This window comes from Apteryx rowi, unplaced genomic scaffold (genome assembly GCF_003343035.1).
Source record: "Apteryx rowi isolate R43461 unplaced genomic scaffold, aptRow1 scaffold_746, whole genome shotgun sequence".
Classification (NCBI taxonomy): Eukaryota; Metazoa; Chordata; class Aves; order Apterygiformes; family Apterygidae; genus Apteryx; species Apteryx rowi.
In genome coordinates this window covers 290,860-362,948 of record NW_020451034.1, presented here as the reverse complement: position 1 = coordinate 362,948, position 72,089 = coordinate 290,860, and the positions used below count along the sequence as shown (strand labels likewise).

The window sequence follows — 72,089 nt, the reverse complement described above, 5'->3', positions numbered from 1 at the left end:
CAAATGAACTAAAAGAACCATAGGCAAGCAAAAGTGGGGTGAGGGAAGCCGGATTAGTAAAAGATAGAATAAAAAGAAGAATAAATAAGGTAGAAAAAGTGCAAATATTAAGGGTGATTGACAGGTTAAAGGGTATGAAAATCAAGTAATAGATCAGCGACTGAAAAAGAGAAGGTCATTGCAGACTGTCAAGAGCAGTTTCTGTTCAGACAGGTTTTGTTGGTGCTGTGAGAAAAGAACCTCAGGCAGTTGTAAATAATGAGCTTAGAGGCGAGAGGAAGAAGAGTGATACTTAGTCCAGAAAGCAGGTTTGAGTCATAGGGCTTTACCATTTCCATCCAGAAAGGCCAGCTAAATCATACGGTGTCAGCGAGGAGGATCAGATTTGGGGGTGTGTGTGGGGGGGGAATTAGTGTACTGGTTCATTTTCAAATTTCATTTTAATCAAAACTTAGAATAGGGAGGCTGTAGCAAAATAAAAATATATGACTAGAGGAGTCTAGAGGCAAGCTGTATTCCCAGATTTACCACAATGTTCTTGAGACTTCACCACTTTATCATCTGTGCTCCAGTACAGTACATAAAGGAAGGTGATACATAGAACTTGCTTAATTCAGGGGAACAGTTTGGAGCTGAATTTTTGATGTTTGTAATCCATTTTGAGTTTCTTGATGAAAGTTTTTATATAATTGTTGTGAATTTATTATTAAATATATTTAACAACTAAAATTATTTCACTCTGTAAACGGAGGACTAGGATAATATGCCAGTATTTCTGCATGAAGCGTGTATGTGTCTTCCAGATTAATGTCTCAGCTTCTATAAAGAAAATTTTTTATGTTTAAAAATTTTCTGTGGTCAGTCTGATTTCTATTTAGTTATATATTCTAGTTTGTAAAATGATACTAAAAATAAACTTTGTTAATGATTGATTTTGATGTTTGCATATTAAACTGCTGAAAGTTTCAAAATAGAATGGGGGGCTGAAAGTAGAAAGGAAAATTGCCACTTAGATAACTTCATGAGTTGGAGCTGAGAATGTAAATGCTCTGTTCAGTTTATTCTTACATAAAGTGGACTCAATGGTGTTTAGTGTAAGTTTAGTGTAAGAAGCTGGTAAAGTGAGATTCTCAAAATCAGTCATCATGTAACTATTGTCAAGAATCTGAAATGAATTTGTTCTGACAGACATGGACTGTTTTTTTCTTGAAGACATTTTAGATATCCAACTATACATATGGAGAACTATCATTATTCGCCTCAATTTTCTTGACTTTTCAATTAAGATAGTAGGTTTTAGGGACACTCCTTTCTATCATATTTACCTATTTTTTTCTGTTAGCCAGATCACATTAATCTCTCGGCTGATTAGAGAAGCAGGATGCAAGAGCTAGTTTTGCTTTTGAAAGGACATTAGATGTCAAAAGAAAACCCTCTTGTTAAATGAAGTTTCATAATGTAAGTGGGACTTGAATTCAAAAGCACTATTACACTTTGAACATAAATGTATTAGACTGAAATAACAAAATTACAGTGGACAATAAATAAAACTACAGGTGGTCAGTTTTATGGCCTTAGTGAGATGAGTTCTTTATAATCATGGAGATTATCACAGTATGAAAGTATGGAAGAATTTTTCTGGGAAGCAGACTGGACTATCTGTCTCATTCCAACAAATGCAAGTGTTACCGTCAGAGTTTAATCAGTGCCATTCTTGTATCTCTTGCAAATTGCCATATGTGGTTGTTTTGATGAATGCATTACATGATGGCAAAAAACAATAAGACACCTCTAGAACAAATCCTTCTCAGTTTATTCATGCCACAGAAGAATGACACTATTCTCTTGAGTAGGCGAATAGGATTTAATGTTAAAGTGCAACAAAAAATCCTTAATCAGAGAACAGTACATTAAAAGAATTAAAAGGGGATTATTATTGCTCATTTAAGGCATAGTAATAGCTTTTTAACTGAGTTCCAGTGAAACAAATTTGACCTTTCTGCACACTTCAGTGTAATGGTTAGCAGAAGAAAATCATACTTGAGTACAGGACAGGAGCAAAAGGCACAAATTAAAGAAAACTGATGTAAATGGAGCTGCAGGCATAGTCTACTGATCAGTGTGAGACTTGAGCACATCACAAGAAATTCTGTTTGAGCATTAATTTTAAAGATCTTTACTGTAGGAATCCTCCTGTACCTTTAAATATTTCTATTTGCAAAAGGGGATGCTTAAGCTAATGTGATTCTGTTTGAAACCATGGAATCTTCATAATGCTGGAAGGGTCATTTACTACTGTATATTGTTGGAAAGTCAGGATCTGTTATGCATTCAAATTTTTGTCAAGTTTATCTGGGAAATGAGCAGGACTTTGGAATGCCTATCTAAATCTCTTATGTCTGAACAATTGGTTTGTAGAACCAGGAGGCCAAATGCAGGCATAGATTAATAAGGTACATTTCCACTAAAATGACCTCAGTCCTCTCAGTGTTGACCTCAGTGTTTAGACAAGAGGTACTTATATCCAGGACTTTCAGCTGGACGGTTTTGGTTTTTAATGTGAGGGAGAGGGCACTTTAAACATTCCCTTAATTGGCCTTATCTGAGGTAACCATGGCCAGACGTTTTCTTGAAATTTCCCTGGAGAGCACGCATGCACAGTTCCTTCTAAAATTTAATTTTAATAGCTATATAATCCTAATAATATTGGTCAAGAGAGTGTTGTGTAATGTCCCACAGAGAAGCTTTGGATAAATTGTTTAAGAATGATTGTAGACATATACACAACTAATTAACTGTGCCTATTTGAAATGCAGGAAGTAGATCAGGATTTATTTATTTGTTTGTTTTCCACATTCTCTCCCTTTCTCTCAGAAATTATAGGCAAAATACTATCTGCACTATGCACTGATATTAAACTGCTATATTTTGCAACTAATAAAGGGAAATTTGGTGAACTAATCTCAATTACTATGTTTCCTGTATTATTCACTCTGTAGGGCTCTTTGCATCTGTGCCAGATTCTGAAGATTGCATTTGTACCATGTCTCACTAACAATGACCGTTAGCAGGGTTTCCATACCACTCTTGGTTATTCCCCCCATGTTGGCTTCTGTGAGCTGTCGGATACCCTAACACCCCCTTCCCCCGAACAAATAGGCTACATAATGCTCAGAATGTGTTATTCTGTTCATTTTTCTGTGATGGTTATTAATTTCATTATCTGGTCTATATAAAATCTTCTGGACCTGAATCAAGTTCTGAAGCCCTTTCTAGGTGTTAGCAACAAGCTTTTCCTGCTTTCCAGAATCTGACTTTTGGTTCAGTCTTCATGCCCTAGGAGAGGTCAGTAGTATTCAGTGCTGAGCAACAATTTTTATTTGAATGGTATCTAATCACTTATGTTACCAGTAGGGTTATTTATCACCTACTTTATCCATGTTTGGGATGGCCAATAACATGGTCTTTGACTCTTTTTGAAGTAATCCTCATCAGCTACATTTTAGAGTACCAGCTGTTACTGTCATATTATATTTGAATTAAAGACTGCCAAACTAATATGCAATCCTACCCAAAATACAAACCAATGCATCTGAAATAAACTTCAGAACTGTCTAGGTGGAAGAGATCCGCATACTTTTGCTACTCCAAAAAATTACAGATCTTATATGCAAATCTTAATAGTGAAAACATCAAAGGTGCTTATTCTGACTTTAAATGGGTCTAAAATTAGGCACATTTCATGGTAAACATATACAAAGAATCCTGAGGAACTGAAACTGCTATTTGAAATTTTGCACAAAGCCAAGAATTAATACGCTAGGATTTGCGTATTTCAAACAACTGTCAAACCATCTAGCATTATTATACTAGTGATTGACACAGAGTTTTTGAGTTCTGTATCTGAGGACAGTTTGAAATCCCAGTAATGCATCTGTTGCTTAAAATACCCTTCTGAAGACATAATCAGCAAAGCACAAATTGTCTATCTTGACCTGTAGTAGAAGAGGTCTTACTAAGAATGCGTTCGTTACAGCATCTCTAGTGACATATGCAGCCTTAGGAGCTAGACTTGCAATCCACATCTGTACTTACAAAACAAAGTTGACTAGGGCTGTTTTGCACCTAGGGGTCAAGAGGCATGACATTCATGGAGCTAAACCCTCTTAACCTTGCAAACCGTATGGCTGTATCAAGTCTGCCTAAGGTGAACAGTCCCTGGATTGTGCTAACACCTGACTTGAACAGTTTTAGAGAGGACTAATTGGTACAGGGCAAAATCACAGCTGAAGACATGGCCACAGTGTAACGGTAGAGGTGATTGTGTGTTAGGGTCTCTGCTGAAAGTCTTTGCTCTGGCACTGTTTAGTTTCTAGTACGGACACAACTATAGCGTTAGGATGGGAAAATATTCCTCTTTGGTTGTAACTCTAAAGGTTTATTTTCCTCTGTTGATAACGATGTCTCTCACCATGAAATCAATTTCTTGTCATTCATTTTCTCACTCCAAAATCTTTGGTGGAAAAAAAGGTGCTTGTGATGTTTATTCTATTCTACAGGAGTTCTTCTTTAAATCAGGAAATAACACCACCCAGCTGCCTTGTAGCAGTTCATTAAGCCATACAAATGAGCACTTTTCACAAGGGAAGGATAAATCTTGGTATTTATGTTTTGATAGACTTTTTTAGCATGGTTTCCTAAGAAAATTAGACCTATGCAGTCACATCATAGAAGACAGAAGAGATGGAGAAAAGGAAGAGCTGCATCTGTTTATTTGTGTGACCCCACCATTGTTTCATTAACTGTTCTTTTCCCCTCTGTCTGTTGCTTGCTTTGAAGTCTGTTAGCTGCTTCCAGCCAGGTTTGACAAAGGATACAGTGACTGTTGAGTAGAGGAGAGTCATTCTTCCGGCTCTTAAATGCCTTAACTAAAAGTGAAGTTGCAGCATAAGCTCGTATCTTTTTGGATCAAAAAAAAAACCCCAAACCCACATGCTTCTAGGAGAGATCAGTTTTTATTTTTTAGCAGTGGGAAAGACTTTAGGTAGATCTTCTTTGATGCTCATATAATCAACCAGGAGACTAAACTCATAAGAAACTAGATTTCATTAACTCTTGGGCTAGCAGAACTGCTTCTTTTGCTCTTAACTTTATTTTTTTTTCCATTGGAAATTCCACAAGAATCTATATGATCTTGAAAAAAACTCAGTTTTGCTAAAATATCTTTCCCCAGTGAAAAACCTTCACTATTCTACACACACACATGCACATATACATGCAACCTTTTTTTTTTTTTTTTTAAGAAGAAGAAACCTTGATGGTTTAAAGTTGCATAATAATCCCATTATTTTCTTCCAAGTTTTGTTCTCTAACTGGGTAGATTGACATTTTGCACTGTGGTTAAAAAAGCTGAGCTTTTAAAAGCATTTTGAATTGTCTGGACTGATAGACTTCACATGAAGGTAGGATTATTTTTATGTTAAATAATTATTGTGCAATTGGAGAGACAGCTGAAATTCAGTCCAATTGTCTGAAAGTCAAAGTCACTATAGACAATCTTGTTGATTATAAACATGTATTGAGAACAGTCTTTTCTTCTTAAAAATCCATGTGCTTTTATAAAGAAAGTGAGAGAAAAATAGGCAAGTTTAAAGTTGATACTGGTGGACATATCTTGGCTTCTCCCCAAACTAGATCCAAATTCAATCATGCAAATGGACCTTCTTGAAAATGGAAAGCATCCAAATGCAATATTGTATACCACAGCTACTCTGCTGTATTTTTTTAACCACTAGACTGTTGTTTGAACTACAAAGATAATATGTAGGAATGGAAAAGAGAGGTAAACTTTCCAAGCTATGATTTTTGTGGTCTGTCCTTGCTAAGAAGAAAAGTAGAATAACATGTAACTCTCATACATCATCAAATCTGTGTTTTTTTCTAAAAAGTCCTACAGTACTTGGACCTTCTGTCAAAAAAATTAATATTCACTTTCTTTGCCTTCTGCAATTATCGTTCTAGCAGAAGTAGAGGTAGAAAATATTTTTGCAAAATAGCTCTGAATGAATCATGAGCCTGTGATAGAAAGAAAAATGACAAACGTTAGTTACATTAGTTGTGTAGATGGATGGATGGATCTGCATATATATAAAAGTTCATAATGGAGCCAAGATATTGCAAATGCTTTTCCAACTCATTGGTAGCACTGAAGCTACATCTCAAAATGGAGATAAAAACGAGCATTTTAAGCAGAAGAGTGAAAATATTGAAACAGTATATCCACAAACATCTATTAAATCTAGTTTGTCATGCAAATTATGCCTTTTTTATTTGGTTGAATTCCTGTATGCTCTGTGTCATTTCATTTTGCACTACTGTACAGAAGGAAGGTGGGAAAACACTAAAATGAGTCTATGAAATTCTGGAATAGCAGAATGGTATGGTAATGAAGATTAATTCACACACATGTTGGTAAGTATTATGCAGTTGCATAGATCCCATTAGGCTAGAGTTACCAATGATGCAAGAGATGGGCAAGGTTAACAAAGTTCCTTTCTTACAGCCAAAACACATAGGTAACTTCTTCTCTGTATTAAAATAGGAAAAAAATCTCTTGTGGCATCTGAGTTCTCAGTGAAAAATCACATTTTTAAAATTAGGAAATAAAATTATGAGGTGAAACTTCTGTGGGTTCTTTGCAGATGTCAATATGTAGTTCATTATTTGTTTAAATTAATAAATGTACATGAATCACTGACATTTAGAATCTGTATTGAGAGTAGCATAGCACTTAGTGAAGGAAGCCTGCACCACACATTAAACTAAGAGGAGAAAACAATATGTTGACTAACTTGCCATTTATCTGAGCATTGACCACCCTGTGTAGAGTTAGGCATAAGTCCTCTTCTTGAGAGAGTTTGTCCTCAGGCAGTTAAATTTGTATTTAGAGCAGATGAACACGGGTAGCATGATCTAATTACATTTTGCATTTTGTAATGTTTAAGTGCTTGTTTTTGCTTTGTGTTTCATACCTGCTTAATGTGAGTTGGAGGGGAAAAGGGATGGGAACTTGCTTGTGATGCTTCATTCCCTGCTATTATTAGTTTTGTACTTAGAATAATGACCTTGCACATTATAAAAGAGAAGGGGACACAGTGTGCCTCTGTCCTGCAAGAGAGACTTCTTTGCAAAGGGAGGTTTAACTGGAGAATATAGTGCTACATGCAGATTTACTGAGAACATAAAAGACTGTGTTACTGATTTTCCTCCAGGATCTATGTTTCTCAAGTATACTGACAAACATAACAGGAAAATGATGATGCTGAGATTCATGATTTCCAGATACAATGCTTCCCAAATGCTGTATGAACAAGGGATATGATTCTGTAATAACTACTGGGCACCATGGCTGAGATGTTGACTGATCAGCCATAAGCAGCTGAGGATGGTCTTCAGTTTTTTTAGTGCTGCCAGGTAGCCCTGACCATGGTGAGGCTCAAGCCTGAAGCTCATGGTATAAATAGCAATGGGCAAGATCACAGCTATGTCTAGAATCCATGGACTTCTCAGAGCCTGTGCCATTTTTAGAAGCAAAGTTATCTGGAATATATCATTCCACTGTTAAAATGTAATGCATCTAGATAATCTCTTGCATGGCTAGTTAAGTGCCATTACATTCTAATCGCACTTGTCAGTATGTAAGAGTGACTGTAATATTACTTTAAAACAACACCAAAGATTTAGTGTATTCGTCCTGTTTGCCACTTTCTTTCTTACAGGTGTCACAGTATGATTTATCAGAATTGGTATGTCTGCTATATTTAATGATATATAGTAGCAGTAGTAGTAATGATATATATTTAATGATATGTAGTAGCATGCCATTCAACAAAGAGAAAGATGTTTCATATTTTTAATATTCCACATTCAATTTGGTTGGCTCTGTGAACATTTACCTATATATTCATGAGACTATCTGTAGATGAATAGAGGTGGAATTGCTAGCAAAACCAAATGCAGAATATTAAAAATTATGTGTAAAGGGTTTCAAACTTTCCATTTCTTTTACAAGAATTATAGCTAGAATGGAAAATGGTACCAAATAAATTTATTGTAAGGACACTGACTGTAATGACGGAGAAAAAAGGCATAAATCTCAGTAATAGTTTTGACAGCTTCAAGGTCATCGTCTTTTGGTTGCTTTCAAATGTTGCAGGATGTACCTGCAACATTGCGATGTATCTAAGACTGTACCGAAGTTGTATACGCATCAGTTAATTTCATACGATTTTTCTATTAAAGCTGCAGTTCTCATTATTAGAATTTTACTTTTTTGTATTTGCACTATTCATTTCATTTTTAAGACTGTCATGCAAATAGTTTACATTGAACAATAAGAATGGATTTTCATTCTTTCTTGCTCTGTCTTCATATGAATGACAAAAATCGTAACCAAAGTAGAAAACAGTACAGATGTAATCCATTCTTATGTCAGAAATCATAAAAAGAAAAGAATAAGGCAACAATTCATATTTTTGACATGCCTGAATTACGCGTGAGAATTGCTCCCTTTTTTTCCTGTCAAATTCCTATTTAAATCTTGCAGTGGTTTAAAAGTAATTCATGTGCAAAACTTTGTAACAGGAATACAAAACGGTATCTAATTATTCCATTCAGAGCAAATTTAAAGCTACAAATTTTAGGATATCAGAGATGCCACATGTCATGGTCTGGCTGCAGGGTATTTTTAAGTACTTGGAAAATTTTGAAGAGTACTGATTTCATAAGTCTAAGTTCTCCAACACAGAAATGTCGTAAGATACATGCAGGAAAATCCTTTTAAATATACAGGACTTTGCAACAGAGACATGTCAGCTGTAGGTGGTCTTTTGGTATGTGCCGCTAAGGAATAGGAAATTACTCATCACAGTATTGTAGCTCAAGTTAAAGTAGCATAGCACGTATATTTAAAACAATTTGTATGCTATTCACCTCATCACTCTCCAAGCCTTCAAATTTAAGGTTGTATCAGTCTTTCAGAAAGCATCCATTAGATTTATCTTTTCTAACTAGCTCATTGCAATCAATTTCACCTTGTTCAGTTTTTTATGTTTTAATCTCTAGCTGCATACTGTACCTCATTATTATAGCATGGCAGTGGGAATTAGGAAATATTCCCCAGGGGGTGTCTTCATTGGAAAAGACCTGTGATTTTAACACTTCCTGGCATAACTCTGTGAGCTTAATGAAGATAGAAGTTACACCGATAGTGGTGAGGATGATAGCACTATTATTTGATGCAGGACAGAAGGTTGGAGGGTAGAAGTTTTCTGTGCTGCTAGATAAGCCTACCCAGCAGAAAAGTAGGTATGAGTGCAGGACATGCTACTGTGCTAGGAACAAGGGCAGAAATCTTGCAGGCCCCTGGAAACTCTTCCATAAGCCAGCAGGATCGAATCCTGCTGCTGTGAACATGCCAGCATGTGCTATAGAGGCATCTACTTTTTGCGGTGTGTATACCTGAGTCAAAGAAAGTCTTGTCTTCCAATACCTTGTCCTGAATCAAATAGTGGTAGAAGCTATTTACTAGAGCTTCAGCTTAGGTGAGTGCGAGGCATGCACTGCTAAGCCAGCATGCAAAGAGGAAGGCTCTGCAGGAGTGAGCTGCCTGCTACTTGGCATAATGGAGAAGACAGAGTAGATTATGCATTGTTCAAGAGATTAACCTTATTGCTTCTCATGCAGTACAATATTTTCCTGTTTGCTGACTTGGAAAATTCAGACTGCTAGAGCTATTGTATTTTTTTCAGTCTCACAGAGGATGTTGTTATCTAGCTTTTATTTTCCCTCTGGCTGTGCTGAATTACCCTTTGGTGGTGCAGTGCAGTGTGCCAGGTAGGACTTCTCTTGCCTCTCCCTTTTGATCAACAGATGATTCTTACGAACACTGGATTGTTTGATATGTATTGTACATGAGCAATGGTTGTCAGTATGCCTTTTCTTAAGAGTACATACTGGTTTCCTAACTGCTAATGTTATTGCAGCTTATTTAACATGCAGTATATAACATTTGATATTAAGTTTCTCCAAGTTCTTCAGCTTGCCACCAACTTGAAATTTGTTCACTTTCTTCCAGACTGAAGGTAGCTCCTTGGTTTGTTGCATAAGTTCAGTAAGGCTTGCCGATGCAATGAGCAAGTTAACATGCATAAGAGAAATTAACAGATAATTAAAGGAATACTGTTATATTTTGTTCAAACCTTCAGACTGAAAAATGTAAGATGATCTCTAGTGTCCAAAGAAAGTCGAGTGCTAGCAGTTCAAGCTGCAAAATGTAAAGGAAATATCAGGGTTCCACACTCATAAACCAGCTAAGGAATCACTACATAGGCATTAAAAGGGGTGCAATCCTGCCCTCATTGAGTCAATAGGAATTTTGCTTTTGAATTCAGTGGAGACAATATTTCCCTACTTTGCCTTGCATCTTTCCAATACTTGTTTCTCAATCAATATCATTTTTAGTGGAAATTTTTTTGCATTTTCAGTCACATGTAGAAGTTATGGTTCCTAGCTATTTTTAGGACAGCTAAATCCTAAAAATCAGAGATAGCAGAGTTATGAAAGCTGTCTTTGGTAGTTTATTTCATGTCAGAAACTCCATCAATGATCAGGGAGTGGAAAGCACTTGCTAAAATACATAGAATATGAAGAGGGACTATATCAACAGTGAGAGAAGTCTTCACTTCTGGAATGTCTTGCAGTTTTTATGTTTCAGTGCTTCATCTAAAACTGTGTTTTTACCTTTATGTATTATAGAAGTGGTATGTGCTTGCATATACATTGGTCACTGAGACTTGTATTAAAAATGTTCAATTGCCAGAGAGAAAAAAAAGAGAGAAAAAAAAACAGTAACCTTTTGGAAGCTTTGCTTGTAGTCTGGAAGCCAAAGCTATGCCTTTTCTGGTTTATGCATCATCACTTGTGAAGATTTTGCAGTGGGAACTCAGTTTATGACAATGCTGTTAAGACAAAATAGAACCCAGTTTACTTTTCTAGGAAACTCTATTAGCTTTGCAGTGTTGGCAGGACTTAAAATGAGTAACCATTTATTTTAGTTATGAGGGCAATCAGCCATGACTCTGAATTTACGCAGGTAGTCACTCAGTTAAATAAAAAGGCATCCTATTCAGGGTAGAATTGTGCTTTAATGTTGAATGAATACAACTTTGGGGTTATTTGGTCTTACTTCTCTGTTTGTATCTATACATACATTAATCATAGAGGCAAATTGTACCAGGAGGCTCCTTTGCTCCATATGACACAGCATTTGGCAGTGCACTGATCCTTGCTTAGCTTGGAGATGTATATGTAGTGGTACCTATCAGAAGTATTTACAAAGCACCCATTGCCAAAATTTTTTTTCTCATACTTAATTTAAATTGCCATATTTAAAACATAGGCTTTGCAGTCATGGGAAACTCTAGATTAACAATCGTGTTTTTAATCAAAGATATCTTGAACTAATTCAGCTTCTCCAATATAGATAGGTCTGTTGTTGATATTAAAAGCAAATATTTGAGGATCTCTAAATTATAGTCTATAGTGTTTAGTCAAGTGTATTCAGAAAGTAATATTAAATTAGAAATGTGCTGCTCTAATATTAAACTATTCTTGTATCCATGAGGTTTTTCAATGATTACTGTAGGTTTCTTCCATTAGCTTCCTAACCATATGTTTATTACCAGATTTCATTTTAATGCAACAGTCCAATGGATTTAATTCTAAAAACTCTGAAATTTATTCTTTTTGATTTACATGCCTGAATTTTGGTATCATCTCAAAAGTTCATCTTATGATCATAACATTCTTGTCTCCTACTTTCTGTATAAAGGCCTAATTTCAACAACTGTGTGTGTCAGATCGGGATCTGTGAATGGGTCCCAACTTCTGAAATCTTTTTTCCCCACACTTGCATTAAAAATACCCCCCAATCTTAAAAATCAGTCAGAGAAGGGCCGGTTTTGAACAGTCCTATTCATCTATTGAAAGAATGAAAAGAAAATGTGATGAAAATTAGAGTGATTATCTACCCTCTTATTTTATTTTCAGTATAAAGTACTAAATGCTATGATAACAAGTATTACAATGCTATTACATAGTTCAAAGTAAAAGCTCAGGTAGTCAGATAAGTAAGTTAAACACTTCTCTGGTTTCAAAGCCGTGTAGTTTTATTCATTACTCACCTTCCAAACTAAAAGTTAATCAGCTAAACTAAACTAAGTGTGAATGGTTTAATACACTAGAGGGTACATCTCGAGTTGGTGAAAATTGTAATAACTAATAGAGATACAGTTTTCACTGGAGATGTATCTGCTCCTCACTTTGAGAATCAGGTATCAGGTTACTCTGTAATTCTGTTTTTGAAATTCAAACATTGCTAGTGTGATATTCTCTTGATACTTTAATATACTCTGTAATTGTGCACTAATTTGATGTCAAATCCTTGTTCTTATGATAAATATGGGATATGCTTTTAACACTAACAAAGGGACAGTATTTTAAAAAATAAACAGAAGAGGCAGAGTTAGGGAAGGCAGATTGCTTGGTGGCAAACAGGTTCACAGACAGGCAGTCATGGCTGTGCTGGCTGGACATCCAGTCTCCTGTGCCGGCTTGCATCCCTCTAGTGAGAAAGTTGGAAGCAGAAGAAGAGAAATATCATACTTCTGTTTCACTGAACAGAGTAGTGCTCCTCTGAGCTCATTCCCCACAGGTGATAGAAGAGAGGCAAGTGTCCACATTCTCAGGCTCTTTTGGCCACTGCCACTGGCTGAGACAAGAAAGGAAAAGCAAGATGGATTTTGCGCAAGCCTGGTAGAAGGGTGCAGATTTTCCCTGGGGTGGACCAGCAGTGTCAACCTGATGCCCTGCTCTGGGAAATTACTGGGGTGCAAAATTTCAGTTTCGCCCACACTCGCTGAGAACTCTAGAGACAAGCTTGAACTGCTGTGTTTAACCCTGAAAGTCTACTTGGGCTACAATTCCAGATCCTAACCTTCTGGATTTCATTCAAATCATTGCTAAATATTTCTTTAGACGAGGTTGAAGTCCACCTGACATTTCTGACTGAGGGTTTCTGATTTCCTCTCCTCAGATAAGCAGAGTTTGGATTCTGCCCAGCAACACTGAGAAGTTTTGTCTAGATATGTTACAGAAGGGCAAAACTTGGATCCAACCGATTCTTATTTGGCATGCACACTGCACCTAACGTACACCACCTTGCAAGCCAGCAAACACACCGTCAAATAACAAGAGAGAAATACAGAAAAGAAAGGTAATTAAGATTGTATTGAGAGCTGTCAAAATATTGAGTAGTGTTTAATTCCAGACTTCTCAAAATCTCTTTCTGCTGCCATTATGGAGAATATGGAATAAAAGTTCCCTAAGTACTGAGAGCCTATTTCAGTGTCTTCCCAGACGCATTTTGGTGCTGAGCACTCTGGGTCTCAGTATTTGTCTCATGTTTAAGCACAGTCAAGATTCACAGTTAAAAAATTCATCTCTGCTATATTCTATATGGGGCCTAATCCCATAGGCCTTCTAAGAGCATTGCTAATTTTTCCCTTGTACAGGGAAATACCATGCAAACTGAGACGTTCAGATTCTGTTAAGTGGAAGGGTGCTTAAAAGCTATCTTTTGCTCAGAGCTGTGACATCTGCATGCTTTGCTGGAGCCAATTCCAGTTCTTTGTTCTGACCACGTCATTGAAAAGAAATGTCATTTCCTCAGGCCTTCTGGTTCAGGGGTTGGGGGAGATTACAACATCAAGAGCTGGTGTCATAGTGTATGCACACAAGCATAACTCTTTTAGACTTACTGTGTCAGCAAGCTGTCTGGATAAAATTACTCTCTGGTTTTATATGTTTGAATATTCATTATTGCCTGTATTGCACTTATTTTTGCATAAATAGCAAGAACAAATTTACTGCGGCATTGCAGTGACATGAAAGAGGAGGTTTTAATGTTATTGTAACATAGCAGTCATGTTGCAGTCATCTTAAATTGATGTCTCTGTCCATGTGCATTAGGATCCTTTTGCAGCCACACTGCTGCTCTACATAGTGTTATTATACTTGCTGAATCTGTCTGTATCTACTTAAAATTAATAAACAAAAGCCAGTGTGTTTTTGTATGTGCTATTGCACAGAGAATATCAGTAGTTTAGGTATTCAGATACCACAGTAATGTGCAACCATATGAAAATTCGGTTTAGTACCATACTGTACCAAAACATATATTAAATCCGAGTTATGTCTGGAGAATACACATGGTTCCCACAATAAAATCTGTGGTTTCATGGTTTATGTCATCACATTTATTGCCTGCATTTGGAATATCTATTACACCAATATACAAAAAACAGCAGGGCTCAGACTATTTTTATGTTTCAATATGTTAAATTTCTTCTATAATATACATTGAAGTTACACTTCTGTATTTAATTTTGGAGAAAATCAAAGGCAAAGAAAGTAGAAGAATAGTCTGTTGAAAACTGCTCCTGCTATGCAGAATCTGACAGTAAATGAAATTTTATGGAAGTTTTACAGAAGATCAATTAATATGCAGTGATTCAGAATTTGGTTTTGCAAAGGATACATGAACCAGTCCCATTATTTGCATAGTATTCATCATTTCAAAATATTGAATAATATATTTATTAATTGTTACATGCAAAAGAAATGTCAGCTTGTAAACTTCGTATATTCAAAATATCCAAGTTTCGTTTTCAGGCTTCTGAAGGGGCAGCCTCCTAGAACGTCATTCAAGACGTAAACTGTGGTTTTGAATGAACTGTGTGGACTTGTTTAGAAACTTAACAGTCTTAGGAATGCCAGAAGTGCAGCGCTGTCCTGGAGGAGGGAGACAGGAAGGGAGACGGGAGGATTCCATGTTTGATGCAGTTCACTGATTTCCACATCAAACTTGCTGAGCTTAGAAGTACAAAAGCGGTTTTCTTTCTGCTTTTTTTGGCATCCTGCTCAGCACATTCATCCCACACTCTGACAGTCAACCTGGCTTCTTTCCATTTCACGTGTCCTTTCTGGTAATAGAGTCTCTGCAGGCTGTATTACGCCTCCAATGCATCTCTGTGTTGTTGTCTTGAGATTATGCCATGAGTGACACCTGTGCAACCTTATTAAAATCTTCAGTGGTGTGGTTAAAGTATTGTGAAAGGTGAAATCAAAGGTGGTTGTGGTTTATAAGTATCCAGGAGAGCAAAACGGAGTCCTCAAAGCCTTTGCTACTGATGATGCGCGTTGCCAGAGTTACCATGTAAAATGAGATCTTCCATATTTCAGCTTTATGTTCCATATCCAGTATTTAAGGTGTATGAGACGTAATGTTTTTCAATATTACATGTGTGTTTTTGCATATAAAAATGCGAAGCTGAGATTCAGGAAATTCTTCACAGCTTCCAGTGGTTAATAGCTGCAGCCTGTGTGGCAGAAGCAGCAAAAAATCTCTGCCAGAGAGGAGGCCCCAAAGAGCGCTGGAGGCGGGGCAGGGTGCAGACTGGCAGCAGAGCGCTACTGCCTACTTCATTGCAGCTCCCTGCTGGATTAGTGCCCCTCTCCAGGAGGCAGCAGCTGGGGTGGCCAGAGGCTGAGGCAGATGGGATGGAGAGTCCTGGGAACTGCAAACCAAAGGGGCATCTCTCTTAGTCATGGTGCCCAACGTTGCACAGTGCAAATGTTTACTTCATAAGTAAGAAACGTTTATATAGAAGTCTATACCTTGATGTTGTAGCTGCATAGAAATCAATGCTGAGATTAATTACCTGAAGAGCCATGAGACAATTAATTAATTTGTATGTGTAAAGTATTCTGTGTTTTACTTACTTCTTTATGAAAAGCCAGACCACTGTGTTGGCATTTTCAGTTGCTGCCTGAGATTATGAGCAACTGTGAGGCTGCTCTGTGTTGCACTTGGGTGAGTTCATCCTGCCCAGCCTAAAGTTCAATAGAATATCCTCAGGTTCAAATGTTCTTCCCTGTCTATGCCAGATACATCCTCTTCCCAGCAGAAAGCCTGACCAAGGAGGGACAGCACATGGTATAGAGCATGACAAATGACAATACAGTGCCAGTTTTCAGATACTGTGTGCAGGTATCAATATCAATCAACAAACAAAATCCCTGAACTCTCTTCTACCTCGTGCAAGCCTTGATCTGCTTTCCAGGTTAATTCTTCACTTACCCGCTCAACCTCTGATAGTTCAAACTAGGTGACTCAATGCAAGAGCAGAACATTAAATTGGATGAGAGCTAACAGTTCAGCATCTTCAGGGCTACATTCAACTCCTGTATCATGAACTCTGGCCACAGCATAGCACTCTTTGTAAGAAAGCTGCTAGAGCACAAGCTGATTTCCTAACCTGACAAAGTAAAGTTTGCAGATGCAGGTGAAAAGAGGAGGATCTTGCATTCTCCTCATTCAGGAATGCAAAGATTGCATAGCATAGTATTGACTGAATAACACAGAAAATGAAAAATTGCCTGGGACCCATGTTTTTTCCCCTCTTACCTTAAATGGGGAAAAATTAGAAGGGCTGGAAGAAGGAAGGAGAAATGAAAGAAGACAAGAACCTCTGTACAGGCTTTTGGCACACAAACCTCCTAAAATTGTTCTTGCTTCTGGAAAGGACAAGCGAGCTGGAGGCTGGATGCTCACAGAGGCCCAGGAGCTAATTTATACTTATAGCTTCTGCTTTGCTGAGTATACATCCAGAGAAGACCTTCCAAGCAATACCGATTCTTAAGATTATCTTCTCTGCTCCCCTTCCTATGGTGACTGACTTTCCTGGGATAGGAAAAACTCCTCCTTTTTGCCTCTTTTGCTTCTGCTTCATTCTGCATCCTTAAGACACTTGGTCATGGCAATCTGTCCCTAGGTTTCCGGTCAGGTTGGATTTATAATGAATAATTTGCTGAATGCTATTCTGTGTATGGTTTTTTGGAGGATTTCACAGTGTCATGAAAAAGGCAAAATGAGTTTCCATATCTGCTTTTTTTTTGTTTCTGATTTGCATTTGTTTTCCAATTTCTGAATAGTTCTTCATTTTTTACCCTGTTACCTTGTTTCCAGTGAATAACTCCTCATACATTTACATTGAATTAGAGTTGATTCACTGCAAATGCATCTATTCTTTAAATACCTAACAATGTAGCATTTCATAAATCCATTATCTAGATGATTAAGAAATTTTCAGACAATGAATAATTCTTCAACCTTGAGACATATGCAGAAATAGTCTGGGACTTTCACAATGATTCTGAAATTCTTGTAAAAATCAGTGGGTTTTTTAACATACTCATCTGAAATAGAGGGAGGCAAATACAATTTGAGGATACTGTTCCCTGGTTTGTCCTCTTTATCCATTCAATAGAGTAGTATGTGTATATTTGTATTTTATATCTGCCTTTCTATTGCTTTCTCTATCTTTCTGTCTATGAATATCATTGTCTTTGTCTATGTATCCATTCTTTTTGCACTTTTTAATAATCTGAAAATAGAGTATATGTTCCATGGAAATAATTTACAACATATTTTGCCTGGATGCTAGTCTAATACTTCTGTTCCATTGAAAACAGTGATTATATCTATAATATTTTATTGATCCTTTTTAAAAGCAAAGAATATGCATTCTTGAATAGTATTTGTTACCTAGTGTTTCTGTTCTCAACTGTCACTATTATTGCATTTGCATACGCAAAAATATCAGTTAGACCATACATACTACGGGAGGGTAAAAGATAAAAGTAAATTTTCTGTGTGGAACTTTTTTTTTCTTTTTAACAGCCAACCCAGGCCATCTTCTCATCATGTTCTAATGTTCGATTTTGTGATCCAGCAGGGTATTTTTAGGAAGACTGGAAATTTGGATAGGAGCAGAAGCTGTCAGGAACCTATTGCTTCACTGAGCACAATGCACAACCTTTCAGGTACTTATTTCTAAGACGTATATAGATACTAACTGTCATGTCTCTATTGCACTAGTGCTTCTGTTATAAATGGGGAACATACTGGGAGGAAAGAGGGGATGTTTGTTGTCTCTCCTTAAATAAGTTACTTGTCTTATTTTTCTTGGTTCTGCAAGCATGTCTGTCATGCATTTGGTATATGTAATGATTTATAATACAGGAGAACTAAGAATATATACCACCTGTTTTAAAATAAGCTTTTTTTTCAACTGGGTAAATAAGATGTGTTACATGTTGAGGTGAATATGTTTCCATCTATTATAAGCAGAATGATATACATGTACATTTACAGTTTCATAGTTTTCATAGGCAGCTTCCTGAAAACAATTCAGAAGTACCAGTAGGAATGAGTGAAATTAAATTTTCTATGTCTGAAAATATCTTAAATTAGTATACGAAAGCTTAAAGCATTAACCCTACTCCAAAAAAATATCTTCAGAGTCGGAAGAAAGTTAAATAGGTGTAATTTACTGGAGTAACACAGTCAACTTTGGTTGTCTGATCAAATATGCTACATCACAAGAAAGATTATCACGTTTTATGGTTTAAAAGCAAAGTGGAAGTTTGCTAAGATTAGTTGCAGATGTCTGAACTAAGTATTTTTGAATGCTACACTCAAAGAAACGATAAAATCTTTTGAAGCTAATGTTGTTCGTTAGTTGGAAGAATGGAAGATGGAAGAGTAACCTAAGTATCAGACTGAACTGAGGGGAAGAAGGAATTTAAGAACCTAATTTAGACACTTTTCAAAACAGGTGCTAAGGGTTTAATTTATAGAAAGTCATATCTACAGATTGTTAAAGCTTGAATGCGACAAAGAATTGACTTTAAAAAGATTTTCAAAGTAGCATACCTTCAACAATGTGGCATCCATTTCTTCTTTATTTTGAAGTTCAGAATGTCATTAGCTGACTTAATGTAGGTTCTGTTCAACTCAAGACTTCCCTTTTTATTTAGTAAATGCAGTCATCCCCCCAAGACTCAGATTATTCTTTCAATGAAACCACAAATCCAGAATAGTACAGAGGTCCCAATTTAGCTAATAATGTCTCTCTATTAAAACCATCAAGCAAAGGGTAAGAAAAATGGCTGGCATTGTGGAAAATAGCTAGTGTATGTCTGGATAAATGTTTCTCGCTTTGCACTGTATTTAATCTTTAGCTGTGGTGGTTTTGTTTCTGCCTTTTAGGGTGACAGATAGAAATCTTTCAGAGCAAGGCACTATCATTGCATTCCTAATGGGAAATTAGCACTTTTTTTTGCAGGTCATGATGTGCTGTTAGTGGCAAAGCTTTATCTATTCTTTTGACTAACCTACTATGGACTGCGTTCTCTGGCAAGTGGAAGCTGGCTGGAGTCTTTCCAAAATCATTGATGAGTTAGAAGATGAGGTTTGGTGTTAGACCACAAGTCACCAATATTGCATCTATAATTAGGTTGATCAGTATTTCCAGGTCCTAACATTTACAGGTCCCCTAACATTTGTTAAGGGAAGATACTGCAATACTCTATCCAGCTCTGTCTAGTGTGTGTCTGGTGTCCACCATGACCCCACAAAACACAGAACTATAGCTATAAAACTAGTTTAAGGTTCTTGAGCAACTGGAAATTTAATATGGCACTTAAACTAGTATATTCTCTCTGGTAATAGTTGTAAGTCCAATTCTGATTGATTTTTTTATTTTTAATAAGACCCTGTCATGGACAGTATTTACTGCTATAGATTTTGTTATAATATATAACCATTCATACATGCATATAAACTTTGAATTAATAAAAAAACATAGAGATGAGTCAGCATTGGAGATTTATTTCTATTTTAATACAGTGAAAAGGATCCTCTGAGAAGACAGAAGAAATGATTTACATTCCCATCATTTAAGAAGTGAAGCTCATCTCAGCAACACTTGAAGAATATACCGGAGGACTTTTCATAAATTACCTGGTGCATTTAAAATAAAGGTGACTAAGACTAATTATGTAGGAGAGTCTGATATAGTAGGGCAGGAAACTCCATAAGAGTCCATTAATATCATTTGTCCTGTCAGCGGAAAGTCAATTAGAGGTGTACACTGGGGGAGTGCTCTTTCTCCAGAAGAGGTAGAATGTATGTAAGACCCCCTTGTTTTCAGACATTACTGTCTGTTTAGCTGACTTCACATGAGCTGCACTAGCCCTAGCTATCACAGAACCAGCACCACAATCAGCAGGTATGGCTTACATGACTCCGTGAAGATACCATGCAAGTGCCTCAGACTTTAATGCCTTTACATGTACAAGAAATTAGAGGCAAGGAAATGTTAAGAACCCCTTTATAGAGGAGGACCTGAGGTATAGAGAGACTAATAGGCTTACAGCGTAACTCAGATGGACTTTTAGGGTAGGATTTGTGTGGTCTCCTGCCATCTTCAGCTGTCTAAAACAGTCATCTTGGATTCCTTTAGAGTTAACAGAGAGAGGCAATCCTAGAGAGCAGTTCATTCACTCTATTTTAGGATGGAATAAGTTACCTAAAATGAGGCTTTCTCCAGAGGGGCCTGGTTTAGGAGATGTGCTCCAGGCAATACATATGGCACACCAACAAGGCTGGATTCTGTACAAAACACTGCTATTGTTTTGTTTTCATTCAGAGACAAAGTGATGGGGATAAAAAGGGCTTTCCTTTTGTTCTGTAGATCATGGTGTAATACTGACACAGGCTGGGGAGTCCAAGGGTTTTTTCCTTTCCTGATGTTTAAAACTTGCATTGTGTCCACAGCGAACGTCATGCCAGAAGAGGGTCATAACTGTATTACTATAGATTATCCCAGACTGTAACAATCCCTGCCTCACCCTTTGAATCTGTGCTGCTCAAATGGATCATTAAAGATTTCCTGGGCCAAAGGAGGAAAAAATGAGTATAATTTGCACAGAATTACACTGCACAGGACAGGAGATATATGGGGTCAGCTCCTTAACTGTCAAGGACAGTTAAGATATATTCTTTAGATTAAGCATGAGTTGGATAACATATATAGACAATTGAACCCACAGCATCCTTACCCTTGTGAGTTCTGGACTCAAAGGCAATCATCCAAAAGGAGAGCACCATGACTTTATTCCCCAGCCTCCTCTTGTGTTTTTCAACAAAGTGGTGGATGTATTTGTGTTTGTGTGGAGGCCCAGCCCAGAGTTGTCCTAAAGGTATCTTCCAGGCACACTTAATAAATCAGGCTTGTGAAAACAGGTAGAGAAATGCCTTAGTTTTTGAAGACTAAGAAACCTTTGCACACAGGCAAAAGCAGAAATGCAGGTGTCTATGGAGTTACAGCTAGCTGAGTTTGAGCGTTTTGAGGATTGTAATTTTGGTGCTGGATATATAAAGGTCAGCTTTAATTCAGTTTGTGTGTGCAAGACTTACTGTGGATTTAGTACTAAATGCACTACTCTTACAGATCACGCAAGAAATCTGGTAAAACAGGGGTTATACTTACTTGGAGATTACAGGTTTTGTTAAGGGAACAAGCAAACCATGTCACTTCCTTCTACTTCTTTCTCACCACTCTTCCCCCTCTCAGATTTATTTCCAAATTCTTTTGGAAGCCTTTGCACACTAACTTCTTGTAAGTGAGTCTCTGTGGTCCAGGGAAGACAAAAAGAACATACTCTGAATGTGGCTTTTTCTTGTATGGTCAGTAATGCAGAACCTTTCCTAGAAGAAACGAAATGAAAAATTAAGTTTATTAATATTGCAAATAGCACATTAAAATGTGTTCTCAAAATATGACATTAATTTCATCCTTAGTAGTAAAAAAGGGAACACATGTTAATTTGTGAGTTAGGTGTCTCAGAGAAATTAGATCACAGATTGCAGAACAGTCAAGTATTTGAAATCCAAGCAAAAGCTAGAACCAAATTAGAATTCTAAACCTGAACTACTAAACACAAAACCTGAAGACATAGTTAGGTCATGTAAACATTTGTGATACTTGAGAAACTATCAGAAGATACGGTTTCTCTGTAACAGCCTCTCTGAAAATCTACTTAAATAAGAAACTGTTCATGGTGCTTCAGATATAATAACAAAAACAAAAAGGAAAATAAGAGTGTTGAAAAAGGTCTGCTTTGTGCTAAAAATGAAAAAGCATCAGAATAAATTATGCAAATATTTTTTAACAATATTAGGAATACCTCTTTGCTACGACATTTGGAGATCATTGGTTTTATGTCACTATCAGGAAAAGTGTCATTCACTTCTCAGGACTCATATTTCTTATATTTAATATTCCAATAAACTGGTATTATGAGATGTACACTAATATCATTGCCCATCAAGTCAGTTCTGCAGCTTCTCATTAATGCTGGAATTCTTCCAAATGAACACAGGAAAGGTTTGTGACACTATCAATGTGGTGACAAATCTGCACATGCTCCTGCTTTCATGCAGTGAATATTGTGTGGGAAGTGAACTGCTGTAATACCACAATGCATCTGTAGAAAAGGGGAAGATACTGGGACTACCAGCATAGTTGAAGATTATAGTTATATTACCATGGCCAAATACAGCAGTTTCAGGGGCTGATCCTTCTCACCTCAGCCACGTGTTACAAAACAGCTCGTACACATACTGTTAGATCTCTCTAGAGGAGTCTGGTTTCATTCCTGCTCAGTCGTGGGCCTCTTCTGAGTCACATATAGTGCTACTGTGGTGGTGGTGGGGGGGTGTTTGTTTTTGTTTTGTTTTGTTTTGTTTTTTCTGTGCAGGGTGTGTGGGAGCTGTTATAACCCACCACAGTGTTGTTCCTACAGATGAAAATGAAGGTATGCGTTGTATGCCCTGGAGTGTGCCGTAAGGAAACATGGGAGGATTTGATAGTGCAATGCCCACTGGGACAGTGTTGCAAGATGTAGAAGGAACTAAGCTTTGTGAAGTCTCATCCATACTGCCTTTTGGGAATTCTGCCTGGAATGAACCCAAACAGGCGCCCGGTTTTGTTTTAGATAGAGCTGGTTAGAGTGATCCAGGAGAGACTAGGAAGGAAGGTAACAATTAAGCAGATTGTGTCTGTACACATTTTCCCCCTTGCATTTACTCTAACTTAATGTAGGAAATAATGTTGCAACATTTTAGAAACAATGTAGCAAAGCTCAATTTGAGACCTTATAGGGGAAGGTGATTTAATTTTAAAACAAAACCTATTTCACTCACCCTCAGTCACACTCTCATACCCACACACTCACAGGAACCAAGATTTGTGTGTCCCAGTAGTCTGTCCAGCAATCAGACACCATGATTCTTGTGCCCAGGGACCTCTCTGGCATTCAGTCACCATGATGCATGTATCCAGGCAGTGTGGTCAGGATTCCTTGCAATGCCACAGAGGATGATGGGGATATCGATTCTTACTGAAGTCCTCATCACATCTTCTGGCTTCTTCTTAGGTTACTGGTTGGCACTGTGCCTTTCTGGACCTCAAAAGAGCTGACAGCCATCAGTGTCACCACTCTGTACTACTCTGTGAGTCATTAGGTTTTACCCATTGTCCTTTTTCCCTAGATCTATGTGTTTGAAGAAGCTGCATGTAGGTATACTGGAATTTTGATAATCTGCTACTGTAGGAGTCATCAACACATGCCACAACATGAACCCTTCTTCTACCAGGTCTTTTGATGCTTCCATGCTCAGACATTCATGTTCATTCTCCGCTCGTATCAGGCCTAATGTTTCTATTACAGCTCTCTATTTGCAGACAGTCAAAGGGTCCACTGCTTCTCTTTGCTTCCTTGACCACAGTTACTTAGCACTATGAATGTACCCAGAGTGATTTTTTTCCTGGCTCAGGAATGAAATGCCAAAATCTTGGAACTGTTTGTAAGCTAATAATTGAAAAAGTTTCTGGTGTAAAGTCATCTGTGAAATTTCATTTTGATACCTTTTTGAAAATATTATTCTAAAAATGCTATTATTAATTTACATTTCTATGCAAAAAGTCATCTCAACCCAAAATTTGGAACCTGTCATTTAGAAAATGTCAACATGGGAGGTTGTGACAGGCGTGAAACTTCTTTTCTAAAAATATTTTTCTAAACAAAAAAACCCATCAAAATCAGCAGTTTCCTTCTGAACAGTTTTTTGGTTTCAACAAATCAGTAACAACAATAAAAGTTCAAGCAAAAAGTTCCCAGGAAATCTAAGTGAGTGTGACAGTGACACCCCTTGCCTTTCATAGTGCCTAGTCCAGATTTCTGTGGCGTCCTGAAGTGAAGACTCTGCATTGACAGAAAGGAAGAACGTAGAAGGACCTAGACACTTCCAGATTCTGCACTTCTCTGAATTGCAGTAGAAAAGGTTAGGGTCTGTAAGTGAGGTAGATCTGCTTTCATTTAAACAAGAAGTACCTTTTAGTCTTTTTCTGTAGTTTGACTGTACAGATATTCTGAATGTTACAGTTTTGATCTTTTTCAGGTTAATTTCTTGCCACAAATGGGTTTGTTTTTGTATTACTCTACAAACATTCTGTGTCCTAGACAAGCTGCGTGTGTTGGAATAGCTGCTTCTTTCTTTTTTGTCATGCTGGATTGTTTGTGGTGGGTATGTGGTCATACCTGCCACACCGTATTAGCAGGAATCTATTTCTCTATGATACCTGAACATTTTAACAGGATGGGTAAATGAAAAATCCTACGATCTTATTATATGGATCAATAGAACTGCTTAGAACTGCTTGGCTGTGTTGCTGAAACAGCCTTTGACAGCCAGCACTAAACAAATAATCAGTTTTGAGGGAGGATTTGGGGTTTTGGTTAAATTTGGGTCTGCCTACCTGGAATGGAAAACTAAGCAGATACAGGCTTCTTTTGTTCCTCTTCCAAGCTAACCAAATATTTTGCATCTTAGTGCAGTGCTCAGCCTGACCTGCTGAGAGGTGAGGTGTGGTAGTTTTGGCTTATCATCATTACACTGTAGATCTGCTTGCAGTAAGCAAAAATGGGATAAACCTGTATCTTATATATCTGCATTATGTCATGTAGACCACATGCCTGATAGCTGCAGTTGCATTGCTTACCTAGTTCTTGTTGGCTTAGAGTTTATAATGTGTAAATGAGGTTGGCTTAACTTCCAAGATTCCTTTACTAAGCATCCTTTTTCATGCAAGAATCTTTCTACTAATTTCCAGATAAATAGGGTGGGGGAAACAGAACGTTATATCTTGGGGGAAGGATATGAAAGCATGCTCTTTTTCCCTTTATTTTAACTTAATTTTAAGCCTAGTGCCCCTTGCCTTTGAAACTAGAGAAAGAGAAACCTTCTAACACATTACCGAAATAGTATACTAAACATACTTTCTATCTGTCCAAGAACAGGTTGTAATTTATTACTGTACTAAGTCAGAACATCAGTGTTTTCCTTACCAAACAGTCTGCATCATTCCACTATATTGTATAAGCTTGGAGAGATCAAACAAGATACTGCATGCATCTGTGGGTAACGGAAACATGTCTCTTGAATTCAGGACTGAACAGAGACTGACAGTAGTCAATTCCACAGTTGCCCCATACAGACATATGCTCCAGAGTTCAGTTTTTTACTGAATTGACTGACTGAAGGCCTTGAGAGTGATACCTGAAATATGTGGTTGACCCCCATACAAATCATACAGTTAAACTGATCTTTGCCTTTCAAAGTTGACCACTATCAAAATTGACTTATTGCATCATTGCCCTGTTTCCTTTTCCATTAGATGATACATTTCATGCATAATGGTCTTAAAAATGAAGCAAAAACAAAAATTCAGACGTCTTTTCTTGGCTGTGATATTAAGTGAATCTAAACTTTCCTAACTGGAAAAGTCCTTTGCACTTTGTTTTGTTCTAAGTCAGAGTGTATGGCCTGGCATCTTTAGAGGACTGTGAATCAAAGACTTCTATGTCGTGTGATTCTCCTACTATCTGTGCCTATACAGATATAGTTACCACATACCATTTCCATTATGTGTATTATCAGTAACAGGTATCTCTGAAACACTGCAGCATAACATTAATTATAGCTGTACGTTCAGTGAAGTACAAAAAGAATGCCACTCTCTTAAGCAGTTTTTCCCTACAAAGTCCTTGGATACCCTGATTATAGACGGCTGTAGAAAACTCTTAGACAGAATTAATGTCAAGACTTGGCAGAGCGTCAACTCATAAAATTTTTTTAGTTCCACTTATTTCATTAGAGCTACACCAGTTTACATCAGATGTGGAACTTAGGTAATTATATTCTTATTATATTCATTTGTTTCTCTGTTTCTTGTTTACTTCTTGCAGTGTATTTTTATGTGTTCAAGTAAGTTAGTAGAATGATAACCCAGACAAGGAAAAAAATAATGCTGTTCTCTGACCTGCCATTGAAAAATCCCATTGAAATGATTATAGATTTGATAATATTTATTTTCTCGTCTTAATTCCATTTCCAAGAGCCTGAAATGGCAAAGTAACTTTCCTGAATGGGGAAATAGGCTTGAGATAGTGATAGGATAAGAAGAAAGAGATTCCCCAATGGAAAATTCCTTCTGTTCTACTTCTCAAGCTACAGAGAGAAACTCAATTAAGCACAACTGTGTTTCTCACTTAAAGAGTATGTATGTTCTGCAGAAATTAATTACACATTTTGTTCCTTAACCCATGAAGTTCTTCTGCTTGTTTATCTACATATACCTTTTACATTTTGCGTGTCCCACCAGTAGAATCAAAATATTTCACACCAGAGAGTTTAGTTTAGGGTGTTTTGGTTTTTTTTTTCTGTAGCATTCAAAATCACAGACAAACCTAAATAGTTTCTCCCAACTTCTTGGAAGATAATGAAGAAATACTGTTTTTATTCTACATCCTTAAACATAAGATCACTTGTTGACAGTAGGTGTTAGATCAGCTTCTTAAGGATTTAGAGAAGAACATCCTGTTCAGTAGAACTAGTTAAGGTCTAGTCTAGCTTCTTTAAAAACATGTGTTCATCAGGTGATATGCTGCAACTGCATCAGAGATGTTTAAGATATTGGTAGCGCAGAAGATTACTCCCTGTAACAAACATTTTATTCCATCTGGAGCAATGAGAAAATGAGATAAAATAAACCTTCTAGAGAATTAAATACTGTGTTTTGTAAGCATCAGTGTGGTTACTGTTGTGTTGGCTCGTTGTTGACTTAAATGGCATTACAGACCAAAACTTAATTTAGTTGAGAGCCAGAATAATAGCTATTTTTGATAAACGTCTTCTGTCGGGACTGTTTTAGAGATTGGGATTGTTGTTGAGATTGTTGCAGTATGCATTGCTGTTCCAGTGACAGTAACAGAAAACTGTACAGGTCGTTAGATACTGTGGCAGCTCCCATCCAAATTCTCTAAGGCAGATAAGCAGTTGGCAGATGTCACTTTATGGGTTTTGTCGCAGGGATTTTCTCCTCATAGTTACATCAGCTTAGCTAATGGTTTGATGGGTAACATACAGCACTTTTGCTGGAACATCCATGTGAATGTTTTGATTGACTTGCATCAGTTTAGCATGTTTCACTACTTAATTTGGCAACATAAACCAGAAAAAAGCCAAATCAAGGACATGAGGCACTATTGGTCTTCATGTCTTTACTGTTACCATCAAAATTTTATGAAACTGTATATAAACAAATGCAATGATACTGTAACTGCTCCTTAGCCTCTGAGATGTGTAAAAATGTCCTATTTGTATCTATACAGTGCTGAGTTATAAATTTAAGGAGATAAATGTCATTGCAACATTAACTGTTTCATTTTTTTTCAGTGCTTTCACATTTGAATAATATGTTTATTTCCTAAAGAGAATTTCCAAATTCTCCCTAAGGAGTCCAAATGCTTCATTTCTTTCTTTACAATTTTTATATATATTCAGTAAAGTTTTTTCTACTGTATAATGGACAGTTTTCAATCCTTTAGCCTCTTCTTCTCGTCAAGTAATACGTTGTCTCTATAGTAGATTAGTTTGCATCTTGTTTAAGCTTAATGAAGCCTGCAAAGTACTTCTACCAGTTTTCTAGATTAGTAAGGAGTATTATTCCTATAAGACTACATATAGTTCTGCTATAGATTCAATTAGTGAACAGTGATTTAGATGAATTCTGGTCAAAATATAAAATATATAATAATAATAATCCACAAACTTTTTTGACTCTGTTTTCTTCTTTAGTTTGATCAGTGGCAGCTACCACGTCAACGTATCAGTGGTGACAAAGCAATCAGCTAATACCACCAAACATAAATGCTGCATGGTTATTTTCCTTACAAGTCAATCTCCCATTTTATCAGCAGAATTTTTGTCTTTATTACAAAAATAAAGTAAGATGTAATGTTAGATTTTCATTTACATATTCTTGAGGAAAGCAGAATCAAAGAAAATGTGTTCAGGAAATACTGAAGCATCTTGAGTAATTGCAGGCCCCTTCTCATTTACTTACACTTAAATCTTGAGTTGCTTCTTCAGTCTTTCTGGTGACTGAAAGCTCTCCTTTATTCAGGGGACATCTCCAGCTGTCTGTGCTGGTGGCAGCAAATGACATTTACAGGTCTGTGCTAAGAAGCTGCCTAAATCTGAAAGCAAACAGTGCAACAGCACCATGACAGATCCAGAAGATCCTTTGGGGCTGTCTAATCAATCACTCGGCTGTGAGAAGAATACAACTGGTTCATGAATTTGTTTCCAGCAAAGTGAATTTGTGTGTAACATCCCAGTGGGCCAAATTTTGTTGTTCTACTTAACAATTATTGCAGATTTACCGGTTGTAAATAGGATGGCAATATGACTCAGTATCTTCATATAGCAGAGCCTAACATTGTATCATTCTCAGCCAGAGATTAAATGGTAATTATGTAAAAGAAATTTTCCTTCCTTCTTCCTTCCTTCCTTCCTTCCTTCCTTCCATCTAATTTATATTCAACTGACTATAATTTTCTTTCTAACTAGCTATCCTGCCACAGGTCACACATAATTATAGATATATGATGCATGCCCAAGTCTTTGTAAGCTTTGCTTTATAGAAAGTGGAATTAAGTTTGTCCTGCTTTCTTTTCAGTTGGTGCTTTTCAGTACTCTCAAGAGTTACATGGATCTGATTTGTATGAATCGACTGTCTTTGAGCCAGATACATGCAGAAAGAGAGCAAGCAGTCTGAAGGTACAAAAGGGAGGTGGGGGATCCAGGATGGAGCAGCTGCTATAGGATAGAAATAGTTTTTCTCTCTTTCTCTTTCCCCATCAGTGTGCGCCCTGGTATAATTGTTGGGTCCGATTGGGAAGCTGCATTGCAAATTGTGCTGAATAGAGAGCTGTGAATCATCCCAGCTGGCTGAGTCTTTTAAAAGGGCTCCATGCAGATTTGGATTAAGCCTGGTAGGGTGCAGTTGCTATAGCTGCTGCATGCTAAGGGCTCTCCTCTCTCATTCTCTTGCTTTTTCTGACTCCTTCTCTGGCACAAGATACAGGGAGAGTGGTGCAAGAGGGAGCAATCGCCATCCATCTGGTGATCATTTGATCTCTGAGTCAGACCCTGGTGGTGGGTGATGTACAGGACTTCTTTTCCCTGTCTGAGAAGTAGATCATCTTTGGTGACGCCTCTTCTGCTTTAGCAAGTTCATGTTTGTGGGGGAAGGGATCACGCTGTTTTGTGGGGGGAAGCAGGACTTCCTGGCAGTGTAACATTTTTACTGCACGAAATCAGAGACATGGTACTGCTCTTTTAGTCCAGCCTGAAGAAGGGAGAATGTTATGCTGATGGGAGTTGCTGGAGCAAAGATGAGAAGGCTGCAGTGCAACTGGGGGCTGCTGCTTTGCAAAGTGATGCAGGGTGGCCTGCAGCTGCTCAGGGATCGGCTGGTTCCATGAAAAACAGCTCAACCCTTGAGACCATGCATTGAGAAAGTGAGCTGAGAGATGGGCTGAGGAGGTGGAAATGCCCCACAGTCACCTGGCAGGCCATCTGCAGCATGCCTGCAGGTGGGTGAAGCTCCGCACCGGTGGGGGCACAGAAGGGGGGACATGAAGTTAGGTCCTCCCTTTCTTGGGTCACTTTCCCTTTCCCTTTCTGGGTTTCCCTTTCCCTTTCTGGGCTGCACCACGCTGTTGTACAGTGCTTGGCACAAGTGTGGAGGGATGAAGGCTGGGGGTGAGTCACCCTCTTGGGACCTGCCAAGCGAGGAACAGGTCCTGCTACTGCAGGGGAAACTGGGAAAAGAGCCAGGCAGGGAAAACAGACCTGGCTCCTGAGACTTTTGCTTAAGGCAGGAAACCTCTGTGACTGTGCAGCTACCTCAGTGTGGTCCAGAGCGGCAAGGTCTAACTAAGCACAGGCTCTGGGAGGCAGGGGCATGCCTTAGGGTCTAGTCACATTAGTTTGTTAAATGAACAACTCTGCAAATCCTCCCAAGGCTGGAGATGGCTTTTGGTCCCCACCAACATTGGCAAGATTTTTGGTCATTATTTTGTCAGAAAACATTTGGGGTGGCCAAGTTACACAGGTGACACTTTGTGTTCCTGTTTTCCTTCCTGAAGTGCCTTGGTGATTGTCTCCAGCCAGCATGGGGGCTGGGTGTCTGCACAGCCTGCCCTCCTCTCTTAGAAAGCAGTAGCGCTGTTGCTGTAGGTCCTGTAATGTTAACTAACTAAAGTTCATTTCCCTTCACTGTACTGCCATTCTTCAAGGATATGTTGTAATTCTTCTCCATGACTTCTGAACGGAAAACCCTGTGCTTGGTCTGTCCTTATGCTTGCCAGCATTTAGTTCTGAATGCCCATTATGACCTGAGGCAAACCCTGTCTGCTGCAGATAGAAAACTCCTGTTGCTTTCAGTTGTCATACCCCAGTCCTGCCTGCAGTGTGTGGAACGGGGACATCTATCAAAAATTAGCTGGCTGCAATGTCTTAAGGTCTCTTGAGTTACGGAAATGAATGTGACATACACTGCCTTCCTTTTGATTTTTTTGTATTCTTGGCCCTTATTTTTTAATTTCACTGTGTGAGCAAAATTATGTTTTCATTTTAATTTCAGTTGAGAAGTAAATGTTGTTGATTCTTTTTCTTTCTTTTCGGACATTACCATTGGAAGCTGGGATACTTCTTTTATTTTATCTGCTCAATACTTACCTGAAACTGTAACACATAAATGAATTGCAACATCACTTACTGGCTGAGTTTACAGATTAAACTGCACTAGGCACAGTTAAAGTAACATTGGCAGCAATTTTGTCTTTTGGCTTCACAAGCTGATCTTTGTAGATGCCATCTCCTTTCTGTCACAGAAAAGGTTCACATGGTCCTTGGACAGGTACAGTCTAGTTGACATAGATGACATCTGTGTTGGGAAGGAGGGAACAAGAATAAATGCCAGGACTGTGCAGGTAGGAGGGCAATTGTGTGAACATGTGTAATTTTAATTACCAGGGCTTACTGGCATAATTACTTTTTACTGCAGTCATTATGGTGCCAGGCAACAATACACATTGTCATTGTGATTATGAACTGCTGATTATAAATACAGCAAATGTGTACTGAGATAATGTGAAAAGATCAAGTCCTTAAATGGAGGTATGTCTCTTCATACTAGCTAAAGCCAGACCTATGTTTACCTAGCTGAATCTAAATTTAAGAGCAGTGTATTTATTGTTATCTTGCTTCATATAAACCAATAAGTTATTGGAAAATATAGTCTTAAATATAATTCTTTATTCTTAGTATCAATATAAATTCAGTATTTAGGCCTGCTTCCACCAAAATCATCTGAAATTTTGTTTCTGATTTCACTGAAACCAGGATTGTAACAATCCATATAGATGTGGGAAATGACAGTAGCCAAATTTTTGAATATGATTGAACATGTGTAATAGAACATAATGCCATCATTCAGCTTAACAGGCACAGTGAAAAATAGTTTCCATAGAACCTACAGGTTGTACAAATGAAGTACAGAATTGCAAATATTTTAGAAGTCATGATGATAACTTAAAAATAACTGCTATGCCAAATTTTAATACGATAATGACAGCTTCATTAGCTGTAAAAATGTGCATAAATTACAAGAATGTTGTATTAGCATTAAGGTGACATTTCCTATTTATTCAGATTAAAATTGTGTAAACAGGCCATTTGAAATGCTCACATTGTATATTGAAATTAACTATTCAGGAATTAATTCTTCAGCTTCTTCTCATGAGAGTTATCTTTATTCACACAAGAAGTCCCATTGACTAATGGTATTTCTCAGGCATAATCAGATGACAATGGTACAAGTATAAGAACTACTCATGTGAAAAATACCAACTCCATTATTCTTTGTGAAATATTTGCTGATAATGATTCTATTCATGCAACTAGCTATTTTGTTCAGTGCTATACAGCAGGCAGAGGGAAATTCTTTCATGATCTCTGTGGGTGATCAGTTTCTTCCCTGACACATGATAGCAATTATACGAAATGCTGTAGAGATGAGAAGGGGTGGTGGTGGTGGTGGTGGTAGAGGAAAGGCACAGGTATTTTTCTGAGATATATCAACATAATCCTTTTAAGAGCATGCATCAGACATATTTTTGAGTCCAGACTATTAAAAGGCCTTATCCTACCTTATGGCTACCTTGTTTTTTAAGGTATATGCTCTTGCGCAGGAGGATAATTTCAAGGAAAATATCAATTTGAGAAGTTGGAACTTACTCTAGTCTTTCAGTGCTATGCACCACCACAAAGAGATGCATCTTCTTACTTACAACCTTGCCCATTAAGACAGAGTTTTCATTCTTTGGTTCTTTGGAATCAACCCTCAGTATTTTTCTTGGGAGTGTAGGGCTGTTTCAAGCTATTTTTTAATATCTAAAACAGATCAGATGATGCATCTTCTAACATGAATTCTTGTGAGTAGGCTTGTCAGCTTTGAAATAATTGAATAAAGCATTTTTAGCTGAACCTTTTTTTTTCCTCTGAATCACCTAAAAGTACCAAAAAGAACAGAAGTCTGTTATTATGAGCAAATTATGAGGAAGTTCTCTCTAAGACAGTGGACTGCATGGCTAGGACTTCTAGATGCTCGATTAATAATATCCAGCACTGTCTGAATCCCATGCTACTGCACAGCCCCTTCCACTCTAGCAGGGTTCCTGGTAAAATGTTAGTCTTTCTACCAGAGGGTATTGTCAGGTACACCAGTGGTTCCCACCAGTGGTTGACTCCATTGGCACTGAGCATCAGGTCCCATTCTCCCCACTTTCCTCCCGCCCGCAAAGACAGTGGAGAAACTATAGTTTACTTAGTAGATTTGGGGTTTCACCTTCCATTTTTATTAAAGTGTTATTTTTGTGAGATTGTCTTGAGCAGTTAATATGATTTCATAATTTTTTAGCTTTTTTAGTTTTAGTTAGTTTTAGCATTTAGCAGATCTAAATGTAGCAAACATGCCCATACTGAAGTGAAGCAAATGAATTCAGTGATGAAGACAAAACATGATTAAGAATATGAAACCTTAATATTTCTGCTGTTTGTTTGCTTTCTGGTAATAGAATCCTTTCTGAATGATACGTAGTTGCATGCACTTTTTGTGGCCTCACTGATGACAACAGTGGGATCTCCAGTGTAAATGGCTGTCTGCAATTTCACCTCAATGGTTGGCCTAAAATTCACCTTTAAGGTGTAAGTGCTGTGGTCGTGTTAGTTCTGGAAAAATACAGGTCATCGCTAGCTGAGATAACTAAGCATTGGCCAGTTTAGTGATTTGTAACCTGTATTCATTGCAGATTCTGAAAAATGTGCAATTCGCTTGCAGATTTCTGTGTAGCAAGTTTTAGTTCCTGACAAATATACTTACTTTCTATAAGCAAGGTCTTTCATGGGACTCTGAAAACTAATCCATGAACATCAGAGGGTCTTTAGACAACAGACTGAAAAATACTGGTTCAACTGATTTTTTTACACTGCGATTACAACTGGTACTCCTAAATCACATGGAATCATTTTGATAAGTTCACTGGTGAACTAAATATGGTTGTAGAGCCCTAGCTTTTATTACACATTTCAAATATTTTCTAGTTTTCTAGCATATTTTTTAAAATTGTGGCTCTTTGAACCTCTCTTAATCATACCTAACATCCTAATGGTGCCACTCTTTTCCTTGACTCATTAACAGATACATGTATTTGAAGTGAAGAACCTTTTGAACATTGAAAAATAATCATCTAGTAATACATTGAAAAGGATTTCTTGGGATTTACATGAATCCCTTGTTAAAATATACTAACTACTCTTCGCATACCGCTAAAACAGCCTGTAATTTATAAACAGATAATCCTCATCACCAAGAGAGATGATATTTCCTGAAAGCAATACTGTTGCCTTTGCAATGAATCAGATTTGGGCAATATGGCAGATAATTCAAAGGAATGTTAGAAGAGAAAAGTCATAAATCTCCTTAACAGACTATTTCTTTAAGTCTGAATTGAAGACTACCATCTTTTATTATACTGATTTCCAGTGTACATTAAAATATTCTTCTTTTAAAACAGCTGCTTGCTGACTAATGCTGTTTGCTCAATAGTCACAGTTGATTAGGAAAAAAATGTTTTGTTTTTATTAAAATGGAAAATCAAAAATACTTATTTCTCAGTGCTCCCCAGCTTTTCCTTTTGTTTACAATGAACTAAAAAAATTGTAAAATATTGGCAGCTGTTACGACCTCTGACTGCTGGATCCAGAAGCTCATTCCAAGAGATTTAAAAACTAGTATTCAGACATGAAAATGTTCCGGCATAATTGTGTAGCGTTCTTTGTGTATTCAGCTGCTTAAATAGCAATCTTTTGATCACCATAAAGAAAATAACCAACACTTGGGTTGAGTTTTTTCATTCAAGGGCAGTAAGAATGTTAATTAATTGGAAGATTATTTATGTTCACAATCTTGATGTGAAGTATTTGAAGGAACCCAGCACTTTTTCAGCAGCTGAAATCAGAAGACTTTCAGAGAATTACTAAGGAGCTAATACATTCTTTTAAAACACAGTTTTGACAATTATCCCTTCGAGCAGGAAAAGAGGGGTTGTTGTAATAAAATGAAAATGGCATTGTGGGTCTGTGTGAAGAATATCAAACTCATAACAGAGCCTTGTAAGTAGGCCAAAACTTTTTATTAATACATGAAATTTTAAAAACAGGGTGGAATCTCTCTGATGAGATATGGAATTGCTTTTGTCACCTTAATTAATTTGCCCCTATGTCTTGTAAATCATTTCATGCCACAAATTATTGATCAGGGACTGAGCTGGAAATGAACAATTCAGGCTGTGATTTAAAGGGAATTAATTCTTAATTAAGTTGGCTTACTTTGGATTTTCATCTTTAGGGAGAATAGGCTGCTAAGCATTCACAATACCTGCACTTTAGTTTAATATTAGAAAAAGCTTTCCTAAGAGATTAAGGCACTCCATACTTTAAGGAGATCAGAATGAAGTACCTGAATTTGAGGGTAAGGACTGGAATTCATATCAGTATATAGGGGTCTAGTGTCATCTACTAAGCGAGCTTCCGATTATCCCAGGAAGTGAGGCAAAATAGCAAGGTCAGAATTCTGTGTTTTTAAAGGAAGCTGGCATTTAATCCAGCAGTCTTCGCCTGATGATCTTCTTTCTGGTATATTTCTTTGATATGGCTTCTGTCAAGAATTTCCAATAAGAATAAGACCTTCCCTTCTTTGTCATCTAGTTGTAGTGTCTTCTGGGTCCTTATCAATAACAATATTGAATGTTATTTTTGAATAATTCTGGAACTAAAAATATTTTTCCACAGTTCAGCTTCTTTACATATTGTGGTCCTTTTCCTTTGTCTTACTTGTTATTTATGCTATCCTTTTCCTGTGTTATTTGTTCACAAATGGATATGTGTTTTCACATTGCTTTTTTAACACAGTTTGGAAACTACATTAGTCTAGCCAGTTAGCAGGAAGGGAATCTTCATTATATATTTCTAGGGACTGCATCATTAATAATAATCATTTTATATAAATGGAATAGGTGCTGAAAAATATGTCCAGGTAATATGCAGATATTCAGAAAACTACTTGAATCATCCAAGTCAAAATGTTTTGTCTGAATTACTTGGATTATGACAGAGCATTATGAGGAAGCTATATAAAGGTTTTTAAATACCTAAATATTGAAATGGCTGCCAAATAGTTTCTTCACAAATGTCTAGGTGTTTAACTTTCACTGTTTGGAAATCTGGCTCTTAATTACTCATTGTTGCAGGAGTTTTGCTTAGAGTTCCTTAAAAACAATTAAACTTCTAAGCTGAGCTGCTTTTAAATTAAAACCAAAAATTTCAATGAAAAAAAAATGATTTTTTTTTGCTGAGAAGTAATTTGGAAATCTTAGTTTTGCCAGTGCTTGCCCTTCATGAATGAAAAGGAAATCATAGCAAAACATCAAGAGCACTGTGTTTTAGAATGCATAACGGTAGGCAGTTCTCTTTTGTGATTCCGAAGAGACAGGGCAAATTTGTTAGTGGTTTTAAGTCAACCTGCCTCCTTAGGCACCAGTTAGAAAGAGCTTAAAGATGGGGTGCAGAGAGAAAGGGAGAGGTGGTATTTTAGGCTGGCAACACTTGTCACCACATTCCTATGTGCACTTCATTCATGTACTTGAAGTCATTTGATGGATTCTTTTAAACGATTTGGGATATAACTACTTAATGTGAAATACATTATGTAGAGAATGTCATTAAACAAGTAGATGAGAGAGACAAACATAGAAATGTTGCTGGAAAGACTAGATAGGATTACTGAGTAACACACTTCCTAGTGGCAACTCATACATACTTTGGCAAGAAAATGCATTTGTTATGAAATAACATCAGGGAAAATAAACTGATTGCATGGCTAAGGATGTAGAAGGCATCCTTGCAAATGGTAATGTTTCAGATTCATTCAAAGCCAGTCATATTACAGGAAAGTAAATTTCTGTATAGCTACCACAGCACAATTTCATGGAAAGAATTTACAATGTAATTGATTTTAAAGGACTATAAATCTGTACTGGAATTGCTTCTTTTATAGGGACTAACTTCTAGGGTTTGTGTGAGTTGTTACAGTATATCATGTAATCTCACCTACTATATAGTCTGTGAGTCTTCTCTTGGGTTTTACTCTGTTCTGTGATTTAGAAGCAACCAGAAACCAGGTCATTAGTATACAGATAATGAGTCTGGTGGGTTTATGCAAGGTAGTAAACAATGTTTGTTTGGCATATACAGATGTCCCACACTTGGGACATTTGTGATCAGTTTACTCAAATTGAGCCGATGTGATTTTTCTATAATATTAATGCTTCAATTATGTTTAAGCAGAAGTGAATTGCTATTTGAAAGAGTTGTAAGGATTTACCAGTCTTGAAGATTTATTGCTCCAATGCATGATAACTAATAGTTAGACCATATGATGGGAAAGAAGTTAGAAGTGTGGATAATGATCCTGCTAATTTGTGGTTACTGATGAATTTCTCTGACTGCTAAACCAAATAAAACTGTATAATTGAAGGATAATAGCAACTGTCCTAACTACACAAAAAATCTAGGCTCTTAAGTATTTGTAATGCCTCTGTTTTCATCAGCAACTAGAAAATGGTCGGGTAAATCCAAGAGCCACCTTATTTCATCCATGTGAATATTGATTCCAGTTTGGCTGGTTGATAGACTCTTACTTCCTAATCTTGCCAAAGGCCAAAGGTTTGACAAGAAACAATAAGCCATACAGCATGTGCTGAGAGCCAGTGAATTTGGCACATTTTGGGTCAGGCTGTATAGTGAACATCTAAGTGTAGAATGACTCCAAGCAGCTTTTTTTTTAAGATTCATTTTAGATTTGCAGAAAATCGCATTTTATTTACTATTCTCTTTTGAGGGCTCTTTCAAAAATGGAATCTCCATTTTTACCACTGCAACAATGTGAAATTCATTGCCTTTTTATCTGTGTTAGCAAGATTAAGGGGGAAGCTGTTGTTTCTTCAGTATATTTCAAAATTACTCACTGTTTCTACCTGACAACTCGATGTATTTTAGTATTTTATTTGATTAATTGTTTAAGCTATGTGCAGAAGACAGGAAATGAAGCATCATGGTCAGTGCTCTTGATTTTTTTGCAATGGTTGTGATGTCATGTTTTGCTATATGTTTCTTACTCTTGTAGTTATGGAAAAAAGTCAAGAAATGTGATTCGGAAGGCTGACAGGAATAGAAGACATCAGGGAGACGCAAAATATAGGCACACCATGATTTTAAGACAGTCTTACCATTTCTTGTGGTCTAGCTCATAACTTTGTCAGCCTGAGGATTGCTGAATATACAAAACCAAGCCTAACATAGGAGGTGGTTTGATTCTGCATGTGAATTACAGTTAGCGTTACCAAATATATTCCTTTAATGGAGTCCTTCTCTATTAAATGATTTAGTAAATGTAAGACTTTTAAAATTCTTTGGAAGACAAATCTACTGATGGCTATTTTTAAAGCTTAGTTAGACACATGGCAGATGAAAAGAAATGGACAAAGCTAAGAAAAAAATCAAGATCCTAACCATGACAATAAGAAAGTGAGCTTTGTTATCTTTTTGTGTTATTCTTTTTGCAATACATGCATGTTGTCCTCTGGACTGACAAAGTTTTTGTGTTTCCCTTTAGAGTGCATCTGTTCATTAATGTCTCTAGACAGAGGTAGTTTAGCTTTTAATTAAATACAATTTTCAGGTTTTTTAGCGTGTTAATGAGACAGCAAAATGAATTCACTGAAAGAGGAACAGATATCTAGGCCTTACAGCAGTGAAAGTTAGAGCCTCATTAGTAGCTAATTATGCAGAACATAGTATATAAATAAAGCTGTTATGGCATAAAAAAGCCTCAGTGCATTTCCTAATGACATAAAATGTTTCCAACTCTACTGTGTATGCTATAATGTCCTACTGAAGTAATTAATGGCATATTTAATAGTGACACAACTGGAATCACAATTGCTTTGCGGGTACAAGTTGAGGGCAAGGGAATGTAAAAAAGGCATTTGAGGAATAGATTATTTGTTCCCTAATAAATATGAGAATATCAGAAGTTATAGGAGGAACACATTGTTTATGCAGATGGTGGGGTAATGTCTCTTTCTGATGAGGGCAGAGTTTAACATTGTACTTTATTATTCATATTTTCCAAAAGTGAGCAGGGAGATACCAGAAGTCCAAACTGACACTTCCAAAAAGGGCTTATTAGTTCCCTGAGAGAACTGAGGTCTGTCTTCTGATAAATAAGAATATGTGTCTCAAGCTAAGCATAGAAAAACTGAATCATTCAGAAGGTGGAAAGCATTTTGGAAGTCTAGCTTTTAGATATAAAAATGGCAAGCAAGACCAGTAATACACACAAAGTGAAAAGGGGAGTATTTGTTTGACTACAAGGGCCCGCATAATTAAACAGACATATTCAAAATAATGATTTTATAATGAGTTAAATAATGTTTTTAATAAACCTAAGAATAAATACGATTTTTGCTCTGCCTAACAAGAACTGCATATGCAGCTTCACAACTAATTATTATTATTAAAAATAAACAGCATTATGCTGTCATAAGGTGATGCTTCACACTAAGAATAAAGCTGTGAACTGGAATAACTAACTGTGGCCGCTTAGATGCAATATGGTGAAAAACAGTGTCAATACCACAGCAGGAGTGGTGGCTAAAGGAGAATGTTACATTTGGGGAAACATACTGACTATGGAGCCTGTCTAGCACATCAGAGATAATTTGGAAATAAGTAGAAAAAATATTGTGAAAAGCTGGAAAGGGTGAGAAGGCAGATGAGGAGATGTTTATGCAAATAGTAAAGGCCTGTAAAATGATCTGAGCATTAGTCATGATGATTCAAGTTACTGTTACATTGACTAGGAACCACAGAGCCACAGAATCAATTAGATGTTTAAAAATACAAAAAGCTATTTCCTTGCTCAATTTGTTCAGCAGTCAACAAGTTCAGAGTTTGTTCTGGGAAATTATTTTGGTGTGATGACCAAATTAGAAACTGATGGATGTTTAGCTCTGAGTAAGTGAATTGAAATGCTTTCGTGATGAATTCTGTGCTTTATTTTTTATCTGTAACACTTGGTGAAATAACTTAAAATTATGGAAAATAAAGCTTCTGTTTTGGGAGGTAGCTAAAGAAGCTAATTAGGAATTGTGGAGGTTTTTTAGTTCATTATTGAAATTGATTTTGTATTCATAAAGAGATCTAGGTCGGCCACAGCTGAATACCTGAGAAATTTGTTATACACGTAATGGGTACAGTCAACTATCAATGCCAACTTTGCAGATAACCTACCGGTTTGCCTGATTCGTAACCTAACAAAGCTGCATATGTGTCTATGTCTGTGTCTGTGTCTTGATCATTCTCTCTGACCACCAAGTCCTGACTTTTCTGTTACTATGGTCAGCACAAATGCCAAGTTCCAGTTGTGATGATGCTCTTTCTAAAGAATGAATAGTGTTAGTACAAATTTGCTGAAGAATTTTGACATTTATAGTCAATCATACATGACACAATTGCACATAAAAGTCTGTAGCGCACTTCCATAATCAGTTTTCTTTACTGGGGACTCTAAAAGATGGTCTTTTACTTTGATCCTTTAACAAAGGGCTTGTCTTTTACTATATGGCTCTGGAAGCAAGTTACCTTGATGTTTGACTGGCTGTGGCTCTACAGCAGACTAGCTAACCTTCTGTGACTGCCTGTGATCACACTATAGACCACAGTAAGATAGCACAGTTCATCTTCATGGATACGTAAACTACTTTTCATATACTGAAGAAAAAGGGAATGCCTGAAGCATGGTGAACAGCTCATGCACTAGAAGTCTGTAATTTTAGCTTGAAGTGACCTGTTCATGTAGCCATATTAATAGTTGTTTCAGATGTGCTTGTGTGCAGTGTGGCAATGAATATATTACGTATTTGTTTGCCAGAAGTGTTCTAGTTGCCTTTAGGTTAATGTGTGGATGCACTGTCTTTGGCTGAGCAAAACACTAAATAGCAGTTTGTTCAGACTCTTGCTACTTGCCTTGTAAAATCCTTATATTTGCTGTGTTCAAAAAATAAAATTTCCTAGTCAATATTCTTCAATAGAAAACTGTAGGCTTTGTTACCAGATCAAATCAAGAGTTACCAGCATACAGCAATTTAGAGTTTGGCTGGTGACTCTGAAATTCAATATCTTGCTACCATTTTTAGCCAAGTGTTTTCAAATACTTTGTGTGAAGAGGTGCTACGTAATTATGTAGGCACCTATGTGTCTATGCTTAGTACAGGAGGAAAGCTGATGCCAAGGACACTTTCTGGTTCTGCTTTGCCTATCTCAGAAAGGCAAGCGTGTGCTGGTGTGCATCCTGAATCCAGCTCTGTTTAACCCCCATAGTCATCTTCCGGCCAGTCCATACAGTGTCTCTGGCAGTTGCTCTGCACGAACCAGACCCTGCACAATCTGCCTTTCATGGCTTCTGCACCTAAGCTGCTTAGGCTTCAATCCACAGCCATCTCCAACCTTCTGTCCCCTGTCTCTACAGCATGCTCTATCCCTATCCATCGTCCATGGTGTTAGACCTGGCCAAAATGCAACATTTTATGGTTTACAAGATGTTTTTTGTTATTGTTAGTTGGTTGAATCAGAACAGAACTAGAATTTGCATATATTACTTTTGCAAATCAGAGGTGAGGGTGGGGAAGGAAAGGGAAGGATTTGGAAATAACCTTTGCTATAGACCTGAGAAAACTTACCTAGAAATCCTGGCTTGACTGACTGTCTTTAAGCCATGGATACAGGAAGCAAAGGTCCAAGTCCAAGGAAGGATCCTACATGAGCGTATTTCTGGATTTTCAAAAAGTTTTTGAGATATTTCAGATTAATAATCAGGAGAGCAAGCATTTGACTCAGAAACTTTTCAGTTGGAAAGTATTTCTTACAGTGTTCCAGATGGATGCCTAATTTTTAGAAACCTGGAATCATGTTTTGTACTGTATAAACATGTTTTGAAAAATGTTATTAGAAAGGAAGCTTTGTTTAAAGTTGATATTAAATTAGAGAAATAGCAAATGCAAAGGAATATCGAAAACAGGAAATTGGTCAGAGTTTTGTGGGATTTTTATGTCACTAACTGGCTGTCTAGCAGAACATACAGAAAAAAAGAATTAAAACATCCTTCTTGTTTTGTGAAGAAAGCAGATGAGGAATGGAACATTTAAACTTCTTAAAATAGAACATAAGTAAAAGTGTGCCCAGTGGTGAATTTTTCAACAGAGAACACAGTGAATAGATACAAATCAAATGGAAACAGAGAAACTAAAAGTAGTGGATACAAGGGGCCCTGGGGTCCCTCTGTTACTAGGAAATCTACAATCCCCATCAGAATCTGTCACAGAACTTCTTAGATAATAAAACACAACTTCAAAGCTAACCAACACAAAGCCTTCACATTAGATCTCATCAGAGGGACATGTGAAAACAGATATTCTTTGGCTGAATTAATCCTTAGCACAGTAATTAGTTCATACTCTTTAAAAAAAAATTTTTTTTTTAATCTTGTGCTTCATATGTTTCTTATAAATTTCCCCTCCTGGATCCACTGTTTTCACCTTCTACATTTTTTATTTGCACCCAGCCATTAGATTTTATTAGAGCCCAGGGGCCTGGTCCATGCAGCAGGAGTATTCACAGGCATTGATATTGCCACTGGCTTAAATGGAGAGATAGTGATGGAAAATCACATGGTTAGGGACAGACTGACTGACCCTGTCAGAGAAGATGTGCAGAAGAAAAATATTCAGAAAGTGAGGAGTAGTAACAACCTCCACATGATGGCAGTACAGTCTCTGTATTCTGGGCACCTCCAGGAAAGACCATGTTCTTCTCCCAAGATGTTTGGGAATTGATGCCTCTTCCCTGCTAGAATAATGGTCTGAATAACACTCCCAGGCTTCACTCACCATCTGGTACATGTTTCTGTCCTCCTTTTTCAAGGACATGATGCCTGCGAGAATGTGCTCTTGCTAGTTCATTTGTACTTGAGACCCCTTCTCTCTTCTCCCACCCCCCAGTAACTTATCAGAGAATTTTCGCCAACTGAAGAGAAGATAGCTATCTACAAATTTCATGAAAATAGCAGCTGAGAAGTGGAGGAAAAGTCTGAATAACACTCTCACTGAAAGAAGGCATGATACAATTCAAAGCCCATCTATTCCAAGGGGCGCTGGACAACCGCATAGGTATTGCCATTAGCCAGCACCTTCCTGCTGCCTCTAGTCCCTCAAAGCTGTAAGGGATGCAGAGGTAGCTGGAGGCAACTAGAGGTGGGAAAGAAGGCAGCACAGGGAACATGGGAGGCAAGGAGACTCAAAAGCATCTCTCTCACCATGGGGAGACACAGGGAGGGGTATGGAGAAGGACTAGGAAAGAGAGGTCCCAGGGGTACTGCAGGGGGGAGGGAAGACCTCACAGGGGAACAGGCCAGGTGAAATTTATGCTGTTGGGGAGTATAACATACGGGGTTCAATAGCTGGATAACTATGCTATGCTAAATGGTAGACTAAATGATCAAATGATGCTTTCTGATTTTAAAATTGGTGTGTTTTCCTCTCCTGCACCGAACACTGTTCTTTTGGAAACCATTTTCTAGTTTGGTGTATGTATGACAAACTCTAAATTACTGTATGCATGACTATACTACACTGCAGGGAGACATAGGAGCAGAACTATGTAAATAAGAAGGAGCAATTTCCAAATTTGTTGCCTATTCCTGCTCTTCTTCATTAAGGCTTTCCACAGTTTGGTCACAAAGCAGGAAATACAGGATTTGAGTGGCCTGGAAAACTTCACTGAATCATTTATGCCAGAAACTGCTGATAAGTAGAAATAGCAACATTTTATTGAAAGTGTTCAGTTTTTTCACTTCTAATTGAAAATCTACTTCTCATGAGATTTTGAAACCTGTCTGCTTTCTTGCTGACTTACCTACACAGCCTGTTGGCTTTCTTCTGAGCGACAATCCTTTTGAGTTTGGGAGCCAGAGGTACTTTTCTGAGTGATACCAGAAGATCTGTAATCCTTCTTCTCATTAATGTCACACAATGTAGTTGTGTGTGGTCTGTGTCATATGCTAAGGTGTAGCTATAGGGCTGTGCTGCTGGCAAAATGCGGCTATTTCCAAGTGCTGCCTGTAGTAGTCTGTAGGAGAGCCAGGGTTTCCCAGCCCCTCATGTCTCTGGCAGCTGGCTGAGTTCATTGATCCCAGGATCTGGGATGTCTTGCTGACTATTGGACAAAACTGGCAAGTGCCTTTCTAGCTTTCCTGCTGTCCCATCACCAAGTACTTAATCTTGTTAACTAAATTCTGTTAGTTTCAGTGTTTTCATTCAATAAATAATAGCAATGAAACACATTGGAATCAAATCTAATTCAGTCAGTATGTTGCAAGGGTTTCCATGATCCCTTGTTCTGCCCAAAATTGGATTTCCTTGTCAACTTTACAGTATTATGACATAAATAGTCAACAGAAGTGATGACAACTGTTTTCTTTTTTGCCCTTCCAATTCAGAGGAGCATCTTCACAATTCCTAATTACATACGGTGTGAGGAGAATACTTTTCCCGTAGTCCTGGCTTGCCTTGTAGAGTATGAAAATACCTCTGAAGGCATTAGCATAGACTTGTATTACGAAATATGTACTGTTAAACTATTATACAGCTATTTAAATGTGATGCTTTGGAAACCTTTTGATACCAGTTTCTGTGGAGGTTTTGCTATTTTACTGCTTTCATTACCAAATAAATAATCTGTATAATATTGTCATTATTGATGTAAATTACTTCATGTATTTTGTTTCTGACAGAGCATTGATAGAATCAGCTAGTAGAGGAAAACTCTGTAGATTAATCTTGATTAGAAAATTTATGGATCAGAATGATCTGGGTGATTGTAATGTGGTGGGGCAAATCTTTTTGTCTTTATTTATGTGAATACTTTCTAATTGAAAGCCCTTCCTAGGATGTAATTAGAAGGATTTCTATTTCTTCATTAATTCATTTATTTATTAAGAAAAATATCATTCTGTTACAAGGTCATGAAAAGTATTGAATTAATTCTACACGAATCATTACTAATGATGGAAAAATGAAGATTCTAGAAGAATGGTATGCAGTTTAGCTCAGTGTATTGCTTTTAAAGTGTAAGTTTGATAATGTGATGAAAGAACCAAACTGGATACCTTTGCAAAGACAGATACAGGAAATGATCTTTTTTTCAGCAGCATGCATAGAATATCTCATATTTAATTCTATATTAACATATGTAAGTGATTCAAAAATACTGTCATACAAGTCAGATTTAGAAGAAATGTTAACATGTATAATATATCTCAGTATTCTCAGTATTAGGGATTATTTCTGTTTTTGTTTACTGTGTACTTTCAGCTTGTTAAAAAAAGCATTTTCGTTACTGTGAAGTAGAGATTTGTTTAGAAAGCTAGCTATATCAAAAGATTAATACAGATCTTGTTGTCAAACTGTTACGTCATGAACACATGAGTTGAAGTCAATGGAATATGCTTCTGCAAGAATGCCTATACCTGAAAGGTTTACTCATGTACCCTCTTTTGTAATTGTATATATATGTAAAGATACGTAAGCAGAACTAAAATAACATTTCCTAGATGCTGTTTGTAGGAGAAATACAGCATTTTTCATTAGGATTATTTCATTTAAAATGCTTTCTCATTCGTAAAGCATGCTTTCTCATTCATAGGCACTGCTTGAAACTCAGAATTCATTAAGAAGTCAAATTAGAAACTTCAGTTCAATCTGGGAATTTCAGGAAAGTTCTATCACACAAGTAAGATCACATAAAAACATATAAACTATAATTTCCCCTTTCAACAAAATTGCTTATTCAGCTCAACCAGAAAAAGTAGAATGATTGCACAAATATATATGATCTTCAAGTTGTTCCTTTACTTGGGGAATTTCATGCAGACTCCTTTATAGTTCGATCTAAACTGTTCTCACAACTTTAAAATATATGAACACCTTTTAAAACTAAATTAAAGAAACACAAAATAAGTCTGTTAATTTGTCTCCACAACATTTTGGCAGGAAGTTCTTTGATGTTCTTATTTGTCCTACCAAAGGAATCCCCAAAATTTGTTGACAGTAATACTATATCCATTGCATAGTGGAGTAAACACAAAGAAATCATTGGGAAGCCTCCATATATAAGGAAAATCATCTAAAAATAGTGATATAAAATCATTTTTTCCTTTAATTTTTCTCTGCAGTCATGGAGATTTTGTGCTTTTCTCTTGGCTTCATTTTAACTTCAGTGATGAGGTATCTAAATCTGTTTCACTTGTGAGTCATGTAAAAAAACTGGCCAGAATATTAAGAACTTCTTGAGACTATGACTTCAGAAATGGAGAAAACATTTCAAAATATGAAAGGTGAAGTAAAAGTTAGCTAGTCGGATTGTGCCTGCAAAAGCAGGGATATGTAAATTGGGTTGTAAGAACAGAAAGGGTTGCCATGCAAGCACCACTCAAAGAGCAATATGCTAGCTATATGCCAGACAGCCAGCATGCTCCACTGAATGCCATTACACTGCTGCCTTTTGAGAAGAGTATTGTATCTGAATCACAGAATTTAATTCAGAAGGATCATTTGTCTCTCACAGAGAGACATTGGCTTTCAGGGAGGCTGCAGCCTCCATCCGCACTGAGTTCCCAACAAAGTGTTATGAAGCAGGCTGTTTTGGAAACGTGGTTTCTGACTCACAAAGAATAGGCTTTCACAGGTCAGCTGGTTAAAAATAACTTTCTGCAGTGCAAAGAAGCTTGACCATGCCTGCCTAAATTCAGAGGGTGCTGCAGCCCTGCCCACAGGTGAGTTGATGTCTTCCTTCCCTGTGCAGCAGTGCTGCCTCTGCCATTGAGGGAGGAGGGGAGCAGAAGAATTTGCCTCCCCAGCAGTAAGGTCCCACCAGCTCTGTGTAATCCAGACCAATATACCTTCTCTCTGAGCATAGGAAATACACAGGAAATCCATTTAATCCAGTTTTGGACAGTCTCAGCATGTCATAAGAAAGGAAAGAAAATAAAACTTTCTATCATACCTGGTCTATTAGGCAAAATATTACAGAATGCAAAAGAGGCTGGAATTTCCTGCCCACTCTAGCAAGTAATAAGTTTGTGCCTTGATGCATAAAGGCTGAGGTCCCTTGTAACTTTCTCACTTGTCCACTGGAGTAATAGCTGGTATTTTCATTCCTCAAAATATCTTGTTCTTTTAGAAATGATGCTTAGTACTGCTTCAGTAATCACCTGAAGATAAAAAACACGCTGTGGAAAATACACATTCTGTTACATCTGCATTATTTCATTTAGTTCACCTTTTGAAATGTCCTTATCCTCTCCCAGTTGGTTCTCCCTGTGCCGATGTTTTGCATGTCTGTTATTCCTCACTGCAGCAGGATAATAAAATCATTTGCCAGTTCTTCTTACTTTTGATCAATTTATTCTCCATCTCTGAATCTTTTCTACCTTGATGACTGTATACCCGTATTGTGCTCAGACAGACATGGAAAATGAAGTTATGTTACTGGTGTAGTGGCCGAAACTGAATTCAGTTATCATTGTGAGCAGTCACAATTAATTTATAAGTTTTTTACTATTGATACAAACAAACATGCTCCTAGCTCATCCTTAGATCTCTGTGCAAGTGATATCCTTCAGCTATTGATATTTCTATTGATTTTACATGTCTGTGGTATGTATATGAAATTTCATTTGCTGCAGCTACCATTATATGAAATCCACTGGTGTTTTGTCTAGGTGGGAATTAGAGTTTGGGGGAGGGGGGGTTGGTTTTTTTTGGATCTTTCAGGATCCTGCAGTTTTTACTAGCCTAAATAATGTCTCTGGAGCGTTTATTGAGTCATTACTGAGAAAGTCTTTCAGGTTTCATAAATCAAAAGATATTAGTCACTACGTTAAACTCCTGAGCAATCATAACATTATTCATGATAGATCATAAATTTGTGTATTACACTTTTTTTGCTTGTTTTGTTGTTGTTGTTAAATCTATGAAAACACTTCTCTCTTTATTCGTGATGACTCAGTGACAATAGTGGAGCTATGACATAGCTCACCTGGATTTGGAGATCTGGTGATCAGTTTCTATATGGGTCTGAGTGAATCACATCAGACAAATGCATGTTTTTTACAGTGTTGGTTTTGGCAGTAATGTAGGGCTGAATTGATCCATTGAGGTGAAGGTTAGGCAAGCTATCTAAGAGAAGTCAGATGTGTCACACAATTCCCTGCACTAAGAGGAAGGAAATCTGTAGCACTTGCATAAATGTAGCCCATTTTCTGCACTTTCTGGCTAGAATATAGTTAAGATTGCCAGCATACAGCTTCTCTCCACTATTCATGGGTGAATTGCACACAAAAAGCATAGTATGAAACCAATATAAAGACAAATGCCCACGCTGTAGTCATAGTTGGACACGTGTAATTCCCATTAAGTCAATGGAGAGGTCTTTTGCTTCAATGACCGTATGTGGTTGATGTTTAAAGATGAATGCCAATTAGACATTCATAGCTAGCTAGGTGGTTTACAGATGTTCACCTGCAATTTCAATTCCTTATCTAAGGAGCAGAATTATATTTGTTAGACAATTAATTAAACATTATGATTATGTTTATTTAAGTAAAGATGATGAAATAAATTTGAAATGGCTAAAAGATAGCCCAGGAAATATAAAAGAAGTAGTTAGAGCTTAAACTTGTATATCAATACACAAGTTAGACGTATTGATTTTGAGAAGTATAGGACATCTAGTTCAAAAGGAACTATATATATATATGTCCTATATATAGGACATATAGTTCAAAAGTACTGAACAACGAGCACTAACAATACATCATCTTTTGAAAAATCCAGGCTTTGCTTAAATCTGGCCCAAAATATTTATTCTTCAAAATTTCCCTGCTTTTAAAAAAATTTAAAAATCAGTATTTTTTTAAAAAACTTAAAATATTCTTCTTTCCTGTCATTTTTCCCTTTCTCTGTGAAATAAGCAGAAAAATGTAACAGCTGGTGGAGAAGAAATTATCATGTTGTATGTGTTATCTTTTGTTATTTATAAGGAAAAAATATGAAAAGTTAAAGTGAGTGACAATGCCATGGTTCGGCTGGGTAAGCGAAGTATTTTTCTGATCCGACATGAGTAGAAATAAAGGTTTCTAATTGAAATGCCATTGATTTATGTGGCTTGTAGAAATTTTGATATAGTCCATGCTGACTTTGTCTCTGTTTTGCAGGCACTGAGGAGGAAGATGAAGGGCAATGACCTGTTTTGGACATTGACAGAGAGCTTCTGGTGGTTTCACCATACGTGGAGTCACATGCAGGCTCATCTCTTCCACAATGAGTTGTCACTGGTGGAGTAGATGATCCTCAGCAAAGAATTTGATTTAGTGAGTCTCTGAGTTTTAATGTCATTTATGCTGCAGCAAGGTTGCAACAGTGTGTATTTCACAGCAGTGCTGCAATTTTCACATGCAATTCATGTATGTGCTGAAATGATCAAAACTCTGTGTGCCAGATAAAAGGAGTGTTTTTTTCTTTCACATTCAGAATTTTCTTGGAATCTCAGTAATATATGATCCAATAGCAATAAATAGGATGTAGGAGTTAGTAATGGTTACAGAACATTTAACTTTCTTTTTTATTAAAAATAAATAAATAGACTGTCTCAGAGTGGTGGATGATTCAAAAAAGTTAATGAACTTCTGTGCCTTTCACTTCAATGCTACAGGAACAAATCTGTTTAAACATGCTGGTGAGTCAGCCTCCTGGTTTTTCTCCGAGATGAGATGAAATGGTGTCTCTAGACCTGTTTTCCTGGACAGAACATAGTAGTAAAACATACATTTCCTACTAATTGATAGTTTGGTGAAAAAAATTCTCAAAGGAAAACCTAATTGGATAAGCCAAAACCTAGTACCCAGTGTCACAGAGCCCTTCTTATGGCATACATGCTGGCTAATGTCCACCCTAGCTGTTACCACATCTCTAATTGCAAGATAGATCTGTCCTAGGCCCTTGATTATATATATATTTTTCCTACATTTATTAAAAAAGTACACATGGCCACAAATTCCAGTTGAGACTTAACTGTGCTGTTGTATGAAAAACCATCAGTAACATATTGTAATAAAGATTCTGTCTAGAAATTATTTGAATTTAATTGAGGCAGTAGTTGGAAGTGTGTTTTTACTTGTAGCTACAGAGAATTTTGAAACAGGATTGTTCCATTTATCATGTACGTAGGTGATGATCCTGATAAAAAGGAATGATATCTATGAGAGAGTTTTCTTACCTGAGTTACTTCATCAATAGAAAAAAATTATTTATGCAGAAGAGATAAAGAAAAGATAGGGCAGCTTGCAAGATTTAACATATTTTCTTTACCCAGGTGCAACAATATGAAGACATTACTCATATTTTTTTGTGAATATTAACATTTTTATGTAAGTGCTAAAGATACCGAAGAATCCATGCTCAGGGCTGCTATTTTAGTTATCAAGAACTACTTTCTAGAGCAGAAGTGGATCATTTGTCCTCCTTTTTACCAGTTAAATCTAGAGTAAGTCCCTTGCTGTAATGTAGATCAAAGCGGACTCATCTGCCAGGAGCTGGAAAACATGGACAAATAGTGCATGTATAATATGAATGAGTGTTTTGTACATTTTGATAACAGGAATTGCTTAGCTGGCAAGAATTGGGATTGTAAAATATGCCTACTCTAGCTGTCGTAGTGAATGATTGGTATTCTTGTTTGATAGATATTAATATGATCCTTCTCATTCAAACTTTTATTACTTCTGGCGTTATTATTCAAATTAAATATTCTAAGAATCAGTGCAAAAACAGTTAATGCTGTAAAAGTACTCCTTTTTGCTTGAGATAAACCAGGCTGTTTATGAGGTTTTTTTTCAGAAGCTAAGCTTTTAGTTTGTACAAATACTCATCTGTATATTTTGATTTTAAAAGTACCTTGAAGAAAAAAAAGTTTGAATTGTGCCATCTTGTCTAAAGTCAAAATGCTAGGCTCACCAAATGTTCCTAGATAAATAATACTTATACAAAATAATTACTAGTATTGTACATTCACCTGTACTGGATTGCCTTGTGAGTGGAAGAACCTTTTTAAAATAATAAATCATTTGGCAGCGACTACAAAATGCAGATTGCGATTTCACTTTAATTCCTTTCCTTTTTATTAACACCATTGTCAATACTCTTTCCCAAAACTATTTCAGTGCTTATTTAAATTTTTAATGCTTGGCTGATGGAGTGGGCTCATTCAATCTGATTTGCATTACCAGAAAGACCTGGCACATATTTGGGTTAGTTCATATTCCTTTCCTTTTCTCTTTGGTTTGGAATCCATTAGGGTTGATTTTGAGAAAAAGTCAGACTCCAACAAAATGTTTTGACATTGAAATGTCCTCTGTCATTATCATTAGTGCCTGTTCTGGTAAACATTGCTGCCTTAGGATTTTCTGTTATCAGTGCCTCAATGTGAAGATATGTACTGTACAAACTCAACCATATCTTGCAAGGGACATGATGTGAAAGCAGATTGGCATTGTCATAGCTGCCATATTACACTATGCATATATTTATTTCTAACTTAGCTAAGTTTGGGTTACAGTGGTTCAGTTAAGAAAGACAAGGATGGAAGAAAAATCATTGAAAGAGGGTGGAAAAATGAACAGGTCAGAAGAAGAAAAAAGCAATGAAGGGAAGATCTATAGTGTATCTGGGACCTATCAGCATGTTTGATGATTGAAGTACTTAGAAGAAGGTTATAGTCTAGAATATTGCATACTGTTTCCTGCTTATCCCTTTGATGCAAACTCATCCAGGATGAAGGAAGGCTCAGAGTTACCTTATCTTAAGTTAGCGTTTTTTTCCACTTAGTGTCTGAAAAAGTTGAGCTGTTGCGATTGAGATACTCAGACCAGAAATTGTATTTCCTAGAATAATACAGTGAGTAAAGGAGATCAGCAAAATTGGGGAGCTTATGATCATATATGCAATATATTAAGCAAATTTTAAAAACCCTTTTATTTCATCACTGAAATGCAGAAATTGCCTGTTACCTTACCTTTGACTAGTGCAGATTAAACCTCTGTGTTTGCCCCCAGAACACCTGATCTTGGTGTCTTTAGTGTGTATTAATCCCTTCTAACTTTAGGTATTTATCTGAAAATGCAAATACTAGGACTTTATTATTCTTTACAGCCAATAGATAGATAGGGAGAGTGATTTGCTAAGAACAATTGGTAACTAAGCTGAAATGTCCACTGATTGTCCTGCTTATTTGCACTGACTATATTGAGAGCCTGTCGCTATGTCTTCTCTATAAAGGCACCTATCCATGTTTGTGACTGTCAGACCCCAAGCCAAGTGGTGCCAAACCATCCAGAACAGGTCTAGCCACTTCTGAAGCAGACTAGCCACATGCACGCTGCAGAGCACCAGAATAATGTAAGGGTTATTTTGCAGCACACCAGAGTGGTTGTTTCATAGTGTGATGACGTGGCTTCATCTTGCATGCCATAAAATGTGTCATCAGAGCATGTGGTAATGTTGGATTGCACACAAACTGCTGGAGTAATGTTGGAGAGCTGCATGGAGCGGTTCTGGTAGGAACATCAGTCCTGGCCTTACCCATACTGCTTGAGTGGGAGTCCCTGGAGTGAACTATTCCTAGAACTGCACTTTGATTTCATCTCACAGTGGGCTAATTGGCTGAGTCCAAAAGAGAGCCCAGCAGCAGACTAATGCATGTTGAGTAGGTGATGAACACACCAAAATGTGGGAGCAAACTGCGAGCCAAGTTACCTGAAGGTGCTTGATAATCAGGCTTTAGGAATGAATTTGTGATTTTAGGAATGGATTTGTGATGTAATTAAGTGGTTTGGGGACCTGCATTTCATCTACCTGTATTCAAGAAGTGTCCTACTGAGTACATGTTCCTAAAGTTCTTCAGCCAGATTTGGATCTTCATGACATGCAACTTTGGCAATTCTTTCTTTTTAAAAAAAGATGGCTATAATTGCTTTACATTAAATAGTCCTGAAGAAAATATAAGAGTCTATCTTGCTGGCATAGGCTGAAATCCCAGAATTTCCCTCAGAGAATGTATTTTTTCTTGGCCTTTGATTCTTTTTATGGCCCTGTGAATGTTAAATAGTTTTCTTCACAGTGGTATCCATTCAACAAGGTGGAGAGTCTCTCTCACACAGATCAGACATACCCATGGTCAGAACGCTTTCCTGAGAGGTAAACTTACCAGATCTTCCTGAGCTCAAAACCAGTCAATGTTTGACCAGCTCTTTTTCTTGCTCTTTGTGGGGAGACGTGCTGTGCTTGTGCACCATGAACCAGTCAAGCTGGACTTGCAGTGGTTAAAGTTGCCTTCCAGTCCAGACATCTGACCTGAAAGCTATGCCATATTAGGCATTTATCAAGTCTACAGGAGAAGGTACTTGAGAGTATAAACTCCTCAGATTTGAATGTTCTCAGTTCAGGGATATTATTATTACATTTATTATATAAATTGCATTATTATTAGTTATACTGTTGCATAAAAACAAGTCACCATTGTCATTAGCATGAGAACATAATCACAATAAACTTTTAATAAACATAATACAGCCCTCTTCAGTTCTCTGAAAAAGGTGTAAACCTTTGATTTCAGAGTTCCAGGATATGGTTCCCAAGTGGGCTTGCAACTTAAGCTTCAGAGTATGATAGTTTTAGAAATATTCCTCTTTTTAATTCCTGCAGTAATTTTTTTCCTAATACTGTCATCTGAAAAAATGTTACCATTTTCATGTTCTGGTGACAACATAGCAAATGCTTTTATTGGTTTACACTCCTTATCTGACCTTTGCAAACCAGCACTTGGGAACAATACGTCTGACTGTGGCATATTTTGGAGCATTTACACAAACCCAGACGAGGAGAAAAGGATGCCTTCCAAGTCTGGAATTAGAATCAGAGAGGAAGGCTGGGCTCATACAGAGGGTGCATTATGTGTATGTTAATGTTAGATCTGGGCAGAGTTTTTTGCCAAGTATTTTTTGGTCAGGAACAGTTGGTTCATTTAAATGGATTTTTGCTTGTTTTCTTTGTGTGTGGCATCATATCAATTTCAGTGGAAATTCCAATAGAAAAAAATACTTTGAAAACAAAACAGTGTTTTGTAGGAAATCTTGACATTTTCTTCTGCTTAGGCATGATCCTTCGTGTATCGGAGCACTTCCTTGTTGATGTTTTATAACAGTTAAACTTTCCTTAATGATTTAAGAAACAAAAAAAAATAATATTTTAAATACAACATTATGTTCCATTATAGCAGGCCAGCAGTGGTTTGATTGTGTACTACTGCTAACATGCTATTGAATAATGTAAAAGAGAGAAATGAAACTTCCATAAAATAAACTTTTGAAATGAAATTTCACAATTCTGAAGACAACTCTGTGAAGCCATTTTTTTCTGAGATTCCACTTAGTTTCTGAAAGTACTTTTTTTTATTACCTTAGAGCAAAAACAATTTCAAATTCTGAAATTTCAGATGAAGCAAAATCCTGACTTAGAACCAATTGCACTTACAGCTGAGACAAAAATTGTTGGTATGTTTAACAGTTAGTGACGTTTACAGCAAAACAGGCTTTGACAGAGTTCTACTGATTAATGCTACTGTCTGTTATGTATTTCAGGATCAAGTCATTCCAGCTGACGTGGGGTACCAGCTGCTCTGCACCACTTTGGGGACTACCTGCCTCATATTCAGCTTGCAGGGCCTGGAAGAAAGTCTGGCATATCCAAGTCGCCAGCAGAGAGGAATACCCTCGTTTAAAACCCGCGTGGCATAGACAAGGTTTTTTTTCCATAATGGCATCATGGTAAGTAACTCTAAATGAATATAGGTTTCTTATTTATTAACGTATTTTCTTAAGTAGGACTATTCTTAATGTTTTTGTCAATTTTTACTTGAAAAGTATGCACTATGGGATGTTTATGCATTGTTATCATTATGCTGTCTTTGCCATAGCTGTTGTTCATATACAGGATGAAAAATAATGATTTTAAAATGACTTTCTATAAGGAAATGGTTGTGATATTCTTAGTACTGGGAGAAGCCAAGTCTCCTGCTTTGGGGATATGGGATGAGCCACCTAGTGTATTCTAGAATTGTGTATACCATTTGAAACTTGTATAAGCAAACAGTAGTTATTTTTTGAAGACTCCTGGGGGGAGTTAGAAATGATGTTTGTAGATTGACCTGGACCTGTATTTACATGTGCTTGTGAATTCTTATTGCTGTTGTTGTCACAGGTTCTCCCCCAGCGAACCTGTGGACTTCTCACACATACTATATTCCACGAAGATAATCCTGGTGGTCCAGAAGAATTAGAGAAAAACATTCAGGGAGGGGAACTTTTCTTTACCATTGTTCTTAACACAGTATTTCAAATGTATCCTCTTATGAGCAGTAAAGAGCAGTGAAGGTTACAAAAAATAAATCATGTATGATAGAAGGTACCAGGGAGCAGTAGCAAGTCTAATAGATAATAGATCTCTGTATCTGTTTGAGAAGGCTTCTGCTTTCAAATTGAAAATGACAGGAATTGACATGGTAAGCTACAGTGATTTTCCTTAGTCTGTAAGGAAGATACAATTCTGAGAAACTTGCTTTTCAAGGGTAGCAAAATATTCTTAGGGGCCTTGTTTTGAAAAAAAAAAAAGCTTAATGACGTTATTTAGTGTGACAACTAAGGGGAAGTTTGCAATTACTTGGAGACACTCAGGTAAGATGGTGAGATCTTCTGGGCCCTGCAGAAGCACAGGTGGAATTGTGTATGTTCAATAATAGAGGAAAAGCCAGAAATTACAGTGGAAAGGCAAGAAGAGAACATAGAAGAGGTCATCTAGTTTTAGCAAAAAGAAATGTGACTAAAAGTAAAGCTAACTGTTCAAAACAGGAAATATATGTAAGTGTATATTAATAAACTTTTTGGAGGTTTCTTGTGTTTTAAATATCCATTACAGTTCCGTTTTCTGCCAGAGAAGCTGAAAGACACCTGAATGACAATACTGCTAACCCATAATGACAGCCTGGCTTGTGCAAGCAAGAAATGAAGGGAAACGAACTGCAGCCGTTTTCATTTTCTCTGAAGGAGATTAATCATGCCACCTGAAATATCAAAGATTAAAGCAATAACTTGTATAAAGGATTTACACAGCACTCATCAAGTGTAATAATCTAAACCAAATGAGCTAATCTATTACAGCACTGTACTCTCATTCCTACTAGCAGCTGCATGATAGGGGGAACACTTGCCACGCACTTCATCCTGCAACTATTTGCTGATTGGAAAATGCTTTTACTCCAAAACAGAAGCTTCCATCTCCTGCACAGGGAACTGTGACATACATAGAAGAGGCTTCATGACATACATAGAAGAGATTTCACCTGCTTTATGAGCCATATAAGCGTATGATTAAATGTGCTGTCCTTTAAATGGGAACAGCATCAGGATTCCATCAAGATTCCATAGGATTAATCACAAGGGCATATGATGCAGTATCTCAGTAAAACATAAATCCTCCCTCTCAACAGTTGTAATAAGTGTGCAGCTTTTGCTTATTTCCATCATACCTACTTAGGTTACTCCCCAAGCATTTGATTTTTTTCATAGACTTCTAAAATAAGTGAGTGTGCTGATTGAGTCACGTACAAATAGATTGGCATGGCATACTTCCCAGTGAACTGCTTTAGTCAGCATATTACTGACTCAAACGTTTTGTCTGGATTCTTGACATTTATAAGCAAAAACAAGAATGGGGAAAAGCCCTAATAAAACTGCAGCGGTGAGATGTAAAGCTCTGAGGTAAAGAAGTTGTTAATTTCCTATGAAGTGCACCTAGATGTTTTGATTATTAATTGCTATCTTTAGTTATTTAATTCTTGGGTGTCCTAGGAATATGATAAATGAGTATATGAATGATAAATGGGTTTTAGACAGGAGATAGATGGAGCCTAGTTCTTGTTTCATTTTCACTAACGCAAATCAGGGGAAAGTCCATGGATTTAAAGAAGGCTTTGTCCAAATAAGGAAATGGGAATCAGGCTTGGAGAATTTAAAGAAATCCAAAGACCATGCTTGAATGGTTATTTCTTATTTGGTATGACAAAACTATAAAGTCCAATGCCTTGTTTAATAAAAGAATTGCATTTTCTGGGATATAGCTTGCTGTTGTAATAAACATTCCTTTTCAGAAAATTATTTGTGTCCAAGTTGTCCATAAATATCTCTAAGTTTCATTTAAACAAGGAATTATAACTGTATAGGTATGTTCTCTTCCACTATTCAGCCTGTGACCTTTATTCATACGAAAAAAATACCTGTATGACAGGTCAGGATAACAGAATCATTAAAAGCCATTAACCTTACCTCAGCTTTTTATACTTCATTTAAAATTAGATTTATTGTGTCAGTCTTATTTTCTGAGCGGTTTCCGTTAATTTAGAATGCTGACTACATTATATACTCCTCCCTCCAGGATTTGTGTTTATATTACAGGCATTGTTTCTTTCAAGCTTGTGTTTAATTTTATTATTTTATATTTTATGTGTCCATAATACAGGAGAACGTGGACTATAATGTAACCCTTCTTCCTTTGTATTACAGCACATCAGATACTTTGCCACTGAACAAAATATGCAAACACAGTAGTTTGGTATTTATTTCAGTGTGATTATATGGAGCATAGGGATACTTTCATTGGCACTGTATGGTTGAGACATCATAAGCTGGTGTGAATTAGCATGTCATAAAACTTTATCACAAAAGGGATATTTATCTGAGGTGGCACCCTGTGGATCTGTGCTTAACATACACGTGTGGATCCATTTTGAAGTCTGTAAGGTAGTTTGATAGCAACTGGCAAAGTTCTGTAGCATGGCACAAGGCCGCAAGTGGGCCACAGCAGTGCTTTGAATCCAACCTTTGTCTTGCAAGGAACTAACTGAAGGGGCCTTCGGCGTTGCCGGTTACCTTAGTGAAATATGGTGTGTGTTTAAATGCTGTAGCTTGAGACAGAACTTCTGTCATATATACGGTTTGGTTAAATGTTTTATATCTCAAATAGAATTACTATCCACCTCGGGACAACAAAACAGAGAAAGCAAAGCTGATAGTTCACGGATAAGTTATTCATTTTTGAGTATTAGTGTATGCAAGAGGGAGAAAAAGTAATTATTGGTGGTTTATTCAGAGCAATGTTAAACCTTTTAAATAGTTTCCAGACGTAAATCCTATCTGCTGCTGCGTTCCCTGCAACGTGACAGGGAAGCGGCTGGAGAAATAATCCATCGGTTACACCCAGCTGTTAGAAGAGGTTGCTACAGCACATAACAATCTAGCCACTGGGATAAATTTTTATCATGCACAGCGATTCAAAGATATTCAATAAGTCATTAACAAGATTAATGAGCTCTAATAAAAAATGCAGGCTCCTGTTCCATATTTTATTCAGCTCACTGTAGTTTAAAATTGCTTTTTATGATTTTATTAGACATATTACTTAATTTTTCTCAAATTGGTCATTTTATTTAGGTTAAAATATATTAAATAGATTTTTTCTACAGAGAAATAGGATTTTCAAAAAAATTGACTTCATATAGTAAAGTAACTTTATGCCATAAATAGATATCTAATCAATAGACTCAAGTCTGCTCTATTACACTAGTGTAGGGCTTAGAGTGAGGCTTTGAGACTGGGCCAGTGCATAATTGCACTACCTTACAAGGTGCCTGGAGTACGAGGAGTGTTATATTCCAACCATATTGGTGAAGATTATTTCTTTTGGTGACTTACATGTTGGCAGAGCTCTATTAAATCTCCATCTAATCGCTTTCAGCCCTCCTGTGCAAGAGGAAAGTACCGTCTTTGCGGAGCAGCTTTCATCATTCTCTTGTGTAGACTTGTCACGTAAGAGACTTGAAACTGTTGACTCTGTTGTGAGAATGGATCGTGATAAGGGCTCGAGTGGGAAGGCTGCTGCAGGCACTTGAGCTACCGAGTGCAAAATGTGAGCGACAGCAGTGCAAGTGGTAGCAGAATCAGACTTAAGCGTAATCAGTGAAAAGATACTACGGTAAAAAGATACTCATAGAAACAGAGTTTGGCATATTTTGGTATGGAGAGAACCAACTTTCCACTGAAGGCAAACAAGCTTAATGAGAACTTCATTACATCTTGTCCATATGTCTATACAGGCATGTTTGTTGCTTTTGCTGACAGCTGTGAGATTTCTTAACTGATTAATAGAAAGTGACTCCCAGAAACAAGATAGTCTTTGCCAGAGATTAAGACAGAAAGACTTTTTTTAAGTCTCTGGATCCTACTGCATCTAGATTATTCCTGACCTCATTCCTTGCAATCTAACCCATTTTTCAATATATTTCACCTGGTCTAAATAATTCAAGCTTTGCATAGCAGCCGAAAAGCTGCCTTTCTTTCATATCCTATTGCACAATGCTCTTCCACAGCAAAATTTCTGTTAGAGATTTATTGCAGCCCAACTGCTTTCACATACCTTTATAATATGCCATGTCTGAACTGTAATTCTTTAAAAAAAGAAAAAAAGAAAAGAAAAACTAAGTAAGTTCAATTTAATGTCCTTTCTTTCAAAATGTAGTTGTCAATCAGTCAATATTTTGGGAGTTTGCAATTGACTTTTGGTTGATACGCTCTTTCAAGTTCCACTGTGATTCTTTGAGCAAATTCATCCTGGAGAAAGTGGCCAGTGTCAAGAATGCAGTTGGTTACCATTTTTTTCTCCTTTGGTGTCAGTTTTATGTAATTAATAAGTACCTCGAGTCTTCTTTTATAAGCTTTTCTCTGAGACTGGATCTAAGATAGTGTATTTTTATGATTTAAAAGTTAATTTAAAGGACATACAGGGTGTTAGTATAGGAATAAAGCTTGTTTTTGATACATATAAGTCTTAGTTCCTGGATTGATTGGTTTAATAACATTCCTTAATAAAGTAAACTGAATTCATTTTATTCCTGTGTGCTTTTGGGATGGACAGTAGAAACTTTGCATCTCTTTGCAACTTGTTAGCTTTGACTTAACAAAGCATATTAGCTAGTGTTATGCCAAGTAAGTATTTTTGCATACGCACAGCCCTTATTTGAAGAGGTCTCCATTGCGCTTGCAAAATGCATATATTTACAGGGTACAAGTGAACTTTCAAATTTAGCTATCAAGTGCAGTATGGGTATTTATTTGAACACTCCATTTACAAACTGTTCTTTTATACTTTCAGTGTTTTGTCCTTAGGCTTTGTGATCCTAAGGCAGGACTTCAGGAAAGTGATCTTAGTGGGAAAAGATGATTGATAGCACACTTCAATGATTCCCTTAGCTGTGGGTTAGCTTAAATGTTTGCTTCATAATAAAATCTCACCAAAAGCTTTCTTTTTTTATAAAATACACTTATATTGTTCGTACCAGTTCCATTCTACTTATTTCCGTTACTTAGGAAAAGGGTGCAATATTTTAAATATTATGATAAGCTATTTAGAAAAGTGCTGAATTCTACAACCTACTAATTTATTGTATTGTTCTCAGAAGCATCTAGAAAAGCTCTTTTTTTTATGGATTCCACGAAGGCCTTTGAGAGGTGATAAATGTGGGAGGTAACCTTCAAACCATGAGCGATTTTGAATATTAAGCCTCCTTCATATTCGGCAGAATACATGCTCCCAGATCTGTCATGAGCTTCTGAAAATCTCTGGTCTGCTTGGAATCTGAACATGAGCTGCGTGTATTTGATCTTACTGAGAAACTGTGAAGGTAAGATCATAAAGATAATAAGACTGCATAGTAATTATGATACCTTTTATACAAATATCCCTCTGTATTTAACAAATGCTATCTGTTAGAGCCATATAAGATTTCGGGTATACATAATGAGATACAAAAAAATACATTTCCTAAAGTGCTGTAATGTTACATACAGACTTAAGTGTATGTAAATATAGGGAACACCTGCTTCTTGCATCAATTCCAAACATCAGTTGGAGCTTCAGATGCTGTGCATACTTAGGAACCAAACTATAGCTGTCAGACCTGGGAAATGAAATTGGAAGGGCCCTAACACTAGAGGACACTTCTGAAGGAGGACAAAAAGCGCATAAACAGGTCTACTTTTGTGCAGCAGGAATTAAGTCTGTATCTGATATTCAGTTACAACAAAGCCAGCCTTCCTGTCTCCTGGTTATGAATTTCTGGAGTTTATACTGTTACACTTTCTGTGCATAAGAGGCTCATGTGAGACAAGAAAAAAATAATTTGAAAGATGTGAATGAAATACTTTTTTTGCAACTTACCTATACAGATCCATCAAGTTCTCTTATTATAGGATTTAAGAAAGTTCTTTTGTATTTTCCCAAACTGTTAGCAGGCAATAAAGGTAAAATATAGGATTGGCATGATTCTAAACCAGGACAGATAAACATACAATTTTGATTTATCGTTATTATGATCTCACATCTTTGAGAAAAAAAAGTGCTATAGTTTGAGAACAGAATGGTTCTCAAATGGTGCTATAGTTTGAGAACAGAAATCCTTATGAATTTTTTATGATTTACAAAAAGGAAATTTAGTAGTCACTTTCTTGGATCCTGTGGGAAAGCCAGTGCAGAATTCAGATACAAGCTAAAATATGAGAATTCAAAATGCAGAACCAGCTAAGTAAACAAAAGGTGCAAAGGAAAATGGAAACCCAAGTTGAAAACCAAGCAAAATGTATGTATATATTCTTGCTGTTTGAGATCAAACCCCCTGTATCTACAATTTCGCAGAATTTTCCCGAAGAACAGTTTGTTTCTATTAAAATTTGTCTCCAAAAATACAAGTTAAATCAATGAACAATGAAAAGGTGCCTGTATAAACATCAGTTGATTTCTAGCCTCACTTTAGCCACCTCATTTCCACCTAAGATTTCAAAGCTTTTAGAGTAAAAATAAAGTGCATTCCTCCTTGCTTCTTTCCTGATTTAAGCAGGCACAGTGTTTCCTCTGCAAGACTGAAAAAATCCTCCCAGAGAGGATGATCACTTTGCCTTGAAGGAGTGCATGATGTTGCATTCTCATTTCTGCTGTGCAAATAGTTGAATACACAGGGGCATATACTAACAGCAGAGTAATGCCACAAGCCTTGGAAGAATGGTGATTCTGTTTTTAATTTATTCACCAAAAAGGTCAGCTCAGACACAACATCTGTTTTCCACCACGATCCTGCTTTCACCAAATAATTTTGCATGCTGCTGAAGTTTTCAGTAAAAAGTCAAGATTAATTAGCTGGTTTGGGGGACTTTAAAAATGGTCTGAAATACTGTTACAGTTATAAGAACATAGCAGAAGCATTCTGGGTGAGATTCAGCTTGGTGTTTTACAGGCAGAAATTTGTGAAGAGATATTGTGAGATGAGAAGACAGCTGGCTGGAAGAAGAACCACTATGGGATAGTACGTATATGGTTATTAAGGTGGAGGAGTGAGCTTTTAGTAAGAAAAGGAGACAAAGTGAGTTTGTAGCCTAAAAATATATTACTTAATATTTATAAAGTGCATTCATCTTTCTCTGTTTTCTGGCTGTATGCTTGTGCATCAGTACTGGTTGGTCTCATAGAAAATGAAGGTTATACAAAGCAGTGATTAATGTCTATATAAGGTAATTGAAAAAAGGCTTTTTCTTTTTTACAATGCTGCTTTATATACAGCATATATGTCATATGTGCATGGTACATAAGGTACTCTACTAACAACACAGATAGATGTTTTATTGATTTCCTTCTGTTCCACTTCACTAACAGGAGCTAATTTTGATGAGACATAACACCAAAATAATCAACTGTGCATTTAATGTTAAGATTGCATGTAGGTATCTGCAAAAGCTGGATCTAATGAATTCAAAGAAATAACAGACTTTTGAAACTTACAGTGAAGAGAGGAAAAGCAGAAAAAACTACAGAGAAGAGTTCTGAGGTAATGAGGTTAAAATGATTTAAAGACCATTGGAGACCTAAAAATAGGAATTGTCCTTTAAAATGACAAATGCAAATTATACTCTTAAATTAAAAGACTTCTAGGCAGATTTTGAAAATGGGAGTTGGACATTCTGAGCCATATACGTGCTTTTAAAAACATTAATCTGAATTGACAAATTTTGTGCAATGGAAAAATAAAGCAAGGAGAAACAGTTACTAAGCAGAAATGGTGAGAAAGTAGGGGCTTCTGTCTGTATACATTTTCAACGTGTTTTTCTACTGAGATTTTCAATATGAAAATGTAATTTTTTTGGCAGTGTTGAAAAACAGAAATGTTTGAGCTGACTGGAAACACCAAAAATTTATTCAGAATCTGATTCGCTGTTGAATAACATCTTTAGTAATATATTTTCCCTATATACATGGTCACAGTTGGTCTAACAAATCTTAAAATGATTGAGAAAAACATGTCTGTATATGTACAAGAGTACATATTATATCCAGATGGATTCAAATGTTTATCAAGAGTCAATCTCTCAAAAATTAGGAAGCATCTGAAATTAGCAATTCCTGGGCATCCTTGATTTATCTTCACGTGTATTTTTGGTATATTAATTGTATGACCATATAATTCTTTCCATAGAAAATATCGTAAAAATTCAGTGATTTTACAGTGATTTCAGATGTACAAGGTGAAATGAAACTCATTAAATGAGAAGAAGAATGCAAATAAAAGACAATCGTGAACAATTTACTGAGTTGAGAAGTAGACTCATTTTAAAATTTCAAGATCAACAGTTAGGTTTAGTTTATATTTTTATTAATAATCCCATGAAAAAATAAAGAGAATATTAATTCAATTTGCAATTCATATTACATGGGTAGTACTAAGATATTAGTGTGAAGAAAAAGAATTCCATTAAACTGGACTCAATAAAATTATTAATAGTGAAATTATAATCTGTGATTTCCATTATTATTATTACATCCTGAAAGCCATGTATGTAGATGCACCTAAAGTGCCCAATCAGTTTAGAAATTAACAGGTCTTGGGAAGCATTTTTACCCTTTTTCATAGCAGAAGAGCTTAAGATGTGGAGATATAAAATTACTTGCCTGAATGCCACTGGAGCCGAGATACGAGCCAGGATCTCCCAAGATCCCAGTTTAGCATCTGGAGCATAAAAGGTGAGACTTTCAATCTAAATCAGAGGGAAGATGAAATCCTTCTGTTCCTTTTTCTCATAATCAGTTGTTTGTAAGGGGCATTTATTTTATTTTTAATTCTTCATTGTACTGTGACATAATTTGTAAAATCTTTAAGTCTTGCAGAGACATATTTTCTCATTGATTTTTTGACTGTCCAAGTTCAGCATACTAGGAGGGTTCATTCTTGAGTTCATTCTCTACTTCCTTCCCCTTGCTATCATTTGACAAAGGAGTGAGTGATTCCACTATCACAAGGCACTACGCTAAGCTCAAGCCAGTCATTGTAACACAGAGCAGCATCTTCATAACTCATTTGTCCAGTTATGGGAACGACCGCCTGCAGTTATACACCTCTGCGAACCCGGCCAGCTTTGTTGGACCAGGAGGCGGACCAACCTGAAACTGCAAACTCTTCCTCCAGTTCAGCTGGCTCACAAATGCTTTGAGCTGTTCCCTGAGCAAAAGGAGCCAGTGTGACAAGTACTGCAAGATGAGGTATTTCTAGGAGCAATGGTGCTTTGTAGTGTATAATATAGAGATCCTGACTGCTGAGCTGAAGTCAGAGGTCTAGGTCTAATTGGTGCAGGTAGCATTTGGGAAACCCTTCTAACAAGTAAAACACAAATAAAAATCCATTGCTTTTCAGAATTCCTAAAATTTTCCGTAGCAGTTTGGCGGAGCTGGCCTGCTCCCCTGTTTAATCATAATCTGTATTTATCTATTTATTTATTTATTTATTTTAGGAGCAGTCACAGTGTTTCCTGTCTCAAAGTCTTAGCACTCCAGATATTCTGATTTTCTCAGCTGGAGACAAGGATGCTAGGCAGCTTTGTCTGGACAAGTGCATGTAAGATGATATTGCTTCCTAGCCACTTATATCTGCTTACAAATTACATGTTTTTGAAATTACTCTTGCCTGAATGTATAGGTAGAGCTGATTGCAATTTTTCTTTTTTTTTGTAGAAGTATTAATTCTTTGAAGATACTTCTATTTGGTAGGAATCATACTGAATGAACTTTGTAATTTATGGCTATTTTTCATCAATATTCATATATGCACTTATGAAAATGGCAGTTTTATGTCCTTTTTGGAGAAATATAATTCATACTGAAAAATTCTATTTTAAATAATTTCAATGGTTGTAATTAAAATATTTTATATAAATTATAATACTGTCAATTTTTAAAGATGGAATTTTTTTTCATAATTAGCTTTTGAAAAACAGCCATTTTGGGGGGAAAAATGCAAAATTTATTCAGTGTCTTGCTCATTATGAGCTCAGACCAAAAGGGAGTTCCCAGGGAAGGTGTCAGCTGAAAGTGCGTTTGTACCCTCGAAAAGCTGCATCTGGCCTGTAGGTGTCCTGCCACAGAGTAGTTGTAGCCAAAAAAATGCCCCAGACTGGATGAATTGTACCTGGTGGGCTGCAGGCTAGTTTGAGACTTAGCAGTATTGCTGCACTGAGCAGGCATAAGTAAAGAGTTTCTACAGGAAGAAATTCAGCCTTTTTGAGATTGGAAAACTGTTCAACTGCAATATGGTATTTTTTTCTCAGGATCCATGTGATGATAAAAGGTATCGAGACATCTGATCCAAGGAAAAGAATTGTGACCAATTACCCAAAATTACTGTAATAGAACCTCAGAAAACTGGTGAGAAGCATGTAGGAAGGAAATTTGACATCTACCATGTAAGACAGAAATCCATTTGGAAGGATATTTTAAACACTGAATTTGGCAAACCAGTTAGTACTCTCCCTGTTATAGGGAAACATCCACCATGCTCTCCTGCCAGAGAGGAGGCCTATTAGATATCAATTGTTTACTGGAGGAGAAATTTCTTTAGTTGGTTTCATGATATGATAATAATAAGCAAAATTTAGTCTGAAACCTACATTAAAATAAAGCCTATCTTATAAAGTAACTTATATAATATTCAACAGCAATTCAACATTTCTGAGATTAAAATATGCCGCTATTTTAATTGCTACTCATTTTGAATGTTTCCAAGTATGGTATTGTTAGGTTCTATTGTTTATAGGATGAATATGATAAAAATAGAGCCCTAGCTCTCATATTAAAAGTGAAATCGATTTCACTTGTTTTCTTTAGCATTTAAACGAAGAAGAAGGAAAGCAAGCAAGGTAAATGGTAAAAATTTTAGGATAAAAATCATTTCATGATAATAGATTTAAGTATTTGAGTAAGATTTTGAAATAGATAATTTATATGTTCAGACCATAAATTTTCCATCATGAATGCTGGAATAATTATGTTTAGGAACAGTGAAAGTAAATGTGTTGTTCATGTTTCTTGAGATTGACTTATTTTGTTTTTCATTTTGAAAGGTACAGCTATTTGGCTTGTTCCTAATGATCCATTTGTCAATCACTAATAATATCCATGGACCAAAACCCTTGGGTCTGCAGTTTCTTGATGGAGTTAACTACTATAAGGACATTGACTGGTAAGAAAATTACCTAAATTTAGCAAATGGTGGAGAAATACTGGGCCTTTTTGTATCTGCTTCATTTTTTCTGTTAATGCTAATGAGACTAATAATGCTAACTATCTAAATGAAAATGATAAGGATGCTTCTTTGCTAATGTAATCATGTAGAAGATGTTCTTGAAGAACCTAGTGGCTGCATGTTCGTCTGTGCCAGCACTGTTTGTAGTTTTTGTTTGGGGGGATTACAAGTGGCCCCCCCATCAGGAACACTGCTCAAATTCTTTTGAATTATTTTTCCTCTGTGATTGTTCAATCTCTCCAACTTCTCTGTTTTGGGTAATTGCATGAGCATAGAAACTGCTATAGTGACCCTGACCACAGAGGTACCTGCTTCACTATAGCATCAGCCATAATAGCTTTCACTGATTTTTTTCCGAGGATGTATCAAAAAAGCCCCAGAAGTATTTAGTTCATGGTTTAATCTGTCTAAAGTGATGTTTCCTCCTTATTCTTAGTAATTGAGAATTACTTTGTATCCGCTTCAGAATGGTTGTTTTTTTCACACACACTACAGGAACTAAATAGTCCTGCTGTCTATATAAACATCTGCTCCTCCTGTGGATCCTGCAAGTTCATGATTGCTGTGGTATCTTTCCTTTCTCATGAGACACCCATCATTTCAACGTACCAAATCCTTTATACCCCAAGATTTAGATTTTCCTGCCATAGCAACTGTGTATGGCTATGATGTGGTTTGTCCATACCTTAACTAGCAAAAACTATTTATGTCAATGACACTGAAAGTCTTTGATTCTTTCAGGAAAAATTGGTGCTTATCACAAAGCTATTATGAAAATTACTTTAAAGGTTATATGTTGCAAGATCCTGTACTCTTGATCCTCATAGAAGGTCACCAAAATGTGTAAAATAAATATATTAAAAATCATCTATTTTTGTAAGGTAATGAATTAATGGATCTGAAGATTACTGAAGTAATGGTAGTGTAAGGGAAGAGTTTCTTTGTAGTCTTTGAATCAAAATATTATAACTTCATATATGAAGTTATTAGTATATTATTAAAAACACTAAACTGCATTATAAAATTCCAGTTTATACTATGCACTAATGAAGCAGCAGGTATAACCTCCTTCAGTAGTAACTGTAATTATTCCATAAATTAAAGAAAAAATGAAAGTTTAAATTAAATTAAAGAGAATGCTTATCAGGCACATTACATCATCAGGCTACTTTAAGCACTTTTTTCGTATCAGTTACAATCCATGGGTGGTAACAATTTCTAAGCAGGCGCAGTGTCTTTTGAGATATATGTACGCTGCATTTTTTAATGTGTTGTGTAAATACTCAATTTACTAGTTGAATGATAAAATGGGTGTTTAAATAAAGGTGCTGGTTTGGTATAATTAGTACAGCTGTTCATGGCTCCATTTCAGATACCAATAATATTTATTTCATGATAAACATGTAAGACATAATAAAGCTGTTGGGATTAGTTTGAGGATTCTGATCACAGAAAGCTGTTTCTTATCAAAAGGCAACCAGAGGTGCTAAATAGCCAGGAATGGGCACCCGTCTCTGCACAGCAGCTAGAGGAGCAACAACAGTTAGTCTCTGTTGCCAGAATGGGAATTACACAAGCAGAATGAAGCGTTCCTTAAACGAACTAAATCATTGAAACATCCAAAGATGCTGCCTGCCTCTTGGGAACAACAGGCCTTTTTGTCCATATTTGAGGATAGGAGGTGACAAGTGAGGAGGGTGAGTGGTGCCACAGAACTCTGAAAGCGTTGAGCACTAGCAGTAGGAAACAGGTCACTTGGCCAGCTATTGCCTGAGGATTTGTACCTTTTTTTCCCCCCCTAGGAGAAGTGGACTAGTTTGTTATCGGAACCTTTAGCTTGATTTTTGCAGTGTAACACATTGCAGTTGTCCACTTGCAGTACCCTGCATATAGAAGACGTCATTCAGCCAGCCCAGTCTCCAATAATTAGTACCTGAACTTCATAAATACCTGATTTTATCAATTTTATCAATGACTACATATGGATGAAGTCATAAGCTACTCTGAGTATAGACTATCTATAAATGACCTGGTAATATTTGCTGAACGTGATGTAGTAGCTCTTGTATGGAGCTGCTGCTGTATGGTGCTGTTGCTGCAGTTCAACAATACTGACACTAGAGAAGGACAGTGAGCAGGAAACTATTAAGGAAATAACTGTAGAATTTCAAACACTTTTTGTGCTGATAAGTAGACTAATTGCCTTGGGCTGTTCTGGGAGGATGCATAGCCTGATAATTCTACAAGCACTGGAAAGGAAGTCTGGATATCAGCTTTTCGCCTTACTCTGCTATAAAATAGTGACAATACCAGTAACTTCATACATTTGCTTGAAACTTTCCCCATAAACACAGGTCTAGTGTTTTTAGGTCCTTACAGTCTAATTTCAATTAATGCTCATTATATGCATACACAAATATTTATTCTATATATAGATTAATATAAATATTTACAGTTAGTAGAGTAGAGCAGTGGCTAGTAAAGTAATATAGTTAGTATAGTATAGTAGAGTCAGTGTTAGAATATCTTTGCTTTTCAGTCAGTGTTACTACCTCTCACTTGTCCAGGGACATAGATTTTTTTTCCTCATTCCTGTCAGTGCAACTAGTCATTTCTGCTCTGAGAAGAGTGCCAATTATTTCCATTCTGAGAAAGCTCCCAAATGAGCAGCTTCTCTTGTCCCCAAGGCTAAGATTATCACTATTCTCACTGACCCATCACATCAGGTGTACTCCTAGTATCACGTATAACGATGTAGTCTCTTGTTACTACCATTCATTGTAGGTTTTTCCTATGTTAGACTATCAAAAGAGCGCAGTATGACACCAACAATGCTGTATCTAAAACAGTCACATTTGTTAATGTACCCATTGAATACATTTAGAGTGGTTATGGTACTGTTATGACATTTCAACACTGCATTAGATTTTAAAAACAATTTTCCAAGAGCATGAGGGAATGCCTGAGGAACGAGCAGCACTGAAATTCATGTTCAGTGAAATGATCACAGCAGAATCACACATCCCAGTGGAGCTACAGCTCCTGCAGAAGGGATGTCTCAAGCCTGGGTGGTACAGTACCAATGTAGGAAAATCTTACTTTCCCCCCTTTCAGATGAGAAATAGAAAGCTAGAGCTTGTAAGATTATTGAAGGTCCAGGTTTCTGAATTCAGCACCTACATTAGGCTGCTTTTTTCCACATATGGGTACAATTACCCACATATAAAATAATTCACATAAAAAATTCACGTCTGTCTATTATAACCACCTCTTTCAGTCACTAGTGGCTTCATATGAATGCTCAGGTCAACAAATCAGGCTTCTCTTTCTGGGCTTTCTGAAATATGGTGCATAGCATTCCTTCCCTTTTAGTGACCAGATGAGGAAATAAGGTCCCAAATAAATGGGTATGTTGTATTCCTGATCCTTAGAAACTTATATTTAACAGCCTGTAGGACAATAACCGGGATCCATGATGGATCCATGAAATAAGTCCCAGATTCTGAAAGAGTCTGTCTCTCTACATGAACTATTGCAAAGTCTAAAGAGACTGGCCTCCTAATTTAGGCACCCATGCTAGACATCTAATGCTAGGTAGCGCAAATACTCCTAATAATGGAATTTAAATATATAATAACGATAACAGTGAATACAGGAATTAAAAAGTTAGATCGTTTGCAATCTGGAGGATTGCAAGTGCTGAATTTTTTACAGGCATAGTCTAACATTTTAAGAAAGCTAACTAGATTCCTGTCGGCAAATTAGATTTTATTTTTTATAGTGATTCCTCGCTGCTAAAAGTTTTGACACTGCTGCTGGGAGCAGTCAGCTGTCAATATTGGGAGTCATGGTATTGTCCAAGGCTTTCCGGCTCTAGCAGACAATGTGAGTAGTCTGCTGATAAAACCTACTCTTAGCAGATCTAATCAATGCACACCACATTTAACTTCCTGAACCACCTATGCTAGGACCCCAGTATTTTTCATATCCAGGTGACTGAAAGTATGGTAGGAATATTAGGAATTATTGCAAAAAAATTCAAAGGCAAGGAGAACATAGGGAAAAGAAGAACCTTGTTTGTGATGTTAGAAGCTTTATTACATTTAAGCAACAGCTGAAAGAATTTGTGTTTTGCTGGTTTTTTTTTATACCCCCATCTGTTCTATCCTTTTCACAACATACTTTTTTTCTTATTTTAAATTTGAGTCCTGATTGTATTGGAATTTTCTGAAGTGCTTTGGAGGAAACGTGTTGATGAAATGAGGATACTTGTGAATATAAAGGTTTTGAAAATAGAAGGGTTTTTAGTTAGAACGTTTTAAAAAACTCAGAGAAAAGACATTAAAATCATCTATATTTACAAAGACATTCTTATAAGTGCAATTTTGTTTTCTTTAAAAAAAAAAGTCTTTAGACCTAATGATTCAACTTGGAAACAAGGAAAAACTAGATTTGTCTATTCAAAATAATTAAATAATAAGGTGAATGAACATATGTTCAGATCACTGTTGTATACCATATCTGTGTCAGTTTTAAGACACAAAGACTTTCTCAATTTGTTTGTTGAGATAGCCTGTATTTTTTCAGGACCAGATCCAAGTCTAATTAAAGTCTGAGGTGGAACTACTGTAAGGTCTGGCACACACCAGTAGTTGATCAAATATGCTAATCTACTAGTTTCTATTAAAATGAATTTTGGGAAAAACATCTGAGACAGAAGGACATGAACAAATTTCAGCTAACAGGAAATTATGGAACTTCTTGGTTCAGAAATCTCTGTTTACCAGCACTTTATTAATGTTGGCAGTGTTTGTATTTGCTAGAGGTGTGCACCAATATTTAAATGCGTGATCACTGAATAGTATATTTTGAAAGTGTAGTTCGGAAAATCAGCTCTCTGAAGGCAGCATTTAAATCTGTACTTAGCCTTCAATATTGCTTAAATCTCAGTGGGACTTAAACTTATGCTTAAATGCTGTCCCGGAGAGGTATTTTCCTGAGGAAGTTGTTTTCTGAAACAGGACCTACAAATGCTCTGAAAAACAGCAATGCGTCTTTCAGTTTCAGCAACTTCAGATCAATT

The 72,089-nt window shown here is 36.7% G+C and overlaps 1 pseudogene; it reads left to right on the top strand.

The window, feature by feature from the left end:
• Positions 1-29,983: 29,983 nt before the first annotated feature.
• LOC112976561 lies at positions 29,984-68,591 on the top strand (annotated as a pseudogene).
• The last annotated feature ends 3,498 nt before the right edge of the window (positions 68,592-72,089 follow it).